This window comes from Calidris pugnax, unplaced genomic scaffold, assembly GCF_001431845.1.
Source record: "Calidris pugnax isolate Ruff unplaced genomic scaffold, ASM143184v1 scaffold188, whole genome shotgun sequence".
NCBI lineage: Eukaryota > Metazoa > Chordata > Aves > Charadriiformes > Scolopacidae > Calidris > Calidris pugnax.
Window position 1 is genome coordinate 3,391,579 of NW_015091257.1, and position 66,411 is coordinate 3,457,989.

The 66,411-nt window shown below is 42.3% G+C and overlaps 1 protein-coding gene across 1 annotated transcript; it reads left to right on the forward strand.

The window, feature by feature from the left end:
- Nucleotides 1-3,743: 3,743 nt before the first annotated feature.
- Nucleotides 3,744-58,657, forward strand: JADE3 (jade family PHD finger 3). The gene is made up of 11 exons (XM_014960446.1): nucleotides 3,744-3,790; nucleotides 21,496-21,555; nucleotides 22,734-22,816; nucleotides 34,131-34,288; nucleotides 36,159-36,349; nucleotides 38,605-38,816; nucleotides 41,634-41,801; nucleotides 47,588-47,704; nucleotides 48,166-48,639; nucleotides 51,293-51,410; nucleotides 55,184-58,657. The coding sequence occupies exons 2-11, from the start codon at nucleotides 21,507-21,509 to the stop codon at nucleotides 56,074-56,076; spliced, it is 2,463 nt and encodes an 820-aa protein (XP_014815932.1). The 5' UTR covers nucleotides 3,744-3,790; nucleotides 21,496-21,506; the 3' UTR covers nucleotides 56,077-58,657.
- Nucleotides 58,658-66,411: the final 7,754 nt, after the last annotated feature.

Sequence of the window (66,411 nt, forward strand, 5' to 3'; positions counted from 1 at the left end):
ACCTGTTCCAGTGCCTCACCACCCTCACAGGAAAGAATTTCTTTCTGGTATCTAATCTAAATCTCCCCGCTTCCAATTTAAAACTGTTACCTCTTGTCCTGTCACAACACTTCCTGACAAAGAGTCCCTCCCCATCTCTCCTGTAGGGTCCCTTCAGATATTGGAAGGCTGCTGTAAGGTCTCCCCGGAGCCTTTTCTTCTCCAGACTGAACAGCCCCAGCTCTCTCAGCCTGTCTTCATAGGAGAGGTGCTCCATCATCTTCATGGCCTGCTGCCGGACCCGTAGAAGAAAGGGGTAACCTCTTTAGGGTCCAGTGCAGAGAGAGACCAGGTAAAGGGCTTGAGCCGTGTCGAGGGAGACGTGTGCTTTAAGGACTGGGACAAGTTTTCTGGCTGCAAGGGTCATGAAAGGTGGAAGGAGCTCGGCTGGAGAGGCTGTGGAGCCTCTCTTACGTGTAGTTTAAGCTCTTGGTCCTATCTTGGTGCCCTTTTCCAGGACCCTGGGAGATCTTTTTCTCTGCGACCGTCTCACTTTTTTTTAAAATGACAGTGCAGTGTGTGGGACGGTTAAGCAGAGAAGCACGAAGCACTGTTTTCAGCCAGTGCAATTCTTGTTTTGGAGGCTTGGCTGTTGATAAGTACGATGGTAAATTATAGAGGGAATGATAGTATAACAGTAGTGATAACTGCAAAAATAGGTCTTTGTTCCAAATGGCTTTCTGTTGTTCAAAGTTGTATTTTAAGAAATAAATCTTCCTGATGCTTTTTTCCCCTGATGATGCTTAGTTTCCAGGCAGTATTTATGAAAAGCTACTGTGCATTTCTGAGTTTTGCTTTCTGTGTCTACATTTTCCTTTAGTTCCTACAATATTTTTTTTTCTTTTTTTTTGCGTTTCTGTGTGCCACAGTTTCTGTTCCTGCCCTGTTGCTTTTTCAGATGCACTTGAAATGCGGTCTGTTGGCACAGCGTGTGCAGAGAGGAGGGTGAGCATCTCTGTTTGTTATTTCCCCCCTGTTCCCCCCAAGCCTGCTGTTGATGGGCAGGTTGGGGAGTTGGCACCCTTCTAGACCAGGGCGTACTCTTCTGGGTGTTTTTTTACCTACTAGCAAAGAACCCCCTGCTTATTAATTTGAGGTGAATTAATTTAATGTTTCTGAATCCGTGTGTTAGGACTGACTTTCCAAAAAAAAGGAAAAAAGCAAACCAACCCCCACCCACCCCCCCCAAATGGGGGAGTGGTATTTTGGGGGGTCAGCTGTGTCTTTCGTGCCATTTTGCTTATTTTTTTACATGGTTGTGAAATAAGTAAAGTTGGGACTGAAGATGATGACTGTATAGTGTAAGGGTTAGAGAAAGAAAAGATTTTTAGTTGAACCTTTTGGTATTTCAGAGTTCATCTTGGCATTTAACTGAGCAAACAAATGTGTTTTTAATGAAGAGTTCAAAAATATATTAGTTTTGTGGTTCAGCTGGGAGGCAAAAGCTGTGGTTTTGTTCACACTTAAAAGTTGTAGGCTGTGTTGCATTTTAATGATGCCATTTGAGTTGCCGCATCCAGGGCTTTGCTTGTGTTTCTATGGAAAACTATACATTAAAGGGGTTCAGTCGGGACACTAAAGAATTATCCCATAATGAAACATCTCATCAGAAAAATTCGTTCCAAGTCATATTTGAAAAATCGATCCAGCCACTTACTCTTTTTTTTTTTTTTTTCACTTCATCTCTTCCATTCCCCCTCACTCCCCCAGTGCATTTTGTGGGTGAGACTTTCAGCATTTCTTCGCCGGAGGGTGGAGGTGTCATTGGTGCTGGGGTTTTGTGGTGGAGCAGCAGTGGGCTTTTAAAGTCAAGTCCCCTGCGGTCAGCCCCGCTCGTGGTGTCTGGGCTCTGCACACCATCTTTCTGCTGTGCACGAGCTGGGTCCCTCCGGATGGAGACTGGAGGCTGCCATGGATGCTGGTGCCGAGCGCCCTTCATCTCTCCTGCTGGTGGGCCCTGTGGATCGCTTCAGGCCGTGTGCGTGGTGGCAGCGGCCGCCGACTGCGTCTGCTTATCTCAAATTAAAAACCCGACCCACGTAGCGTGATTCATGTTTTGGCGACCTTGGCTCTGGCACTGCTTTGATCTACAGATATTCTCGCGTTGCTCAAAATTAATTGCTTAATGTGGGGTATAGCCAGAGACTGTCAAGGAGATGGGAAGAGGAAACTGGGATGATTTTTTAAAAAAAAAAAAAAAACAAAACAAACACAAAGAAAACAAACAAACCCCAATCAACAAACACCAAAAAAAAAAAACCCCAAAAAACCAAACCCAAAAAACCAACAAACAGGAAAAAACTCCAAAACCACACAAACACAAAATCCCCAAAGACAAAACCTTCAGTAAAAAAAAACCAAAACACTGCCAAAACTTTAAAATTTTGTAAGGTCAACATACAGGAACTGTAATATACTGTGGTCCCCTTCTCTGCACGCCCCTGCCACCTCCCCCCCCACCCCGGATTGTAAGGAGACTTTTTCCTTTGATGCCACAGCCTAAGTTGAGCAACAATAGTTCTTAAGTAATAGGATCTGTGCCACTCCTCAGTGGATGGGTGGTGTGGTATCCTTTTCTTGTACTGCAGATGGGTGGAGAAGCAGAAATGTTACAGCATGGTGCTGACACTTTGGCCAGAAACTGCCTTATTTCAGTTAGAAAGACGTTGCTGTTCTCCCCTTCCCCCCTTTTTATTCTTTTTCTTCTGGCAGGGTATGCAGTTATCGGTTCCTTGGTTTCCACTTGAATTTTCTGCTCTCTAATACTGTGTTCCCCAGCTCGTAGCGGTCCTGTTTTTGTTAGCTTTTTTTACTCTGAGGCATGGGGTGGACTGCCTGCCAGGACAGACCCTGCTCCAACCGCTGACAGTTCCAAGGAGTGCTGCAACTAATCTATTGGGTGTAACGACTTTAATGCTTTTGCCATGGCCATTACAATAGGATACAAAACATACATGTGCATGATCCCGCAGGAGGGGAATGCAAGCAGTTGGTGGAGGGAGAAATTCCTTCTGTTCCCATACTTCGTGTTGCTCAAGGCTCAAGACTAGATTAAAAAGGGTGAGTAAGCAGAATCCCTGCCAGGGAAGCTGAGCTATCTGGGATTGTCAAGGAGAGGTCTGAAGGAATGTCTTGAGGAATTAAGGCAGGAGCCGCATGGAGCTTTTCCTCTACACTTAGTTCTTATTTGCCCTCCTATGAATTTATAACCATGCTCGGTTCATAGAAGACCCTCCAGAAGGAAGAAAGCATCAGTGTATTTGGAGAAATCAGCCTCTTAAGTCAGCTGCGTAATCATGCAGCTACCTGAACGTTTTGTTTTGTATTCCCCAAACGGGACAGAGAATATATAAATTAAAGTTTTGTTTTGTTGGTATTGATAAACTCAGTTCCCATTCGTGGTAAGAGGATGGCAAAGTTGACTTTGAGATTATTCTTATGAATTTACATTTAATTGTAGTACTTCGTGTGCTTATATTGTAGTATGTGTACATACAGCTGATGCATTTCATTTTTCCATATGTTAAGTGAGAATTATGGAATTTAAAGCTTTATATTATGGATGTATCATTTTCTTGGGAAAACTGCAATAAAAATATAGTATACCCTTCACTTACTTGCCAAAAATTAAATTGTAGCTCAAACGTGAAATACCTGATGCCACTCCTACCTAAATAGCACTCCTTTCATTTTTTTAGGAGCTTGTGATGTCATCAGCTGAAGCGAAAACATCTACCTCATGACCTGGCATGTAAGTGAAGGAGGAACTGATATTAAAAAAAAAAAAAAAAGTAACTGTGTGTGTTGGTGTTTACAATGTGTAAATTGAAACTATATACCTTCAGAATTCAGATATCACCTTTTAAATGAAAGCTTTGTGGATTTTAAAGGAATATAAAGTCTTTAAAGGAGAGGAAGTCATAAAAGAAGCTGTTAACAATGAGGTTCCAGCCTGCAGAACTCCTTGTAATAATTTCAGTTAAAATCTATCTTGATGTATCCCATAATGCTTGGAAGGCTGGTAGGCATAGGTGGAATAATTTTATCTTACCACAATATTTACATGTGCTGCTTCTACTCCTCTTTATTCTGTGCTTCTTTTCTGGATGCAGATTTTGATAGTTGTGATGAATACACACTGTAAACGGTGATACCCTTCCTAAAATTAAAAACTCTGGTTTTGCACAAGGTTTAGCTTCTTTAAGTACTTCACAGTAAACTTCCTGCAGTTTTGTGGCACTTTTTTTTTTTCCCCCTTAAGTAAGCAAAAATATTTCAATCTCTGCAGAGGCGTTTTCAGAGAATTTTTTTTTTTTTTTTTTGCCCGCCCGCTCTCTGCTTTTCTTTTATGTGGCTTAAAGGATTAAAGTGCAGTCATTGCTTTGAGGGGCTGATGTCAGCAGTGAGCTGGGTATTCCTAATTAGTGCCAACACCTGTACCTCATTATGAAGCCTTGTTGAAGCTGTCCAGTGAACCGAGGTAGCTGGTCTCTGCTGCATGTCTCTAATGTGATTATAAAGCCCTCTCCTGATGCAAGTTTTATTACTTATTCAACTTTTGGACTGATGTGGAAAGTGAAGCTAAGCTGCACCATTTGGCTGGCTACCAAAGATCATAAGGAGTGGCAAAGAGAAGGGATGCAGTCATCTCAATTTCAAGACTTCTAGTTCAAAGCTTCATTCTGCTTTGACTGTTTAAATAAAAAAAAAAAAAAAAAAAGAGGAGGGAGAGTGTTTTTCCTAGTTTTCAGTGTCAGATACTCTGAATTTAGAGACCAGATCTACAGACTCCAGCTGGGCTCTGAACATCTGAGCGCAGTTTCTATTGTGCATAACCCATTGATTTTCTGCAAATAGAACTTTGGCCTTGACTAGTCTTGCACCATCCCTTTGTCTTCGAGGGGTCAGGGCTTAGCGATTCTTTCCTGCACAAAACCAGCACCAGTCTCTCCTCCCACCTGATTCTGTACTGTTAGCGGGGCTGCAATGCCATGTGTTTTGCTGTTGCAGTTGGAAAATACCGCCTCAGAAAGATTTGACTAATAAAATTCATGGTTCAGATGAGATGGATCGCTATCCCGTTTGGGCTTTACAGACAAAAGTTTAAGCACCGTTACTTTTTTCCTAAGTATTTTAAGTAGGTTTTTAAGAGTTTAGCTTGCAGAATTCAAGCATGCAGCAACACAATGCTGGCTGCAGGTTTCGGGTTATTTCCCTGTGAGTAAGGAGAGAGACAGAATAACTTCAGATGTGTATCTTGGAAAGGTTTGAGATAATAAGCCTGTAAGAATTCACAGGAGAACACTGTGCTAGTTATCCAGCTTTGGAAAAATGGAAGGAAATGGAAGTGGAGTAGATTCTTAAACCTCAGACATGGAGTTGAAAGTCTGGTTATTAAAAGGATTGAACCTCTGCAGAGTAGACACCTTGGAGGAAAAAAAAAAAAAGAGGAAAAATTAGGCATAAATTTTTGCGTGTTTTTCTGTATTATTTATCTCTCTGCTTACTAACCTGTCATAAGAATGTCTCAGTGGTCAGCTTCAGGAAAGCTGTAATTCAAGTGATTTCTGTAAAAGTGCTAACCATCAAGCTATTATATATACTGTTTTTTGATACTTTAGAAGATTTTGGGTCTTGAGAAATTCTCACAGCCTGTTTGGTTTTGTTGTGGGGTTTTGTTGTTTCGGGTTTTGTTTTGGTTTTGATTTCCTTAGCTTAAAGTTGATCTAGACATTTCTAAGTCCTTGCAGCACATCCTCTTTAGTGTTCTCTTAGCTCTGTGCAAGCTTGACTGCAATACCTACAAAACAGAATAAAGCATTTGTTTGCAACTTGCAACTATGTATGATGGAAGATATTCATGTTAGATTTAGACATGACTTACAGGAGTTGGGAATAGATATAAATAGGTGCATCTCTGCTACTTTGCGGCAGATTCTAAAAATGACAAGGAAAAAAAAAAAAGACAGTGTAACAGACTTCTAAGCAGTTGTTTTTGTAAAACAGTTCCTTAATAGCTATATGACACTCAAGCAGGTTTCACCAGTGAGTTTAACTGCTTCATGGTGATTTTAAGACTGAAGTGTTTAATGTGTAGAAGGCATACCTGTGCCTCCAGAGGCAGTAAGCTAAGGCAGAGACTGCTATTTCCTTTGCACAGATTTGTGAGGAGTAGCAGTAGTTTATATATATATAATGTGTATGCACATATGCATACACACGCATCTGTTTTCAGATTGTTCCAGGGTGCTTTTTGTTTCTTCTTTCATTCTTTTGAGTTCTCCCAAAGAAAATCCTGAATGGATAGTGCCCTAAGGTGCATGTAGGCTATATTTGCACAGCATGTTTATTTAATTTGTCTGACAAAAAAAAAAAGGCAATGATTCGAACACACTGGGAATGATCTAATTTTTTACCTAATTTTGACCAAAATAGCTCTCTACAATGAACAGCAATTAACAAGCTCTTCAGGGCAACAGTATGTCAGCTGTCAGACTCTGTGGTAGTTGTGCTCATCATAATCAGAATCTTGTCTGATAAACATGCTCATTTCAGTATTTACCATGGCCCTATAGACCACCTATCTGATCTCTATAGGTCAGGTCAGAGGTCAGGTTGGGAACTGATATATTAAAAAAATAAAATCCATTGCACAGAGCTGAATTGTTATGAGTAAGTCTGGTTTCAGATGAGCTCTCCTACAGAATTAGGCCTATTACTGCTTCTGATAATGGTCAACAGTGGACACCTAGGGACAGAAAGCATTATAAAGCTCACGTTAGACTCTGCTTCTTGTAAAATTTTGACTTTGGGATTTCCAGCAGATTGACATGACATATTGTGTTTAATAGCCCTTGTCCTCTATTTGCCTAATTCCCTTCAATCTGTTTACTTTGCAACCCCTCCAACACCCAGTAGCATTGAGTTTCTCGAAGTAATTTTGTACAAAATGACTTTTTTTTTTTTTTCTTGTGTTCTCTTAATGACTTTTCCTTGGAAGTTTGTTCAGTAACTTTGTGCGTCCTTCATCTTCTGTGCCATGAGGAACAGCAAGTAGTCTCTTCATCCTGTTCGCTTCTCTTTATCTCTTGTGGCAGATTTCTCCTATTCTGCCTCCTCCTTTCTCAGCTGGGTTAGTCTCAGTCTGTTTAATCTCTTGCCCTGAAGCCGCGGCACGCTCCCCTTACAGCTGCAGTTGGAGCTTCACCTTCTGCAAATACTTTTTCTCCAGTGGTGCTGGAGGGAGGGAGATGATACTACTCCCTTGCTTTTAGCCTACTAGCGTGGCTCATCTGTAAGGCTTTGTCCGTGTGGCTCAGTAGGGTGTAGCGAATGAAACCAGACAGGATAAATCGGTGGTTGTCGATGCTGCTCTTGGGCCTGGCCAGAAGGATACCTGTCTTGTATCAACAGGCAGCTCTCCACAGTATTCTCCTCTGAAAATAGTTTCTGCTACAGCTGGCTTGAGAATGCTCAAGGACCCAATTTTTAAAGGCATTCAATTAATCTGTGTGTTTTCATCTATGTAAGACCTCTCGGAAGAGTTCTGCAGGCGCTGTGGCTTGGCTGTGCGAGTATTAACTGGGAGCCATAGTTGGTGTTGGAGTGGGCAGCAGCACTCGGCCTCCCTGGCAGGGATGGTTTTCAACTGAAAGAGGAGAGATTTAGATTAGATATTAGGAAGAAATTCTTTACTGTGAGGGTGGTGAGACACTGGAACAGGTTGCCCAGGGAAGTTGAGAAGGTCCCATCCCTGGAAGTGTTCAAGGCCAGGCTGGATGGGGCCTTGAGCAACCTGGTCTAGTGGGAGGTGTCCCTGCCCATGGCAGGGGGTTGGAACTAGATGATCATTTAGGTCCCTTCCAACTCTAACTGTTCTGTGATTCTATGTGTGAGGGAGCAGGCAGACCATGCCTGAGCTCCTCCAGTGTGGCAGCATCACTGGGAACACCCAGTCGCTTTGGTGTTGCAGACCTGGGGAGGTGGATGATGGAAGAGGGGTTTCAGGTGGCTTTATTCTGCCGTGGCCTGAGCGCAGGTTCAGTTGTACCCTCTCTCAGCTGCAGAGCCCCTGGTAACTCATAGAGCTGCAGCCTGCCCTGTGCCCTGCAGCTGGGCAGGGGAAGGGCCTGCAGGGCAGCAGAGTTCTTTACAGCTTTATAGAAACCTCCTCAACCAAATGGAGTTGCATATACAAAACATATCAACTGTGCAAGTTTTGCATGGCATTGGGGAGCCTTAAGAGTGGCTTGGCTATAAAGGCGGATCTGCTAGGGCAGATCCTAATTATCCAGGCTTTTGTGGGGTTGCTTCTTCAATTTTACAGTTGCATTTTTAGATGTAACCTCTGCTTTTCTCTCCCTGTTTCTCAGCAGAGATCTTACTACTGCTCTTGACAGCATGGGTTTCAGGTACAGCAACTGCAGCACTTTGGGGGCTCTTGCCTGTAAGTGAAGGTGTGGTGAAACACCTCCCTATTTCCATGGCTTGGGAGGCATTTCCAGTCATCCCAGTACAGGAGTGGAGAGTCGGCAAATCTGCTTTGGAGTCAGATTCATTATCTTACAGCCCCATAGCTTTGGAAGGTCAACTGTGATAGTTCCTTATCCTCATAGGGTGGAAAGAATAGTACTTTCCTGTATTTCTGACTCCACCTAATGCAGTACTGGTGCTCTTTGTGATCCACCCGGTGGGGCGGCACCTTTTCTCCTGTGCCAAAAAAAGCCACCTCCATCCATTCGCTCAGCTTTAGCATGGCTTGAGTAGGACATGCTTTCCACTAGGAACAGTAGAAGGGTGGTGCTCTAGGCTTACTCATTTTAATCTTGTTTATCTAGTCAATATGGAGGAAGAACAAGAAGGAATTTAGAGGAGTGTTAATGATCAGCCCTGATCGGTGTGTCCTCTCATTCAAAAAGTATAAAAATACTTTGGCCTTGACTGTTTGATGACAAGTTGAACCTTACATGTTTTCTAGAGACATAGATGTGGCATTTTAGAAACCATGTGCAGGTACAATTGTGCTTTGGTCTCCCTTTCCAGGGTGGCATCAGTTCTGGTGGGCAAGTTTGCTATTTATTTTGTGATTGCTGCACCTTGCAGAAAAAAATACTAATTTTTCTTTTTGTCTTTGCTCTGAACGTAAAAATGAACAAACATCAGTTGGTCACAGTATTTCTTCCATGATGTTTTCTCCCACCTCTATTTGGTGATTTAGAGAAGCCTGGAATGGTGTTCATGTTTTTATAAATGTATTTTAAATCTGCCTGACTAAAAAGACCCCTCAACGTCTTTGGTTTGTCGTATATTACATATTGTAGCACATGACATTAAATTAATTTACTGGCCATTAAAATTAAGTTAAATTCATTAGTTATTAAGACAAATTTTGTTGTCTTTTAAAAAAGTTTTTATAATAAAAAATGATTTAATAGATCTTCTAGTAAATTTTTGTTCAAGTTTTGATGTTTTGTCATGGAGAACTAAAATAATAGTGCGGCTGCACATGAACATGTTGTGTGTGAAATGCTAGAAAGTATAGTAGGATGATTTGGAATATTCCAAATATTATTTTGAGTTGTCTGGCTGTGACAGTACATTCCCTTTAATTGTTCCTATCCAATGATCCTCTCAGTGCCTTTTTTTAACTAGGGAAAAACGTTAGCATCCAGATTGTTTATTTTCAACTTGTAAAGGAAAAACATTTCTTGTCAAATGAGGAAAGAAATTATTGACTTAATGTTTCCTAATAGGAAAATATTTGTGTTCTTGCTTCCTCTTATCCTTTGAGTAGAATATAAAGATGCAGTGTGATGTTTTCTGCCGTTTGCAATCCTTTAGGTTTTGTTAGTGATGCAAAACTTTGCAGCAAAGCGGCTAGCCTCTTCAAAGCATTTAAGCAAGAAATAAGTGAGTCAAAACAGATAAAATATTTAATGCGGGCTGCTGTTGTTGATTCTTTTATTATTTGAGGTTTGCAAATAAACAAAACAGTGAAACCTACTTTATGTATTAGCAAGTACAAAAAAATTAACTGATTATTTCAAGTATCTTGCAGGATATGAACTGTTGCCTGTGCTATTAATAGAAAAGTTGCTTGTCATAATCCCAGATAGTGCATACGTTTCTAGATCCTTCCTCCTTTGATAATATCTCCTACCTGTGATACAGGCTCCTTAGCTGCGTTCTGTCATGAAATTGTGCTTTATTACAGCTGGAGGGCAGAGAAACGGGTACAAGTGGGCAGCACCGGGCAGACAGGGCGAAGCGGCAGCTTCACTTGAACTAGCGTAGCACTGGCTATTGCCTAATTTTCAATTAAGCAGTGACACTTCTGTGGGTTTGTGTGGTTGGTTTTTTTTTTTTTCTATTCCCTCCCCTTGCTGCGGTGCAGTTTCATTGCTGCACAAGAGCAGGGCAAAGCTTAGTGTCTTAGGGCATGGTGGGGATCTTTTTCCCTTCCATCGGCAGGAGGGGCAGCGAGTGGCGCAGGATGGGCGCTGGGGAGACCTGGATGCAGCTGCCTGCTCCGCCGGAGGCTCCCGGCGGGATGTATGGCTGCCGTGCTCTGAAATGTCAGGGCTTGCAGCGCTGGCTTCGCGCGAGCTCGTCGTGAGGGTAGATACGGTAAAGCCTGCAAAAACACTTTAGAGCCAAGGTAACGTGAATCATACCGGTTCTTAAAATAGACAGCCGGGCTAAACGCTCGCCCGGGGTTTTTTTCTGCTCAGTCATACTGGTGAAGCCCCGCGCGTGCTGCTCCTGTTTCTGGCCGGCGCTCGGCACGCCTGTGACTGCAGTCTCCTTGCAGATATGGAGCACGTGGCCCCTCTTCGGGTGTCGAACCCCCTCGGGGAGCTCCTGGGCAGCCGGCTCCTTGTTTACCTGGCTTCACGCTGGGAGCCATGACCCGGCACTGGTCCATTTTTAGTAGCACGACATCCCCAGCGGGCTTTCGTCAAAGCAGACGCTGTCCTTAGCTTCGCCTTTGTCGAGTAAGTACACGTGGGCTTTTTTGTGGGGTTTTTGCGTGTTAATGTCAGGTATGAGTCTTCTTTGGAGGGAGCCCTGTAAAACAGGCAACATGCCATGGGTGGTAGCCACATCTCCCCTGCTGAGCACTCCTCGGGGCAGACAAATGCCCCGTTGCCAGGGTGGGCACTTTATTGCGACGCTCGGCACACGTGCATAGTTGGCAGGCTGTAGGCAAGCTAGTCCCTGCCTCCTCCAGGTTTCCTTCAGGGATCAATTAACCACGGTGGAATTTCCAGCAGCCTGACAAGATGGGATCTGTTCGACGCGGAGAGCTGTGATGGCTTCCCTCCGGCGACATGGTGCTCCTCCCTGCCCTGTGGGCCCACTGCCCGTCTCGGCCTCTGGCATCGACCTCCTGCGTGGTGGTGGCACTCTGTGGGCTGCCCACGTGGTTAACACCCTGGTGACTTCCTTGCTGGGAACCTGTTCCTTGTCTCATTGCTCTGGGGGCTTCGTGGCTCCCTTTGAGAGGGAGGGCTGGCTGGGGTGGGTGGAAGGGGAGCACTGGCAGGGAGCTGTGCCCCCTCAGCCAAACTCAATATGATGTTTTGAAGGAAATACCTTTTTTTTATTATTATTATTAATTTTTTTTTTATTTTGTGTCCAAATCTCTCCTGCTGTTTTAGGAAAACAATAAACAGCTGGTGTGAAAACAGCGTTGTGTTCAGGAGCAGAAAGTAATTAGGAAGACTGAAATAGAGAGGAGCAGAATCACGTACACGTTGGTGTATTTGCTTGAATTAATGGCAGTCTGATGTTGTGTTTGTTTTTTTAATTTTAAGGTGATTCTGCCCAGGAAAAGTAATTAGGAAGACTGAAACAGAGGAGCAAAATCACGTACACATTGATGTATTTGCTTGAATTAATGGCAGTGTGATGTTGTGTTTGTTTTTTTTAATTTTAAGGTGATTCTGCCCAGGTTGGTATTGTCCTCAGGATGCTAATGTTAAAGCCGCGGTGTTTAATGGGCAGAAATATTTCCATGTCGGCCTGGCCCAGCGGGCTGCTCTGTGTACAGGCCAATGCGCGCGCAGCTTGCTTCAAAGATGAAAATAAGGCTGCTCGGTCACGGCCGGGTGTTGAGGAAGCCCAGGAAGAGAGCAGGATTTAATATCTTCGTAGCCTCTTGGAGAGTATCTGTTGAGGTAATGGTGGTGCTGCATGTGTTGCTGGGGACGTGCTCTCCTGAGGAGGATTTCTGATTTTTAACAAGCTGCTTGGTGTGAAGCGATTTAGCTGAAGGTCTCTGGTGGAAATCTGTCCTCCCCCTACCCTTACGGTAGGTCGACGTATGGATACAGTACCGGAAATTAAAAGCTACACTTTCGCTTTCACGATAAGAAAGGCAGTTATATTGGGATGCGCTGTATTTTATTGTATCATCGGAGCATGTTATAAAAGTGAAGTAGCATCACTTACCCTCTTTTTATACTCACAGAGCAAAATGATGGGCATTAAGTGCTTTGTACTAGACCAAATGATGAATCATCATCATAGAAGGGCATAGAAACGATGTCAGGGTTCCCTTTTGGCCCATAATCTGCAAATGAATGCAGGGGGATTATATTTGGGGTTTCTTCATCCTAGTTTTATCATCTATCAGCTGACTTCAGTTCAGAATTTAACTATTTCATGGGATAAGTCAGGCTGGAAATGATATTTTGGACTTCCCCCCACCTTTGCTTCTTGCCCTATTTAAACCCATGGTACCCCTAAACTGCCAAATTGCCTTTTTAGAAAAAGGTAATGTATAATTGAACTTGAGACTACGTCAAGTGCTATTGCACTTCATATGGACCCATGCTATTAGCTAAATTTCAGTTCCTTGCCTATTAAAATTATTTATTTACCTAATGACACAGGTATTGGCTGTCGCTGGTAGTACCGCCTCTAAAAACTGGCATATTTCTCCTTTGTTGATTTACAGGTCATTATGTTAACCAAGATTTAATATGAAATAGTAGCAAGAGAAGTTTTATTTTGTGGTAGGCCCAGTACAGTCTTCAGAGAATAATTCAAGGAGGTTTTCTTTTGGGAGAGAGGGGAGGGATAGAATGGATATGGTCACTCTGTTATGTGGTTCTTAAGTAGACTAGGGTTTTGAATTTTATTTTATTTTTTTTAAATTTTTGTGGTTAGAATGAAATAAATAAACAGTGTTACTTTTTATTTTTGCTGAACTTCCTTTTCTGTGAATTGTTTAACCTTTCAAACCTTTTCAGTGCAGCAAATATTGCTAACCCAAGTTCTGAGTGGGTGTTTTTTCCAGCTTATATAGCCTTTTTGTGAGATTGGATAGGATATTAAAAAATAATAATAAAAAACCTAAACACAAGTGATCTCTCTTCCTCTAGTTATTTGAAAGGTTGTATTAACTCTACTCATATTTCGTAATTTCCCTGGCACTTGACTATGAAATTTGACCTATTTAAATGGTTTTACTGTACTACATTTCCTGGAGACCTTTCAAGATAATTTGCTTCCTAATCTAAATTTAACAGTTATATAAACCACATTTTTGAGACTTGGAAATTTCTACCTACTGCTTCTGCCTCTTTTTTTTTTTTTTTTTTTTGTTTCTAGACAAGTCATATTGTAAAAATGTAAGTACAGGATTTTAATTGGAGATTTGCATGTGGCTTGTCATTTGGTTTATATACGTTGATGCTAGTTTTCTTTTTAATAAGATAAAGTAGGTTATTTATTTGTCTCCCTTGAAAGTTTCGTTAGTGCTGTGACCAATTGCATTTTTGTCAGTCTATTTTAAAATGTGAAGAAATAAAATCTCACAGGTCTAGGATACATTTGTGTTATAGTTCCTTGAATTTCTTGGTTGCCTTTTCCCTCTGTATAGGTCTTAACAGGTGTACTGAGTAACGTGGGGATACGCTTAACCTTTTGCAACAAACTGAAGCCGGGAAGGAAGGACTGTTGCTCCTTGGAGATATTGTTTTCTTCAGAAATCTTGGCTGGATTTAAGGATTCATTTTGTACACTTGTCACTGATGTCTTGCCTAATACGCTGTGCGAGTTCAGACTCTGAGAGATACCTCATCCTTCTTTCTGCTAACTGTGTTACTCATGAGCTATGCTGAGGGATGTGTCTGAACAGGAGGATAAACTTAATAGTTTATTTGGTAAATTTAGTTGTTTACTCTGATGCGAACTGAGAAGGGAAAAACGTTTGTTGCTGTTGTTTCAGCAGGTATTTGAAATGGGTTTTTGCTTTGACGAAGGCTCTGAAATTTTGTTAATTGTCTGCCGTTTACATATGCTGCTGAACTGATTTTTTTTTTTTTTTTGAGTAGTGTATAGTAACTAGCTTTTCAGAAAAGGGAAGTGCAACATTGATTTTCCTCAGGTACAGTACAGAACGGTGGTAGAGGCAAGTGGCTGTTTCTTGTTCACTTCAGCGGTGCAGATATTCGTGACTAAGAAAAAAAGAGCAAACATAATTTAGAATCAACAATTAGGAAACGCCTTGCCTAGATTTTTGGAAATATCAGTGTTATCCTTTAAGTCAGATTTTTGCACATGTTAGCTGATCTGTTGGTTGCTCTTAGCTTGGGATCCCATGTTTCAGCCAGGTGAGAGCAGGGTGGCTTTTTCCTCGTTTTGCTTGAAAGTGCAGTGATGTGCTGGATCCAGCATTGGTTTTGGCTCTAGGGAAAATTCCCAGTATGGGCAGCAGCATTCAGGAAGCCAGGGAAATACTGGCAGCGTGATTGCTGCCCATGGCTGAAGGGAGTGTGTTTCCTGGGGTTATTTTTGGTTGAACACCCAAAGGATTCAGGGCATCTTGACCTGTGGTCGGGTGTTTAGATGACCGCAGAGAATGAGGCTGATTTCTCTTTTTTAAGTTGCAGTTCTTATCTTAAGCTGTTGTGGGCAGATCAAGGATATGCACACAGCCATGGCTTGACAACTCAGAGATGTGAAAGGTGGAGAATATGGTTCAAGTTCAGGAAACACTCTGGTAATTGATATTAAAAATGACACCAGAAAATGTTCCATTGCAATAATGGAGAGTTGAGTATCTTCTTGCTTGCGACATGGTGATTTCTTAATGTCACTCCTGTATTTTAATTTCCATTTAAAAGATCCTTGAAGGTGACCATCTTCATACAAGAGATTGATCAGCTGTTAGTCCTTCTGTGGATTTTTTTAAGAAAAAAAGAGAGGCAAAAAAAAGCTTTAGATTAAGGTGTGTTATGTTCTTATTTTTAATGATAATTTTTAAGATAATTTGTGTTTGACCATGAGGCTTGAGCACATTTTTGAATCCACAGCCAGAGCACTTCTACTTAACTTTTAAGATAGTGAGAATCCTTACTCAGTGACTGGGAAACAGGCTTTTTGGGGGGCGATGGAGCCACTTTTTTGCTCTGCAACAGCATTTCAGTGTTGAGTTGCTTTATACTCCTTGTTTGTCTTAGCTTGTACGTTGGAACTGCTAGAAAGTTTAAACTTTCTAAACTGCTAAAACTAAGTTCTCAAAATAAATAAAAAAATAATTTGGTGTGCACATTTACAAAAGGCCTGGATGAAAGTAAAGGAAGTGGAAGGAGGCTGATGGTTTTAGGTGCTCACAATCCAGGGTTTCCATCATGCTCCTAATGAAGGTGCATCTTTTCTTCTATCTTTTTCTTTATAAGTAGCATTTATGTGGACAGGGGATGTGGACAGGCTGGATTGATGGGCCGAGGCCCACGGTATGAGGTTTAACAAGGCCAAGTGCTGGGTCCTGCACTTGGGTCACACCAACCCCAGGCAGCGCTACAGACTTGGGGCAGAGTGGCTGGAGAGCTGCCTGGCAGAAAAGGACCTGGGGGTGTTGGTCGACTGTCGGCTGAACAAGAGCCAGCAGTGTGCCCAGGTGGCCAAGAAGGCCAACAGCATCCTGGCCTGTATTGGGAACAGTGTGGCCAGCAGGAGTAGGGAAGTGATTGTCCCCCTGTACTCACCACTAGTGAGGCCCCACCTCAAATGCTGTTGCCCTGGTGTGGGGTGGAGCAGAGCCAACTTTCTGTTCAGTGGGAGAAGCTCTTGCTTATATTTGTAGCTGTGGCAACCAGCTGACCTGGGTGTTCACCCCATGGAGGGGGGAGGAGTGGACATGTCAGGTGATCCAAACTGACCATTAGGTTATTCCATCCCATCTGCCATGGTCACTATAAAAGCAGAGGGATCAAAGGGGTCACGTTGGCTCCTCTTCAAGGGGTCTTGTTGAATGGCTGCTGCTTCAATGGCTCTCTTTTTTGATGACCGATGCCCGAGGAAGACCCTGTCGGTTCTCTACCTTCATCCCCATCCTTCTGTTCTGGAATCCAGTTCCCGCTGAGACTAGTCTGGAACCTTCCCAGTGCCTGTCAGTGACATCTCCCTGGGACCTTGATACGGTTTTGTGTATGTATTTATACATACTCTATCTGTTTCATTATTTCCTTTTTATTTTATTATTAATATTTTATTAAGTTAGTTTTCTTTTTTCTAAACTAGTAAATCTCTTTCTCTCTTTTCTTCCTTTCCTTGGAGCGGGAGGTAAGGGAGACTATCTGTTTTCTTGTCATTGGCCAACCCAGCCCAAACCATGACAACTGTATTCAGTTTGGGCTCCTCACTTCAAGAAAGACATTGAGGTGCTGGAGTGGATCCAGAGAAGGGCAACAAAGCTGATGAAAGGTCTAGACCAGAAGCCTTATGAGGAGGGGCTGAGGGAGCTGGAGTTGTTTAGCCTGGAGGAAAGGAGGCTGAGGGGGAGACCTTATTGCTCTCTACAACTGCCTGGAAGGAGGTTGTAGTGAGGTGAGGGTTGGTCTGTTCTCCTAAATAACAGGTAATAGGACAAGAGGAAAATGGCCTCAAGAAATGGTATGGGGAGGTTTAGATTGGATATTAGGGCTGACAAGCATTGGAACAGGCTGCCCAGGGAAGTGATTGAGTCACCGTCCCTGGAGATATTTAAAAGATGTGTTGACATGGTGCTTAGGGACATGGCTTAGTGGTGGCTTTGGCAGCGCTAGGTTAATGGTCGGGCTCGATGATCTTAAAGGTCTTTTCTAACCTAAATGATTTTATGATTTTTAGTTCTGCTTGTTTGGTTTGAGTTTTTGACATATGTGGGTTGCCCTTTCTTTCTACATTCAGCCCTTGGGGAGAGGAGTGTGTGTATTTATTTTATGGTTTTTTTCATTTCTTCACAGTCCTTTGAAAGCGATAAAATATAAATGAGATAGAAGAAGCAGGAATTGAGGCACAGGATTCCTTGGAGCGGGAGGTAAGGGAGACTATCTGTTTTCTTGTCATTGGCCAACCCAGCCCAAACCATGACAACTGTATTCAGTTTGGGCTCCTCACTTCAAGAAAGACATTGAGGTGCTGGAGTGGATCCAGAGAAGGGCAACAAAGCTGATGAAAGGTCTAGACCAGAAGCCTTATGAGGAGGGGCTGAGGGAGCTGGAGTTGTTTAGCCTGGAGGAAAGGAGGCTGAGGGGGAGACCTTATTGCTCTCTACAACTGCCTGGAAGGAGGTTGTAGTGAGGTGAGGGTTGGTCTGTTCTCCTAAATAACAGGTAATAGGACAAGAGGAAAATGGCCTCAAGAAATGGTATGGGGAGGTTTAGATTGGATATTAGGGCTGACAAGCATTGGAACAGGCTGCCCAGGGAAGTGATTGAGTCACCGTCCCTGGAGATATTTAAAAGATGTGTTGACATGGTGCTTAGGGACATGGCTTAGTGGTGGCTTTGGCAGCGCTAGGTTAATGGTCGGGCTCGATGATCTTAAAGGTCTTTTCTAACCTAAATGATTTTATGATTTTTAGTTCTGCTTGTTTGGTTTGAGTTTTTGACATATGTGGGTTGCCCTTTCTTTCTACATTCAGCCCTTGGGGAGAGGAGTGTGTGTATTTATTTTATGGTTTTTTTCATTTCTTCACAGTCCTTTGAAAGCGATAAAATATAAATGAGATAGAAGAAGCAGGAATTGAGGCACAGGATTGCTTGCAGCCTCCCTCTGGACCATATTGCCTGGATGATGGTATCGTTGTCTGAAACTGAGGAATGAACAGAAGGGTGCCAGACTGCTGTGGGGAACTGGGCTGAAGCATGGAAAGGCTGACATGGGTTTCCATGTTGTAGGGACTGGCTTTGCATCTCCTTTCTGAACTGAACGGCTGCTGATCCTTCCGCGTTCTGCAAAGACAGGTGAAGGAGTGAGACACGAGAGAGAGCTTTACCACAAAAGTGGTGTTTGCTTTGGGATCCCTCTGTAATGGCTAGGGAGCAGAAACGTTGTTAGTGGGCCTTTCTGATGAGCCCTCGTGCGTTGGGGTGGAAGTGAGCTGGGAGTCGTGGGGCAATCTCAATGTACGCAAGGGTGCAGCGAAGAAGTCTCCTATTTAACACAGAAGTGAGGCCCCCTGCAGAGGTGGTCCTGTTGGATGATGCTGAGGCTGTTACTCCTGACGAACTTGTAGCATGCTGGCCACTTTAATAATAACCTGTCTTACTGAACACAGTACGCCTGTGATTTGTTGTAGCTCTGTAGGCTCTTATTCATTGTGGTGGTTAATATTGCTGCAGAAAATCAGGCAGGAATCCAGCGTTATTACTATTTGGGGCTTTTACCCTGGGTGACTGCTTTTTCAGTCTGCTATGATTGAGGTGTAAATCTCTTGCCTGAGTTGCTACAAACCCATTTCTCAAATGCAATTTTTAATTTTATTTTTTAGTTTTGGTTTGGTGGTGGTTGTTTTTTTTTCCTCCTATGGAGTTGTTGACTGAGGTGTGCTTTCCACTCTGAAGTTTTTGTTACACTTGCCGTTTCTGTGTAAGCTGTCTTTGAAGTAGACATCTCCTCTGCTTTCCTCAGTTGTCCAGGCAGAAGTCCAGGCTTCCTGGGTGTTCCCTCCTGCAGTTGTCTCTCTTAACCTCGTGTTTGACCCTACTTTAATTGAATGTTCATGTTGTGCTCTGCAGATAGCAGTCTTTAGTACAGAGTTAAAAGGTTTTATTGCTGCATGTTTATATAGACTGTAAGAGATGAGAATCGCCTGCCATAAGCTTTCAGCACCTTTTAACAACTGCTCAAAAATTCATCTGAACGTAAAAACAAAGCAAGCAGCAAGCACTTTCATTTCTTGTGAAGAAATGGGAGCAAGGAATACTGCTCAGCAGTAGATGTGTCTTTTCAGCATCTCCCAAAAGGTCTTGTAACATGCCCAGTGGTCTGTAAGCCAGGGCTTTTGGGGACTGAAGACTGCCAGCAGAGAAGATGTTGCCAGGGGCATAACCTGCTCCTTTTTAGGGGTGATTGTATGCTCTGGGGTGTTGGGTTTGGCTGCTGTAGTACAGGCTCTCAAATAAGCGATATCATTTTATTTGCTTTTGATTAAAGTCCTTGCCTTTAAATTTCATGAGCTGGCAAGATGAAAGTCCTGTTCCGGTCCTCCTCTCACTACCCGGCAGTTAACGTCAAGTCTGGTGCCCCCAAAGCAGGCACAACAACAGGCCCTTCTGGCCCGAGTGTCTTCTACCTGTCAGACAGCTTTTGTCTAAGAGATTCCTGGAAGCCTCTTCATCTGGCCGGTGCCTACACACGTCACCTACATTGCTAGCTGGAAGTGAAGTTCTGGGTATTCTGTTTTTGATGTAGCTCTTCTGTTGGACGCTGGTCTTTGTACACAGCGTGGCTGCCTTGCCTCCCCCAGGATGCTTGAGCTGTGAGAAGGTGAATTGATGTGAAATTAATTGTTGTGTAACAGGAGTTTATAGCTTGCTGAAGTGATGCAAGTGACACCTTTTGATGTCCTATCCTGTTGACCGCTGTGTCTGCCTGTCCTTCCCCGGTTTAAATACCTGACTCAGAATTTCTGTAGCTACCTGCTTGAAAACTGCACGCATTGCTGCATTTTTCAACTTCAGGAGTGTGGGCAATGTCTTTTATAACAGATAGGTCAAAGGGATTGTTTTAAACTTTGAGTGATAATTGCACTTAGATTCAGTAAACTCAGTCTCTTAAATATAGAGGCTGCTGAAAATTTCCACATAACTAAACACTTGTGCTGCAAACAATTCAATTGCAATCTCTTCAAAGCCTCTGGACAGGCTTCTCTTATCTGGAAATCTTATTTGTCCTGTGGTCTTTGGATAATCTCAATACCCCTTGGACAGTAACTAACGTGGAGGGTTTATCAAATGGGATATTTAGCTGCGTTGCTTTTTTTTTTTAATGGCATGTGGTTTTGTTTAAGAAATGAAGCCGCTTACGTTTCAGGTGTGGCCAGGCTGGCACTTCTAATACTGCAGGCATTTCAGGTTCAGCTGTCTGTAACCTACTTGTGCCTGTCTTCTGCTTAAAAGAAAAAGAGAAAAAGTTGCTGTCTATTCTTGCATAATCATTTTTTACTACTTTTTCTTTATTGATTTACTCATTCAATCCATTAAAAAGAGAGGGGTGATTTTCATTTGCTGTTATTAGTTGTGAACTGTTATTGGTTCTTACTTAACAAATGTAACATTGAATATTATAGAATGGCAGAACTTAAAAGGAAGTATATGGGTTTCTGTTGGCACTTGTTTAAAATATATAGCCGACCACTATTTTGATTTTTTTTTTTTTTTTTTAAGTAGTGGTGCAGAATTTTCTTCTTCCCTATTCTCTGTATGCGTTACATGTTCAAATATCAATTTCAAAAAGCTCAGTACCATTTTTTTAATGGAACTAGTGCAGCACCGTGGAAGTATTTCTCAGCAATACCCTTGATCACTTCTGAAATTTCTGAAAACCACATTTCTTGTGAACTAAGTGGTGGTGCGATGATTTAAATAAAATGCCATCAGTCACCGTTTTCTGTGAATGTCCCCATTTAAAATCTGCCTTTTGTTTTGCAAGGATGCCTTGGGTTTATTTGCCTTTTTTTTTTTTTGAAGGTGAGTTACATTTCTAAATCCTTGCCTTGCTGTGCATCCACCTTATTTCCTGGCCTCCGCCCGTCTCTCAGCTAGCGACTGCCACCATGGCAACTCTTCCTCTGGCTGAACAGATGGGACATTGAGTCTCCTCGGAGAGCAGAGCGCCGCTCACGCCCTGCCGGGAATCAGCTCCTTTCTGCAAAATTTAAAGCCAGCTCTGCCCAGCAGAGGCACGCTGGTTTTGAGGGCGCTCAGTTTCACCAATAGCACTTCGGTCTAATAATTGCTCGCAGAAATTAAACAGTAGCGGCTGAACTGGGATTATTTCTGCGCCTGAAAGCTCTTCGATAATTGCTCGCAGAAATTAAACAGCGGCTGAGCTGGGATTATTTCTGCGCCTGAAAGCTCTTCAGACAAGCTTTGCCTTCAGTGCGAAGAGCTTGGTGTCAGCCAGCAGCCGGTGATTTTCTGGTAGAATGGTTGCCATCAACTTTTTTTTTCTCTTTAGGATGCGTCAGGATGAAACGCCACAGGCATCTAAGCACCAGTGACAGTTCAGACAATGAGAGTAAGTAATACCTACTAGTTTTTCTTTGGTCTATCACCCCCTTGTGGTTTCCTTCTGTGGTTTGAGGGCAAACCGTTTCACCTCTTATAATTAAAAAAAAAAAAAAAAAGTGTCTTGCTTGATTTCTTTTTGTGTTCTGTGGTCTTTGGTGTTCTGAATCCTGTTACGGGAGGGAAATGAGGCAAAGGATCCTGTAAACCTGGGAGGAGTTTTGCATCTACTTAGAATTTGAAGAGAAACTTGTATGTGTTTCCCTTTCAGAACTGGGAAAAAGAAATCTGTAATTTAAGAGAAATTTTACTGTCCAGTGTCCTATTTTATAGGTTTTGGTGTTTGTTTTTGTTTGTTTTTTTTATAAAAGACTCCTGTTGTCTCTTCATGTGCAGAGCCTCAACTTTAAAATTACTGGGGGTGGCAAGGTATTTGAGCATTTATGTGGTATTTATATATAAAATGGAGTTATAGCCAGTATATTGATTGTTATGTTATCTTATACTGGTTCTTGATCTATTCCACTATGGTCTGTTATACAAGTTAGTAAAGTTATATTGTAAACGTTCCTTGGCACACATCTGCCTGAGGTTGCACCTTCCCATTTTATCTGCAAAAAATCCCACCTGTATTGCAGGGTCTTGTTTGTTTCTTGTAAACCTGTGCCTATCTAATAACTCTATACATAATGATGATTCATTGTCATATTTGTTGCGAGTCATCAATGTATCCTGTACTGAAATAATGTTTTGCCAGAAATATCTAGACATCACACTACGATTTTTTTTCCATCTCCCATCAGCATGCTTTAGAATCATTGCTTTTTCTGCTCGTTGGTTGGTTTTTTTAGCACTTGCAAACTCTGTCCTGGGTGTTGCTTCTCCTTCCACTTTGTTAGAAAGGAAACGAAGGAAAGTGATCTGCCTGCTTGCTTCTGTTTACTCATGCTTGTATTGGGCAGAGCAGAATGTACCCATAAACTCAATGTGCTGCTGTTTTACAAAGAATGAGTGGAACAGGAGGAGCTGTGATCAAGCCTACAGACTGCCTAAAAGGTTTTTTTGCCCACATCTTGTCAAGAAGTTATGATAATTCAAGAGATTGGAGTGCCTTGTGTTTTATTGAAAAAATAAATCAATTGAAGCGATCTATAATGGTCCTTTTTATTTCTTTTTTTTTTTTTATAGGTCCTTCTACTTCCTTTTCTTCTTGTTCTAAATACAGGAGCAAGTCAAAAACACCAGCAAATGAACAAAAGAAACCTGCTGAGGTAAGAATCAGGGTTAAAGATTGGTCGCTGGTAGTTTTTTGTCATGTAGTTTTCATGTTTCTAAGCCTTGAAATTGTGAGATTTGAACTAGTGCCAGTGAGTCCATTTGTCACCTGTCAAATTCTCCGTGAAACTGTGTTTCCCCCACTGCGCGAGTATTATAGGAGCTCTTGTTTGATGTCCCAAAACGACTTATGGCATTTGCAGACAGCAACATGTAGTTCTTTTTTCCCCTGAAATTTAGTCTCATTTTGAAATTGAAAAAACTGGGATGGCCTTATGATTTGAGAGCACGCCACAGAAAGAAGTGTTTGGTCTGTATGGTATGAGAAGGATGCTTTATTTTAGCTTTAGGATATAATGGTGGGACACTGAAGTGGGCAGGGTATGTATGAACATGCTTATTCATCTTTTGCCACTTTCTCACTCTTGGCTTTTTACCCTCAATAAAGCTTTTTTACTCTGCCATTCCCACCTGTTAGGACTTCTAAACCCATCACCACTGTCACTGGATCTGTATCCACGAATTGAATAAACTGGCTTTTAATGCAGAGACCAATGCTCAAATCTCTCCTGTCAGCCATATCACTGGTAGCCCTTTTTGGGGAGGATTTGTTGGCTGCCTTCTCCAGATTTGATGCTTGCTTTCTTAAGGGCTGAAGCCGGATAATAACTGCAGATGGGAGAAATGTTTTATGTAGCTAATTCCCCTTACTTGCTATCACGTTCTCTCCTAATGAGTCCTTCAACGTGCTAGTACGACTGTTGATGCCTGAGGTTACTGAAAAAAAGACTGACAAAATCCACTTTGCTTCTCTAGAAATTAAAGCTGAGTTTGTCCCAGAAGTAATTTTGTGTACTATACCAGCAGCTTTTTACCTGTTTAGGTACTCCTGTGAGAGGATGCATAAACTATATATATTGTGCAGCAAAAGCTATTCAGCAAACATACTTGATGCTTCTTTTCTAAATGCTGCTGACTAGATGAGTTTGGTTTGGTAAGAACAAGGTAAATGTTAGAGAATATGTCCTTTCTTTGGAGGCATAATTTTTATCGCAAGTTAATTGAAGAAAAATCATTGATTCCTTTGAATCTTGCATGAATGTTTCAATAAAAGCAAAATTGGCCAGAACTAGCTACATAGTGTTACATTTACAGCCACCAAGAAGGTTAAGAAAAGATGTCTACTTTTTTTTTTTTTTTTTTTTTTTTTTTTTTTTTTTTTTTTTTTTTTTTTTTTTTTTTTTTTTTTTTTTTTACGTTTAAAATGTTGGTCTGAGGATTATGGTTCTGTAAGAATTTTTATCTTAAAACAGGTTGTGGCTGCTGGGGCTTGTACTTGTTGCTCATGTTTGCCTAGGCAGTAGCTTTGTTACCAGCCAAGCTGGGGAAATGGGAACTGAAACTCATACATTGCAGACTTGTTGCTGTTTCAAGTACACCTCAGTGCTAGTCCCTTACCAATCCCTTCTTTCTGCTCAGCCATCCAGCTTTCTTCTTGTACCTTTTCCTCTTAGGGATTGTCCTATTACTGGGGGGTTTTTTTGCCTTTGCTCCATGCTGTCTTTATGTGCCTATGTACATTATAATAAACAATAATTATGAAGATGTGGTCCATGTATATAGCATACAAGTGTTCTGTTTATGTAACTTCTAGGAATTAAACTGAGCAATGTTTTCATTTCCTCCTCTTGAGATCTTTGCTGCGCTCTACCTGTTCAAAGACAAAATCTTGAGTCCTTTAATGCTTGAAAATATGAAACTTTGAAGAATGAAATGTGAAATATACAGTTGGAAATAAGGAAATGTCTTTCATAACATCAACTTTCTAGTAATACTGGGATCTTTTTGTCATCTTTCATTTAAGGTCCCCCTCCCAGAAAAAAACAAACAAAAAAAACCCAAAAACGAAAAAGCCGGTGGGTGGGGTGTAGGGGGGGTGAAAGAAGAAATAAATCTCAAGCTTTAGAATATGCCCTCTTCTGGAGGAGTGTCCCAAGCACAATATTTAAAAGAACCTGAACGAAGTGCTCTGGGAAAGGGAATGGGAGGGAAAGTGACAGTAATAATCTCTACCGCTTGTACGTAAGACTCTTGGCTATCCTTCCAGTTTTTCCTTTCCTTCTGCTAGAAGAAAGCACTCCTTCCAACCCCTTGAAAAGCATATGTTGGAGAGTGTATTACATGAAATGCTGTTGTCAGCAGAGCATTGAAATTGATTATTTATGTACCAGGTGGTGACAAGAGTGTAAAGCAAAGACTGAAAGGAGACCCCACCGCTCACCCTTCCAAAAATCATGTTGTAATTCCACAAGTTTTTTGTAGTAATAGTTGCCTGATATATATTTGATGGAAATTTAAAATTCCAGGCTGACAGCATCCCTTTAGCAAGGGCTCTCTTTAACAAGTTGGCATTGCGCTCCTTTCATTCACCTCTGCTTGCCAGGCAGCAGGCTGTTTCTTGAGTTAGTGATGCAGAAAATCTAAAAGGTCAAAGTTATAAATAGCTGTTTGGGAATATTTTTGCTCATGGTCTTCATACATTAATTTTTTTTTTTTTCATACCAGTAAGCCTGGCTTTCTCAATTAAATTCCATGTGAATACATAGGCTTTTTTCCACTTCCGTAACCATCTCCAGCCCAACCCAAGTACCTGGGTTCTCTCTCCAAACAGAAGCTCGGTTTTGGTACTGTGACCAACAAGCAAGTTAGTGTATCTGTCACTTGCTTCACAGGACTTGTCTGTATGTGCCATGGTCCTCTGTGGTTGCCTATAAAAAATGATGAATGACTGCAGTTGAGGACTGCTCTGCCTTGAATTGCCTCCCAGGTGCCCCAGGTGTAGGGATGGTCTCAGTGGAGCCAGGTCCTCTGGAGTTACTGCGGGGCAAAGAGGTGCAGTGTTAGAGTGCAAAGTCAGGCTCTCGTTCTCCAGGCTTGCCTTACCTCAGGGGTTTACATCAATGCAGAAGGGATGTTGCTGGGTTGGACCTGTGGTCTGCTTAACCATTTGTCTCCCTGGAGAAGAAGATGAGAACAAGGCAAGCTTGTAACAATGCTTCTTCAGACCATGGTGTTTCTCTGCATAATTTCAAAAGCAAGACTGTGGCTCTTTCTTGGTGCTCCTCGTCTGGATTACAATCCACTACAAACTACTGAAATGGTGACTTAAAAATTCTGCTATCTGATTAGCTTTAGCATTTACTTTGAGTAAATAAATCGCGTTAAGGTTACAGGGACACCAGAAGTATCGGTCATAGCAGTTTTTCAGACCTTTATGATGATGTTGGCCGCATGCCATTTGTGGTGTTGCCCCTCATGGACTGAAACGTAGCCAGGAGGGGCTGGCAGGCCCGAGCAGTAGGCTGTGTGGGAGTAGCAGGGTAGGAGGCATTTGGATGTCTGGCTCAGCATGAAGCCTGTACTTTGCAGTTTCCTGTCTCCGTGGAAGCTGCAGCAGAAAATGGTGGCAGAGGAGTTGGAATCATTCTTGCAGGGAAAACCTATTAGCCGGACCCTACTGAATGACTGACCGTTTCTTTTCCCTTAGGCTAGTGGGGTCACAAAAGAGCGTAAGAGATCTTTATAACATTCAAGGTTATATATAGATTTTCATTTTTTTTATCCAATTTTCTGTCCCTCTTGAAACTGTAAAGGAGTTAAGTTAGCATTGTGCTTTTTTTTTTAACCCTTCACATATAAGATGCCAGTATTTTACCTCTCTTCGCAAATTGGGTTTTGAATCTCACAGCAATAGTAGTTTTTTAATCCCTTGTTGCTCATAGTGACAGCTGTGTTATCATGTGAAATGTAGCTTGTCTTCCACAAGTAAATGGTCTGCTTTCATTACTTCGGTATGTGAAACTTTTTTTTTAGTGGCATTTAACTGCCACATAAATCGTAGGTTTTGATCCCGGGGAGCACCCTGTAAGACTAGACGCTTGGCAGAAAATGGATTCTTTTTGCAGTTTGAAAGTGGTCGGTTTTGTCCTGTGAGCGAATGGGCAACGTGGTTAAATCATAATACTTTGCATGTACCCTGCTGTCCTGGTTTGAGCGACACGGGGCTAATTTCTCAGTAATTTTACTTTTCAATAAGGTCTCTTCTAATGCTTGGGAAAACTGCACTTTCAGAAGACTCTAGTGTCTGAATTTGTGAAAATATTTACTTCATAGCCAGCCATGGTATATGGTTTCAAGGTCTCAGTGTTTTCAGACTCACCAGGTGCAGGCGTGAGGAGAAGTGAGACCCAGGCGCTTGACCCAGGCTGGCCAACAGGATTATTTCATACCATGAACATCAACAGGGTTATTTCATACCAAGAATGTCACATTCAGTATAAATTAGAAAGTTTGCTGAGGAGTCCTCTGTCTTCGTTGATGGCTGTGATTTTGAGAACTTCTTGTCCAGGTGCCAGACCTCTGGGGCCTTCCCTTCGTCCCCAAGTAGCACTCACAGTGTCCCACATTTGCTGTCCACTGCTGGGAGTGCACAGCTTCCTATGGGTATAATTGCTGAGTATAATCCTTGTATATTTTTTATATGTGACCATGAAATGATAGAGTTCTCAATTCTTAGGGAAGCAAGGAGGGGAGCCAGCAGGACTGCCCTCATGGGCTCGCAGGGGGCAGACTTTGGTCTTTTCAAGAGCCTGCTCGACAGGCAGAAGAGTCCAGGAAGGCTGGACAGTTTTCAAGGAGAAAGTCTTAAAAGTGCAGGAGCAGGCCATCCCTGTGTGCTGTAAAGCAAGCCGTCTGTTAGGTTGATGGTTGGACTAGATGATCTTAAAGGTCTCTTCCAACCTAGATGATTCTATGATTCTATATTGGTATCGGGATCAATATTGCTCCTTTGGTATTACTAAGGTTAATTATTTAGTCTTATTCTATTAAATCTGTTTATATTTCAACCCTTGGGTTTCCTTATTTTTTTCTCTAATTCCCCCTCCCGGGTGGGGAGGGGTCATCAAATGATAGAATAATTTGTCTAAATGACAATAAATTATTGTGGGTTTGTCAAACCATAACAAACACAGAATAGTAGACTGTTAGCTTTATGGATGTGCTTACCTTAAAAAATTCTGAATTGACTTGGACGTGTGTACAGGCTTCTCAAGGCCTTTGTTGAATGTGCCTTGTGGGTTTCAATGACCTGCTCTTCAGCCTGCTTGGGTTAGTTGATAAAAAAATATAAATCTACAATATTTCTATGTAAGTCAGAGGTGCAAGCTCATTTGTTATTTTTAGGATCTATTTTTGCTTTGAGGTACTTAGGCAGTTTGAACTCTTCAGCAAGAGGTGACCCAAATGCATAAGGGTATGGAAAAACTTGCTCATGAAAAGGCTGCGCTGTTTTACCTTTGGAACTGAATGAGCAGCTGTAACAGTAAAATATGAATGGTCTGGAAACAGCGGAGGTAGAGCTTAAGTACTGTCCATCCTTGTGAGAGAAGAATTGGGAAGAAAAAGCGGGGGAAAATGAATGAGGCCAAAAGTTAGGAAATCTGTAGCAATTAAAAGGATATCCTTTTCATGCATCATGTAATTATACTATGAAGCTCATCTGCGACAGGAAGTTGTTGAGACTGAGAATTAAACAAGATTAAAAAAGGAATTGGACAGATGATAACGAGTACAGATTTTTCTAAATATCTGTATAAATTAATACCATTTAAAAAAATGATTGTTAGGATTAATCCAAAAACCTGAAGCTTATGTCTGATTAGCAACCAGAAGGAAACTTGACGTGTTCTTGCACATTCTTCTGGCTTATGAGAATACTGTCAGAGACATCATGCTAGGTAGGGTTGGTTTAGTAGCTGATTTCTTGGCTTTTCTTATGCCTGCAAAGGAGGCTAGGAAGATTCATGGTTACTTAAAAGAAAAGCACAATATTTCATTTCCTTGAGTCCTGGATAATCCATAAAAATAGTTTTAGGGAGTAGGGGTTCAAACATCAGGATTTACTGCAGTGCGTGTCCAAATTGTGTGGATGTTTGAGAACTACAGATTTATTGCTACACTTACTCCTGTCTGTCCCAGCTTTTTCAACATATCAAGCTTTTCAGTCCAGTCAGTATACATGCCTAGAACTGTAGCTTCATTTCCATTTTAAAATTACATTGCCTTTTATTTACTTTGCTGCCAAAAAACACTCCAGCCAACCAAAAAAAAAATCCACCCTGTTTTGAGTCTCCAGACTCTTCTCTAATAAGGTGCTTTAATTCAGATACTTCATGCCCAGATCGCAACATATTAATAAGAAAAATTATTCCTTTCCAGGATGAGCACACCAAATATTGTCCTTAGTGCTTCATCCTTTGTAAATGGGGAGTCTTTTGCACATACTGTGAAATGTCTATACAAAGATTAAACTGTGCTCAGATACTGTGTGGCTATATGACACTTGTGATTGGTCCTACCAAGATTTGCCTTTTGTTTTATTATTTACGAGGTGATTTTAGGTGTAAACTGCTGCTTTATAAGTGTGTTTAAATTTTGCTGAGGGTGTTCTACTTGAGAGCTACAATAGTAGAGTAAACTTTAAGGCCTCTGAATGCTTATGGGAATTTTAAAAAGTTCTGGGATCCTTTCAAAGGTGAATAAAAAAAAGATTTGACTCCAAACATGATGAAAAACTCTTGCGTAATTTACTTTAGGCTTTACAGAAAGGGCCCACTGTAGTTTGAGTGCCTGACATGAGGCATTTCAAAGTTAGCCCTCAAGATGGCTTGTGAAGGAGACCAAAAATCCAGGAAAACATGAGCTGTTTCACCTCTCTCTGGTTAAGAGAGCATATTGGCCCTCTTTCCACGCTGTTTTCTGTGAAAGATTCCTGAGAGTATACTCCTGCGGGGGGACAGGACAGAACATAGTAGTTTCCCTCCTGCCTTTTAAAAATCATGGCTGTGTGTTTCTGGAGCAGTGGGTCTTCTGGCTCCCTCAGCAGTGGACATGAGGATCTGAAACACGTGTTGCTGACTCGCTTGGGGCTCTGCTGGGAGCAGGGGAAGCCTTAGGACTGAAGCAGTTGGATGCAATCCAGCAGAAATCCTGCTCCAATTGTAACAACAGAGCCGTTAACTCAGAATTCCCTTAAACCTGTGAGGTGTGGTTCCCAGTCGTGGCCTAGGCACCTGTGACACACGACTTAGCCTTGTGGGGGTTTGTAAGCAGGTGGTCAAAATATCCAAAAAGCTCAGAGTGTCACAAGAAGAAATACTGGTTTTCTTTCCATTTTTAAGAGATGACACAATCTATTTGTTTTCTCTCACACATGCATTCGGGCAAGACAAGGTGAATGAGCAATGACATCAGTCGGTTTCAGTAGTGGCTTGCATGTGGTTATTGGAAAACATGTTTGACTTTTTCTCTTTTTTCTTTTTTTTTTTCTTTTTTTTTATTTTCTTCTCTCTTTTTTTTTTTTTAAATGGGGTTTTAGGTTTGCAATGGTCATGAGCAAAAGGTGTTTTGACAGTCTGTGCAGATCTGATGTTTGAATTGTTCAGCAAAGATGGGGTTCGTGGAATGCTCTTGTATTGTCAAGACCCACCCTCTTTCTTTGATGCTACTATTTTACTGTAATTCTCTATAGATTACTTGTATCCTCCCTGATATCTTTAGTGCATAAGGATACTTCACACAAAATAGTGTTGTCTGTTTCACGGGCTTGATTTGTTCACAGAGTAAGCACAGGAGCGTCCTGTGAGAAATATTACATATTGAATTTTCATTGAGTGCTTCCAGAAAGAGTTCGGGTTAAAGTCATAGACAGTGTTTGGTATAGCATTTATAAATGGATTCTAAGAAGTTAATTTTCTCTGGACATACTTTTCTGACATAACTTCCAAATTGGACTCAGAAGTCTGAAAAACAAATAAAACACATGAACCATATCTTTCCTTCTACAGCTCCATGATATCATTATTGTTTGGTGTATTAGTACCATGGGGGAGCAGAGCATCCTTATTTCTGGAGAATTTTTGTAGAATTTAGTCTTTAAAGGCTTTTGAGATGGCAGCATGTCTCTGTGGAGGTAACTAGGAAATTCTCATTGCCTCAGCAAATCCAGGTAGGCTTTTACTGCAATGCAAAAAGCTAATCTTGACCGAGGAACAAGATCTCCTCTTCTTGATTTAAGCCCCAGTTCTAAAGCATGAAATAACTATTAGAGTTTCTCAAAAAAACGCTTAAGATGTTGATGATGATGACATAAGAAAAAACACATTTTTCATTGACGTCATTCACTAAATGCTGCACGGATTTCAGCCAAAACTAAAAATTCCTGGCAGGAAAATGGAATGAGAAGTTTAGACGAAGCAGTCTTGTGTGGTAAGCAGGGCTAAAACTCATCTCTTCTTTCGTGCCTTCAATTGCTAAAAATATTTTTTTAAAAATCCCACTATCACACAGTAACTTCTGTGAATGCTTACAGCAGTGGGGAGTTTCCCACTTTGGTGTGCAGTGGTCCTGGCTCTGCTGGCTGCAATGGGTAAGGCTCTTCTCTGTTGTGGTAAAGACAGGCACAGCTACCTGAGTCTGCTCTTGAGGGGTGATTCCAGACAGGAATGTCTTATTAGCCTAGACTTGGCACGCTCATGTTTCAGGTCTTCTCACTATGTGTGATATTACAGATGATATTAAAATCAAGCCAAAGGGTTTTGTTTTATGTACGGTAAGAAATAGAACTGCTTTGGGGTGACTGAAAGATGACCACTGCACTTCATGGCCCAACTGTGGAAGTGAAGGGGGTCCTTGCCAGGAGGGGAGAGAGTACTTGCTGTGGAGCAGACTGGTTGTTGCTTTATGGATACAGTTAGTAAAGGAGCGATATTGTTTTTCAAATAAGTGTCCAAAAAGAAGCAACCTTGAGGAAAAGCTGGCTATCAATATCCTGGAGGCACGTGGCTACTCTTTGTTGATTAGTTCATAGCCTTGAGGCTAACTGCTGAAGTAAAATTCACTTGATTTGTCAGAAAACTCACTCTGGGTCCCCTGGGTGTTTTGGTTTGCTTCCACAACAAAGGAAATACAGAGTGAGTGTTCTCATACGTTGTCCTCTGAGAGTATTTTACTGTTGGAAGAACCTGCTTGGCCACATGTGAAGAAATGAAGAATGATGAGAGTTGGAGATTGTAATGATTCCAAGTGTCTGCAAGAAATACTGAATTGCACAGTTATCACAAGTGTAAATAGGCAACTCTTAGGAAATCTTCCTTGAGTTTTGGGGTTCCTTAAGGTTTCAACAGTGATGTTTATATTGGTTAAATCTTTGGCCTTCGGTGGTACCTCTCTTGTAAATTTTAGAATCTGAAGCAGAGAACTTAATATTGCTGTGTGGTGATGGTGTGGTCAGTACTGTATAACAGACAAAAACACAACAAAAAAGTCCATGCTCCAGGGGGTGTGTGCTCTAAAAATAGAGATGATACGGTTCACATACATAATGGATGATCAGAAGATGAATTTGCTGCTAAGCAATGTAGTTAGAATGCTGATGCCTTTAATAGCGTTTTTCATCTAGTGTTTAAAAAATAGTGGGTTTCATATGAAGCACTCCTATATTCTGTCAGTGGCTTAAAAAGTAGTTTGTAAAGCACTTACCTCAGATAAAGTTTGAGGAATATCTTTTCTGATAATTAAACCAGTCGTTGCACGTCTCATTTATTGGACTGGTTTTTGCTTCTGGAGTTCTTTGGAATTGTGCCTCATAATCCTGGTTCTGTACCTGTAACACAGAAAATGAAAATGCCTTTTAAGTGGCATAAATGATTTTACTGGTTTTTGGGTTTTTTTGGTGTGTACACATGCTGCTTTGAAAAAAATGGATGCTTGCAGTCTTAATGCTGTCACTGTTGTCATTCAGATTTTAATGCAGGCCTGTTAGGTACCTGAGGAGTTTTACACAGAAGACAACGGCAAACAGTCTGATCTGAACCAAAGCAGATAACACATCAGTAGCAAATAAGAGAGCCTTGAGGCTCTGATTTTGAGTTCCCTCGGTCAGCTTGCTCTCCCCGGAGCCCACGTAAGATGCAGTTGTAGGACATAAGGAAGTAACACCAATGTTCCAGGTCACCAGCAGCCTATTTCAATACCCGTTTTTAGCATAGAGCCATTTTTAATAATGTTTACTTGATGATTTCCAAGAACAGCTGAGAATTTTTGCAGTAGGCATAACCGGTCTGGTGCTGTCAAATTGAAAAGGGTACATGAAGATATTTGGCTCTGAGATATTTTATTACTCTTTGGCTATAAAACTGAATTAGTAAGAAGAGGGTTCAACCTGCCACAGCTTATTGCAGGGATATTTTCTGTTTCTTTTTATTGCCCTTTGAGGATTTGATTTCTTGTTATGATAATACAGTTAATTAGTTGTGATGTCTCCCTAACACCAAGCCGCAGTCACTGTTTTGCTTTTATGAATGTTAAACTGGTGCAATGTAGCAGTGGAAGAAAAAAAAAAACCCCACAAAGGATGCGTATGCCCTTTATTTAAATTGTATACACCTGTATTTGGCAGACATTGACATTAAGTGAGCTTTGAGATGACTGATAATCATGTTTGCATGCTCATAAAAACTTAATCTTCTTGAGCCAAGAGTGGAATGTTGTGGCTGGAGGTTTGTCACTGATGGGTTTGCTTTGTTTGACGTGGTGTTTTGTCGTATGGATTTGCTAAAGGATGCTGAGGCTGGGCTGTGTCGCTGTGCCTGCATCACTGGGTTTCAGGCACAGAGCAACCCGGGTCTCGTGTCTCAGCAAAGGCAGCTCTTCATCTTTGATCCCAGAGATCCCAACCAGTAAAACTTGAAGTGGCTTTAATAAATGAGCAAGTGCCTATACATCAGTTTCGCCATGGCAACTGTTCGTAGCCCATGATGAATATGACAGTTTAAAGTAGCTAAACTGAGTGAAAGAAAAGGATGTGCTACCTTGTATCTAAGTTGGGCTAAAGCCTACAGACTGGCAAGTAAAATAAGCTGTTTGAAAGTGATGTGGTGAGGAGCCTTAAATCAGATGCAGGCCTCTTTCCTCTCTCCCTGGTTGCCTGTAACAGCCTTCTTCCTTCAGATAAGCCTTCAGGCAGCAGCACGGTTTTGAGTTAGTGTAAACTCTGTTCTACTGCATCTGAAACACTGAGAGTTAATGATGTACATAATTTCAAATTGACTTGTTTGTGTGTTGGTACTGTTTAAAAAAAAAAAATCAAGGTATATGCATTGTTTCAGTGTTGATTAAGAAAAATACCTACGACTTCCTTTAGTTCAACACTCTTTCTCAAGCCACTCTTTCCCCTGGTGTTTCTTGCAGGTGTTCCGCAAGGATCTCATTAGTGCCATGAAACTACCAGATTCTCACCATGTTAACCCTGATGAATATTATATCTTTGCGGACACGTGGAAACAAGAATGGGAGAAAGGGGTTCAAGTTCCAGCCAGTCCAGAAACTATTCCACAGCCTTCTCTCAGGTACTGGTGATCAGACACAGATCATGTGTACAAAATGTCAACTTACAGAAGATGTAGTCTGAATGCAGTCGGCTTTTCTGTGTTGTTATATTTAAATCTCCAATCCAGCGACCTTCAGGCATGTTCTTAAACCAAACAAGTACCAATTTGCAAAACATTTCTGTGGCACTTTAGTCCAGATCTGGTTCTATCTCTACACTGTTAAAGTATCTACATTGTGATTTTTAAAGGGGGATCTTTTTTCCTGAGTCACACAGTGCTATGGATTAAAATCTGTTTTCTCATTTGAGTATGGCGAGTTTAATAAATTAAAAATAAACCTAAATCTTACAAGTGTTCCTTGAAAGGCTCCTCTATAAAGCATGAAGGTATAGAGCAGTAGGCACACAGTAGTTACTGATACCTGATAAAGTTACTTACTTCTCTGTGTAATTTTGGTTATTGTTGTCAAAGCTTTAACCCTTTCTGGTGTCTCTTGCCACATATAGCTGCTTAACATTCCAGAAGTTCAGTGATCTCAGTTTCAGGAGATGAATAAATAACCTTTTGTTCTCTCACACTGTGCTTAGACTAGGAAAACATAGCCCAGTAGTCCTGCAACCTTTCCTGGTGGAAATAGAGTGTGTTTCAACATAGAAATGTTATTGCCAGTGTGGTCTTCGAGACGAAGATAAATGAATTGTCCAGTGAAAGCGCTGATGCCAGCATAATTTAATTTCCACTGGGGCTATTGTCAGTACCAAGTTATTAAAAATAAATATATTGCATCTCATACCAGCAGTATTACATTAGAGGGAAAAATTGCTATAGATTTGGCTGGACCATAGAAAAGAAAAGCTCACAAGGGAATGAGAACGGAAAAATGAGCAAGGTGAAGGGGGGAGAGGAATGGCAGAAGAACATTGTTTGTGCTAACGCTGACAACCCACATTGTCCAGTAAGAATTATGAGGGATACTACTTGACTGCTGCCTACTCCTTTCTTTACTCCTCTTGCCTTATTTCCCACAGCTTTTCTTTTCTCCTTGTCCTGTGGAGGGTTAGCTCCAGAGAGCATGCAGAGCTGCTCACACATGGCACCGTTCCATTCAGTATCTCCCTGGCTTCCTTTCACATGCAGGGCCTCTTGCATTGAATTCAGAGAAAGATTGACTTTATCTAACTAAGGTTAGTCTTTCCATTCCCATAGGCTAGTTTACTAATCAAATGCTGAGTTTTATCTCTTAAATAATCAAAAGATTGAAAACACCAATATTTTTATTTCTTGCTTCCTGAATGGTTTTTAGCTGTTTTTTCCCCTTTACGTTTTTGCTTGGCATTAGAATGGTTCTTACATCACGAAAATAATACTCGTAACGTGGATAAAATGTCATTTATAAAATAAGGGCAGACTGTTTATCCCAAATGAAGAACAAGCATTTCTCCCCCTGCTACACACACTGCAGTAGAATAAATTAAGCTTTTGTGAAAAAGCTGGTATTTTCAAGAAATCAGTTGGCAAGGTTTCTTTCCATCATTTGAGAAGAATATGGAACAAAGATTGTAGAGGGTTTGTGCATAATACTTTCTGTGGGTTTCAGAAACACTTGCATCATCGTGCTAGTAGCATTTGTTAAATCGAAAATCATACGCACAGGCTTACATTTTAAAAAGGATTTTGTATATGTAGCGACATACAGTGCAGTAGCACATTTCATGTGAAGAAATGACACTTACAGCATCCTGTCTCCCTAGCCTGGCTACACTTACTGGCTAGTTTAAAATCTATGAAACACTAGGTTTCTTCACACTTACAGCAAATATTTAATGTCTTTCAAGGATGGCTCTTAAAAAGCTGTAACTCTCTATTTCTTTTTTAACTTTCACTCTAGGGTTGTAGCAGAAAAGGTGAAAGAAGTACTGTATACACGACCCAGAAAATACATCCACTGTTCCAGCCAAGAGCCCACAGAACCAGGTTACATCAACATTTTGGAATTGGCAGAATCTGTGTGTCGCTATGACTTGGATGACATGGACATCTTTTGGCTTCAGGAGCTAAATGAAGAGCTTACAGAAATGGGTAATTTCACAACATGTTCTAATTTTAAAAGCAGCAGTTAATTTCTGCTGCTAGAGTTGTAGTCTGCTGGGGGAGATATCTTAAAGATCGCTCAATGAGAATTGAATGGAAATGCTAAGAAAAACAGGAGGTAAAAATGCTTAAAATAATTATTTGCTCAATCTGTTAGTTTTATGTTTTACCTGTAGTGCCTAAAAACTTCTTCACATCCAAAATCATTTGCAACTTCTGCAGACTGAGGCAGGAGAGAAAAAGCCCACACCAGGTGGAGTTAATTTTAGGACTTCAAAAGTTAAAAATCTTGTGTAGGAAAAGCAGATGTTTCCATTTCTTAAACTTAAACATATTATTGCTACAAATTCAGAGTTTTGAGGAGCCTGCATGCTGGGTTCTTAACAGAGTAATTAAGTTTCACACATGTTAGCCCATTTAAAATCAGCGAAGTCAGCTCGCTTTCCGTGCAAGTTGTGAGTATGGAAAGGGGGAGTGAGCTATGGAAAATGATCTTGGAATTATCACTGGAATAACTGAGTTGTGGTGGAATAGTTTGTGTGGCTGGCATTCTTGTGTGGATGATTGCTGGTCCTTTAGGAAAGACAGGTGGGCAAAAGAGGGAGGTACTTGGCATCTCCTGGATTTGCTGTTTGCAAACAAGGAAGAACCTGTAGGGATATGACAACTGATGGTGGCATTTGCTGTGTGAAATGGTGGTGACTGAGATCCTGAGAGGAGTGAAGAAAGGAAGTAGCTTTCTGGTCCTGGACTTCAGGAGAGCAGGTTTCCACTTACTCAGGTAACTGGTAGGTAGGTCTGAAGAGTGGAAGTGCTGAGGATAGCCAGCAGGACTTTAAGGGCAGTCTTCTCTAAGCACAAGAAAGATCTATCCAGACATTCAGGAAAACAAGTAGATGTGTCAGGAGACCAGCTTGGTGAAGGAGGGAACTCATGACTGAGCTCCAGTGCCAAAGGATGTATGTAAGAGGTGTAGAAGCAAGGATGAGCTTTCCAGGCATACAGAGGTGCTGTTAGCAGAACCAAAGCTTTTCTGGAAGGTAGATCTCCATCTTTGGATGTTTTCAAGATCTGACTAGACATCTTTTGAGCAAACACCTTGTCTGGATTCACTGTTGACCGCTTGGAGCCAGTGATTAGGGCTTGGAGCCCTCTGGAAGTCTGTTCCCACCTGAATGATTCTGCAATTCTTCTAATTCAAGGAGTGAGAAAATAATCCAGGCATTGCAGAGAAAAGGTTAATAGCAGAAGACACTTTGTATCAGCAGTCATTTATCTTGTCCATCTCCCTCTTTGTCAGTTGCAACAAGGAATCCAAATTAGTAGCCATATTCTTCTGCATAGTCCAGCAGTTAAAAGGCTAGCCTCTGATATTTGTGTTCCATTAATATCCCAACCTTTGGAGGTCTGAGTGAATAGTGAACTATGGGCAGCAACATCATTTTTGACTGAGGATTTTGAGAGAATGCAGTTTGGAAATTTCTTGTAGCTGTGAACGTTGTAGGGTTTCTTATGCAATATATGTGTCCTGAAGCTGCAAGCTGAGGATGTCTCATAGCAAATTCTTTTTAAGTGGTTCTGCTTATGCTAAGTTTGATTAGTAGTAAGTATATGCAGCATGTGTAGTGTTCAAGTAATCAGATACTATGGATTGCCAACAATATATTTATCTACTATTATATCTTAAAAAACCCAACAAAACAAAAAAGGTAGTTTTCATATCCATTCTGCTGGTCACTGAAGTAGTGTACTGAATGGTGTTGGGTGATGGCAAGTTCTGTATCTTTGTAAGATCTAAAGTGTTCTTGGTAAGTTTTATTTCCTAGGGAGTTAGTCTTCAGAAGAACATTGTGTGTAATTTTGAAAGAACATTGTGATTTTGCATGTAATTAGTGTTTCTTAAAGTGATGGAGGCAGAGGGAGGGTTGTATGGGAGCAGCTAGCAGTTACAGAAACTGCTGTCTGTCTTTTGTGCTGTAGTGCTTTCTTCAAGGTGCAGCCTTGTACTTTATATACAACTTAAACTTCTACTCCAGTAGCAGTTCTGCTTGTATTTATAAGATAGTGATACAATTGGCTAGTGAGTGAAAAAGGCCTTCTGTTTTTATTTTATTCTTTTATTAGTAGTATGCAGTGTTTACTGCTGTAATTGTTAGAAGTTGTCCTTCTCTCTTCCTGCATCTCAGACTCGGTCAGAGGCACCTGACTGTCCTCTAATTCCCCTTCCCTATTCTGTGTTGCAGGATGTGGCCCCCTGGATGAGAACACGATGGAAAAGACAATTGAAGTGCTGGAACGGCACTGTCATGAGAACATGAATCATGCTATTGAGACTGAAGAAGGATTGGGTATTGAATATGATGAAGACGTCATCTGTGATGTGTGCCGGTCCCCTGACAGTGAGGACGGGAATGACATGGTGTTTTGTGACAAGTGTAATATCTGTGTCCATCAGGTTAGTGCCTGCAGAAATGTCGATACTGTCCAAGTGTGGAGTACTTGTTAAAGTACTGTGTTAAAGTACTATTAAATGTTAATTGGAGCGCTTTGTGATTTTCTAGGTATGAAGGGTGGTATAATACTAAGATTAATTTTTGTCCCCTGACAGTTACAGTAGATTTTGTGACCTAGCATGGGAAATGTGTGGGTATCTACAGTCTAATAGGAACACAAAGTGTGTTCTTCGGACTTGCAAGTACTTCCTCTGTGACCATAAACAATTTCCCCCCTATTACTAAACCTGCTTTTGAAGATAAACAGGGCAGGAAATGCTGGCTTGCCCTATATGTGAAGAATCTAAAGATCGTTTGTTTCAAGCTGGGGTTTTTCCTCCTTGACTGACTAGTTAATTGGCCAGAAATGGGCTATCCAAATTTAACCATCTGAAACCACATGTAGGCACTTTAACAGACTGATCTTTTTTAGAAGGCGTAAGCACCTGCAATAACTGTGCTGTCAGTCTGAACGTTGCTCACATTTATAGCATTTCAGATGTAGCCAAGACTTTACACTGACTGAGCTCAGCGTAGTCAGGCAGAGGTATCCTTATAATCAGAAAAGGGATATGAATCCTGTGGTTTCCGTGTGTCCTGTTCTGGAAGGGGGGTTTGCTATGAAGTGGAAAGAGAATAAGGGCTTTTTTTTAAAAAAAATGTATTTTTGTACCGAGTGCAAGTAGTACTCGGAAAACGTATCTGGCTGAAAAAGGACCTGTCATCTCCCTGCTCGCAGTGGGCTGGCTTCCAGCCCGGCTGCTTTCCTGATCTGATTCACTGCGTGAAGCAGCCACGTGAGCGTGAGTGCCAGGAACATGGCCAGTGACAGGAATATGGCTGGCAGCTGGGCCGCCTGCTTTGGGCCCTGCTTGTGCCTCTTCAAAAGTAATGATGAATTTGCGGTCAAAAAGGCTTGTGGTTGCCTGCTGACAGCTGAGCTTGAGCTGGTGGCCTCCTTTCTCCTGACCCTTCCCCATGCCAGACCTGCCTGAAACATACTGGGGAGCATGTATGGGCTGGAGCTAATCCTTACAACAACAACAACATCAAAATCATTTTGGTTTTAATCTGGATCGGCCTGGGTTCACCATGTAGCCTCAGGTCTGTTTGTCATCACACAGTTTGGAGATTTCCTCCGTCATGGTGCCCTCTTGTGCCAGCTGAAACACATGTGAAATTACTGGTTCACTAGTCCAGGCCCCCTCCACTCCAATCTGTTAGTAGGATTAAATTAGAAAATAGTTTCAGGCCATTTCCAGGCACCTTAGGTGATGATCTTAGGTGTAATGCCTCTTCTGCATTAGTAATAGAAAGAATGCTGGTGGGAATGTACCACATAAGAGGAAGAAAAAAAATCACTTGTAAAATTTAGATTACAGCTCCCCCTGTTGGGTTTTTACAACAGTTGCCACATCAAAATAGCATTTAGAGTAGTCAGTCTTGGCATTTCAATAATGCAGGATTTAATTCAGGAAAGTCTCCATTTCTGCAGGCCTGACATAAATGTGCAATTTTTTTACTATATTGCTTCATATTAAATACTGAGATATTATCACCAGAGGGCTGGGAAAGGCAAGTATGGAAGTATTATACTAGATGTGAATCTGAAAGACTGGTTACAGCTAATGATCCTGTTCTGTTGAGGCTTTCAATGTTATTGTTACCAGAGATGGTGTTAGGAATGGTGGGATTTCCTCTGAAAGCTACCCTTTTGATAAAGTTTGTATTTGGAGCACTTGTGTGGAGTTAGACCTTGGTGGCAGCCAATGATTTCAGATACACTGAGCTTTTAATATGCGTGTATGTTTGTATAGCAGGATATGTCTAGATGGACTCATAGAATGGTTTGGATTGGAAGGGACCTTAAAGATCATCTCCCCCTGCCATGGGCAGGGACACCTCCCACTAGAGCAGGTTGCTCAAAGCCCCATCCAGCCTGGTCTTGAACACTTCCAGGGATGGGGCATCCACAGATTCCCTGGGCAACCTGTTCCAGTGTCTTACCTTATGTAGTTAGTGTTAGCTCCTGGTTAGCCATCAAGAACTGCCAGGACTTTGAATCAGAAAGCAGACTTTTTTTTTAAATTATTTTACTTTTCCTTTTTTTGTTTTTAATTCTCAAATCTAGGAAAACTTATTAAATTTTTCATTTTCTGAGGTGTTAATCGCAATACTTGGGAAATATGCATAAAACCCAGCACCTCATAATTTCAGTATAAGCCGTAACTTTTGTTGCAATATCAAGTAAATATTTAAAGTAACAAACAATTCACGGAACTGTAACCACAAAGGTAATTTAATGTTGCAGGAAATGGTCTTCAATCAAACCGATCATATCCCTTCACATCTAAATAGAATTATATTAGAGTGTAAAGTTATTAGTGGTAGGAAATTGTGATTTTAAAAAGGATTAGATGCAGAAGCTAATTTAAAGAAATGTCTACATTTTTTGCTTTAGAAATTTAAAAGTCTCTAAAAGGAAAGATGAAGGTTCTTACCGTCAGTGGTGTTCTGCAGTCACAATGGGTGTGTTTTATGCTATAACCAAATAATAACCAACACACATTTTAGAAAGAAACTGGCATTACAAGATTTTGCTTTAGAGGCTGTTTATCTCTTTGATCACTTGACTTGTTTTAAGGTAAAGAAATTAGAGAAAGATTAAATAAAGGCCAAACCATGCTTTTAGTATTTGAAAGCTTTGGTTCATGTGAGTATTAATGCTTGTGTGTGAAATAATATCAGCACAATGACCTCAGTATCTGTTTTCCTCCAAGGCATGCTATGGAATCTTAAAAGTACCTGAAGGGAGCTGGCTGTGTCGCACTTGCGTGCTGGGAATACATCCTCAGTGTCTCCTGTGTCCCAAAAGAGGAGGTGCCATGAAAGCTACCAGGACAGGGACCAAGTGGGCACATGTGAGCTGTGCTCTCTGGATTCCAGAGGTAAAACTTAATTTCTGCCTCTTTCCTCTGCATTGTAGACTCCTCTCTGCGTTCCTCCTTCTCGTTCCCTCCTCTGCCTTTTTATGTTCTCATGATTTAAGGTATCTGTCTGGTTTAATACTGTACTTTATTCTGATGAGTCTGCACAGTCTGTGAGGACTGGGAGAGAGTCCAGCTTATGTTCCATTAATTAATCACTTTGTTTCCTTCATTTACTCAGCAGTCACTTCTTGGTGTCGTTATGGTATCTGAATGACCTGCTAGAAAGGGTTACTGCTGTAAGCTAGTGTTCACTGTGCCACTGCAGCTTCATTGTCTCTCTTACTTTCTGACGAATTTCTGTGCTCAGTTAGGTGTATAATTTGCATGCATACATCCACTTCTTTTTTTTTTTTTTTTTTTTGCAGGGAATCAAAAGCATTTAATGGCATTGGTTATTTTGTTAGATTGAGCATTTGAGACAAAGTTTCTGATCCTGCACCATACTGCCTACCTTCATTGCCTACCCCCCTTCCCGTCTCTCTCTTTTTTTTTTTTTTTTTTTTAATACAAGTACCCCCCCATTGCATTATTTGTGTAGAATGGACTCTAAGATTTGTAGATTTGTAGTTTAAGATTTGTAGTTAAGGCTTTTTTTTGAAGCAAAATTTTTCTAAACGGTGGGGAGATAAGACATTTTATCTTTTATGTTATATTTTATAAGTAAAGGCTCTTTTGATATATCTGTGCATACATATATGGAGACTTTAATAACGAAGCTTTGCACTTCTCTATTTTGAATCAAGTTAAGCATCACGTTATAGTTCTGTAAATCAGAGTGTTTGTTTGTGTATAAATGGAGTTAGTGTTTAATTTTGTACTTGGAATATTTCTGTTTTCTTTCTGGTAAGAACCACAGATCCATTACAGTGGGTGGTTTAGGGTGAGGTGGTAGCCATATCTGTCGGCACCATGACATCAGGGGGATGGATGCCTTATTTTCTGAATCTTCTGCTCCCAAGCACAGCCAGGCCTCACATTTGCAAAACTGAGGAAGATGTTAGGATTCTGAGTATTTTTTTAACATAGCAGCCAGATGCAGTGTGTAATTCTTAGCTGTATCTCAGGCATATATCTGCTTTTCAAGGAGGTTATTTTTGCAGTTGCGTTTTCCTTTCAAGCTTGCTTGTAGTTCTTGGCATCTCTTCCACCCTTAAGGCGAGAGGAGTTGAGAAAAAAATAAAAGATTTATTTTAAAATTTAAAAAATAAAGAGACATTGCTTAACTTTTCCTCCTGCACTTTATGAAGTGTCTTGGCTGGCAGCTCCCCTGGCTCTGAGCAGATTGGTTTTCCGAATAGATGCTTTCTGCATTTGGTTGCCTTGATGCTCTTTCCAGCAGAAGAAGAACCAGCAGGTTTAGGAAGCAGGTGATGGCAGGGCAGGGAGCACACACTGCCTTCCTGCTTGCCCGCCTCCCTCCAGCTGAGGGAGAAAAGCTGCCGGGGGAGCACCCAGGTGGGAGAGCTCGAATTCAGCTGCTCCCACAGCCCATCTGGTGACTCCAGGCCTCAGGCACCTCCTCCCCTCCACACCAATACCAAGTGTGTTGGCACAGTGAGGAGGTGACACCTGCCAATAGGGGTGGGAAATGCCTCTTGGACCCATTCTCTTTCTGTCTCCTGTGTTGTCACCTGGAAAACAATTTGGTCACTGGAGAAACCAGAGAAACCTTTGGGAATGAATCTCTGCTAAAATGGCAGGTCAGTTCCTGTCTGGAGAGTCACTGTGGCCTTATGTCCTGCAGGGGACAAGAAAGATCCAGAGTTTTAAGACCTGGGGATGGATACCCTATTAGGGGAGAATGTGTAATCTCATATACCTATTTTTCTTCTCCCTGAGATAGTAACACGCTGGAACTTCCCAAAAAGAAACAGATGAGTTAGAAAGTCACTGCTGTTTCCTCTTGTGACCCTAATGAAATGAAGAAAGGCAGAATGCAGAGAGGAAAGGGCCATAAACATGTCTGTGCCTTGTGGTAAAAGGTTCAAAGAGGGACTTCCTGAGTCACCAAATACAAGCTAGCATTGTTGCAGGCAATTGCACTAGGTATCTTCCTTCATTAAGTTATTGGGCACTGTCTTAAAATGGTTTTTCTTCCCTCCTTTCCTTGTGAGCTAGTGCTGTCGAAAGGCTTTCTTGATGCTCACTTGGCTGATTGGGACGTTTGAAGGTTTTTGCTTTGCAAAGTGTTCTCACTTGGTTTATATTTTTTTCTTCTGCCTTTATTGTCTTTTATTGTAAATGTGTAGTCATGCTTTCTTAAAAGGTATTCTTTAAAAAAAAGAGAAAAAAAAAAAAGGAAACACTGAGACCAGAAAACTTACACCAAGTGTTTTGAAATTCACAGTCCTTCTCTGCCTCAGATAACTCATTACAGTTATGTCCTCCCTCAATCATTGTGGCGTTAGCTGAAGCACAAGGTTATATTTCCTTGCTGCAGCTGGAAGGGTATCAAATTGACTGTCCTTAGCTGCTGTTGTGAGTGGCCATCCTCCAGCCACTGGGCAGATTGTTGTGCCCTCCTGCAGCTACTGGTGGCAGGTTAGCAGAGAACAGCAGGGTGACGATGCATCGAGATGGCAGCTCATGTGCATAACAGTCATAGAGAATAGGCTTCAAGAGACCACTATCTTCACTCTTCCACGTTCTTAAAACTTCCTCAGAGTGCAGCAGTCAAAATGTAACCTGATACAAGGTGAAGACGGATCATTTCTGCCTTGGGATGGGAGGTTTTGGAGAATGGAAAGGTTGGCGTCTCCGCTCTCTGGATCCCTTCTGAACAGAAAAGTTCAAACAGACTTTGCCTTGACTCCTCTCTTTGAAACAGGCAGCGGCATGAGGCCAGTATAAATAAATCGCACCTGACTTCTGTAAGCGCCTCTTTGTGCTTTTAGAAAGTGGGGTAATATAAACAGGCAGCGTTACAAGCTGAACAGACAGTATTTCCCACATAACTGTTTCCTGACCTTTTGAGTCCCCTCTGGATAAGGAGCAGGGAGAGCATTAAAAGGGGCAGAAAAGGGAAAGGGAGAAGATCTGTGTCAATTCCCAGCTCCTGCTGGGAAGCACAGTGGAAGCTGCTATTACTCAGTCTTCAGAAAAAAAATCACTGAAGATTCTGGTTTCCTTTAGAAAGGAATATAGACAATCTGACAAGTTGATATAATCCCTGAATTCCCAAAGGAATTCTTGCCTCTTAGTATAGTGGTAAATGGGATAAGAATTGCAGTCAATCTCTGTACAACATTGTTTCAGAAATACTTGTGCAACTTGTAACCAACTCTGTTTTGAGCAAGGTCAGGTTAGGTTGATGAAAGGCTCTTTCATTTTGGAAGCAAAAAAGCTACATTTGATAATGTTTAGAGTGCTGGACATGATTTTGTGGAACCATTCAAGCATTTCAAGGACAGCTTTGTCACTCTCCCACCGATTTATAGGAAGGCCACAACAGATTAATACCTGATGAGGGCATCACGTATTGCCTGCCTGTTCTCCTTGTCTGGTGAAACCTGGGCCCTCTCTGAACCGTCTCACTGTCTTCCTAATGAAGACTTCTAGAAATGCTGTGCAGCAGGTTGACCCCAGTATATTTCAGCAGATATGGTTTGCAGTTGGGGGACTGGAGGATGAAGTATTATAACAAATATAAATCCTATTAGATTAGAGTCAATTTATGTCATTAGTTCATGAACTTCTGATAAACTTTTTTTAAATGTGGAAATGATGAACCAAGTAATCTCTTGCAAAGCTGTCTTTTCCACCTCCTTAAATCATCCTTAGAGCAATGCAATGATAAGGAAAGAGTAGCAAATATACTAAAGTTGAGCATAGCAACTATGACTCTTGAGCTTGATCAACTTAGCACTGCTATCTTTAGATAAGTCTACCTCACAGCCAAGGTCTGCTGAAGGCATGAAGCCTTTTCTCCTCAGGGATTAAGCAGGTTTTAAAGTGAATATGTGCATCAAGTGATTGTTGATGTATCCCAAAAGAAAGCTTGGAAATTCAGCTTATGCTACTGGCTCTTGTAAAGTCCACAGTTTAATTATCTCATGTAATTCATATACCCTGAATTTCCCTAGAAGAGTCTTATTATGGAGGTAATCTTTGAAAACTACTGTAGCATAATGCTCTTAAAGTTTTCTAGGAGGGGGGGGGGAAACTGTTCAATCTCAGCCTTAACTGATTTTTTAAGGAATTAGCTTTATTGTGGCCTCACAGTGCCACAGAGCCTAGGAACCTCCTTTCTTTAAATCCTTAGATCTGACCCCTTTGAGAAGAGACCCTTATCCCACCTCTGGAAATACAAGTCTGCTCTGTTCTGGTGAATTGTTCATAGAAAGTGTGGAGATCTTCCTAGCTGGAGTCAGCATTGTATTTCTGCTTCAGGCAGGTAGCCCTCCAAAGCACACAACTGCTAAATTCAAAAAGTGGTGTGAAAGCTTAAAAATCCAGGCTTTTGGAGACTGGCATTCTTGGGACGGTACAGTTATCTCATGGAAATCTTCCACCATGTGCCATTCTCATACTGTCCCAGTTCTGCATGTTAGTCATGGTCATTATGGAGGACAGTCCTTGTTTACCAGTATGGACAACAAGCAGCTGAGAAATTTCTAAAGGATATGTGGACGTTAGTATAACAAAGAATAGGAAAAAGCATCCTGTGCTTATCTGATTTTTTTTCTTTCTTTTAGTAATAATATCCTTAATGTGGTTTGCCAGAGACAAATGGATCATCCACACTAAGTATGTAAAAGCTGGCACAAAAGAATATACCGTGCTTTGCAGTAAGAGAAGTTTGTTGTATTCTTTCTCAAATTATCCTTGACACAATCTGTAGTTAAGCAAGCACAGTAGAATCACCTCTTGCATTGGGAGCGCTTGATGGAGAGCCAGAGCTGGGAAGCGAGGCTTCCCCTGGCTGCTGACTGATAGACCTGGTTCTGAAGCAAAGACTGAGGGCCGGGAGGTGGATCTGGTCAACATCTATAAGTACTTAAAGGGTGGCTGTCAAGAGGAAGGGGCCAGTCTTTTTTCAATGGTGCCCAGGGATAGAACAAGAGGAAGAGGGCGAAAACTTGAATATAAGAAGTTCCATCTGAACATGAGGAGGAACTTCACTTTGAGAGTGGCAGAGCACTGGATCAGGCTGCCCAGAGAGGTGCTAGAGTCTCCATCACTGGAGACATTCAAAACCTGCCTGGACACGTTCCTGTGCAGCCTGCTCTAGGTGGACCTGCTTTGGCAGGGGGGTTGGACTAGATGATCTCCAGACGTACCTTCTAACCCCATATCATTCTGTGATTCTGTGCTCTTAAAGAAGGAGTTTTTCAGGTAAGTATGGGTTCTGAGTAGCTTGTATTTTTAAGTTTGACCTGTTAAAGCAGCACAGAAAACAAGAAAACACCCTTCTATTGCCTCCCCGAAAAAAAAGCCCAACAGTTGAAATAAACTTAAGCATCACTTACTGCAGTCTCTCAACTGGTTCATAACAAGGTATGCTGTAGATACCTCAAATGTTTTAAAGAATTGCAGCTTTTAGCTACCAGGTTAAACTAGTAGTATTCCACAATATTGTTTTCATGTGGAATCTTCCAGGGTCCCTTGCTGAGAAGCATGAGCACATGGAGATCTCACAGTGAGATAAATGTGTGGTCATGTTTCTTCTTCTGGTATTAATGAAGAGCTTGTTTTTATTGCCTTGGTAACTGCTTCCCATGATGGCTTTGTTTGTTTGTTTACAGGTTAGCATTGCTTGCCCAGAGAGGATGGAGCCAATCACAAAGGTGTCTCACATTCCACCAAGTCGATGGGCTCTAGTGTGTAGTTTATGCAAGCTGAAAACCGGTGCTTGCATTCAGGTACGTGCTTGTCCTGTGGTAACTCTTGGGCCTATGTGAGAAGGGCAGTTTTGGTTTTGCATTTTCTCCTTCCTGTGTTCTGAGATGCTTTAGAATGCAGATGACCATTGGACAGATGCTTACTTCTTCACAGCTGTTTGCCATCAAATTAGTTTGCTAGCAGGGAGATTGAGGAGTTAGTCTGAGTTGCCTTCTGAACAAGGCTGAGATGTGGAAGGACTGCTATTCTGTGGGTCAGAGATGGATAGAAAGGTCCTTCTGTTGAACACTGTTCACAAACAAAAAAATACTAAGTCAGGTGATACCAACTTCAAAGAGATCAACAGATATTTTTTTAAAAGAGTGTTTTTGTATGTGTTTTTGTAGGAATGGACTTTCATGTAATTAAGGTAATTCTGTCCTTTTTTTCTGTTTTGTTGCTATTGTTAGTGATTGAAGGTTTGTTTCTTTTTTGTTTGTAGTGCTCTGTGAAAAGCTGTATCACTGCCTTTCATGTCACCTGTGCCTTTGAGCATAGTTTAGAGATGAAGACTATCCTGGATGATGGGGATGAGGTCAAGTTCAAGTCGTATTGTCTAAAGCACAGCAAGAACAAACAGAATTCGCTGCCTGATGTTGATGAGCACCCCAAGAGCATGTCAGACCAGAAGCAAACAGAGAGTGAGAAAACCAGTTTGCGAGCCCAGAAACTCCGAGAGCTGGAAGAAGAGTTTTACTCACTGGTTAAAGTGGAGGATGTTGCAGCAGAACTGGGCCTCCCTAAACTTGCTGTAGACTTCATCTACAATTACTGGAAATTAAAGCGAAAAAGTAACTTTAACAAACCATTGTTTCCTCCCAAGGAGGATGAAGAAAATGGCTTGGTGCAGCCGAAAGAAGATAGCATTCATACTCGCATGAGGATGTTCATGCATTTGAGGCAGGACCTAGAAAGGGTAAGAGTTTAATTTGGTAAAGTTTTGAAAAAAACTATTTGCAGGTGACCAAGGTCTTTGTTCGTGGGTGGAAGTGTGAATGGCAGAAGCGCAAGGAGGTAATTTTTAAAAGAATAATTAAAAAAAAAAAAAAAGAAAAAAGGCCTTCAACTCCAGTCTTTTGGTATGCTGCCTTGCCTGCTGCAGAGTCTTTCAGGAACTGCCCCTTCTTAGTCCAGTGAGAGATCCAACGTCAGAGGAGTGCTTCCTGACTTGCTTAGAGGTTATTCCTTTATGTGTTTTAAGATGTATGTGTCTTATGCACAATGGACATACTTGCTAATGGACTCTTCGATTTCAGCTTCAATTGAGTAAATTTATTTGACCCAGCAGTAATTGTTGCTAGTAATACAGATTCAGTAACAAAAGATGTTGCTTTTATTAAATGAAATCAAGTGCAAACAGCAAAGGAATGGGGCAGACTTAACAAATTCTTATCATTCACTTTCTGTCTCAGGATGGAGGAACTCTCTGATTTGTACTTAAAAAGGTGTTTAGAGTAGAATGATAAATACTAGCCAATTCTGAGTTTGGAAAAATCAATTTGCATAAGTAAAGCAGTAAGTATTCTTTAGTGAGTGCGCATTAAGCTTCTGGAGAATCCTAAAAATATGTTAAAGCAGAGCTTCTCACCCTCATCACTTGAAGGCAAGTAGGTGAAATCCTAGATGGTTAACTTCCACAGTGACTTTTTGGTTTCTCACACACAGAAGAGTGTCAGCCTATATTTATACTACTTCCTGTGACATCTGATTCAGGAGCCTTAGGTCTTCTCCTCGCCAGCGTGCTGGTGTCATCTAGTCCCAGGTCAGGCTGAATCACTCGTCACTCTCTTGACCTAGATGCTTTCACTGCATTGGAAGAAAAAAGATTCAGATTAGATCTCAGGAAGAAATTTTTTACTATGAGGGTGGTGAGGCACTGGAACAGGTTGCCCAGGGAAGTTGTGGATGCCCCATCCCTGGAAGTGTTCAAGGCCAGGCTGGATGTGGCCTTGAGCAACCTGCTCTAGTGGGAGGTGTCCCTGCCCATGGCAGGGGGTTGGAACTTGATGATCTTTGAGGTCCCTTCCAACCCAAACCATTCTATGATTCTATGTAGCTGCCTTAGGTGCTACAGTTGGTTAGTGGTCTGAAATAACCCACTGACTCTACCACCATGCGTGGCTTTACTCAGAAGGAGGTAAAGGAAATTATCTTTTTACCAGTAGCAAGCCGGGCTCTTACCAGATTGCCAGTTAGCTGGTAGTTGAAAAAGATGGAGCTCTAATAAAGTCAGAGCAGACGTGCAAAATGTGGTACAGAGACATCAGAGAGGACAGGGGAAGGAAAAGCAGAAGAGAGAAAATAGTGTAAGAAAAGGAAAAGCAATACTGGAGAGAGAAGAACATGAAAACACAGAAATGAGTGTGGTAGCTAAGACTTGCACTTGGCAGTGTAATTCTTGTCTTGAATTTAGTCCTCCTTTTCCAGGACCACTTCAGATATAGTTACTTATATATATATAAAAAAAAAAAAAAAGTCTCTTGAAAGAATGAGCTTATTTTGTTTGATGAGTGGTTGGTTTACATCAAATTTTGTTGAAATTGATGTGTGTATCCTGAGGTAGTTCGTAGTTTGAAGGAGGTAATTCATAGTTTGTAACGTCTGTCTCAAGAGTTTCTGAATTTCTTTGTGCCACAGGGTTTTCTACTCAGTTGTATCTTGAGATGAATATAAATTTGGGAATCTTGGCATTTCATGGTATTTCAGGTGGGGTCTCCGCAGAGCAGAGTAGAGGGGCAGAATCACCTCCCTTGACCTGCTGGCCACACTGCTTTTGATGCAGCCCAGGACACTGTTGGCCTTCTGGGCTGTGAGCCCGTGTTGCCAGCTCACGTCCAGTTCTTCTTCTACGAGTATCCCAAGTCGCACTCAGCAGGGCTGCTCTCAATCCCTTCATCTCCCAGCCTGTGTTGATACCAGGGGTTGCCCTGACCCAGGTGCAGGACCCTGCACTTGGCCTTCTTTAACTCCATGAGTCAGTGCAAAGAACTGCTGAATGGATCAGCCAAAATGTGTACATTGCACAAGAAGCCAGAGTGTTCTTTTAGAGGTGATCTATGTGTTAATTTTGGTCCATACAGGCCAGCTCTCTTGGGTATCTTTGTATAAAGTGTTACTTTAAATGTTGCAATAATTTTAGGGGAAATAATCACAGTTAAGCTGTTAAAAATCATTCAATGAAACATTTTGCAGGGAAATTCTGGGAGAATCCAGTATTGCCTACAGTAACATCCCTGGCATCATATATAATAGAAGCAGGCTTACAGACAAGCAAGTCTTAGCAAATACTTGCTTTTCTTTTGACTGGAATTTTGTATTTGCTCACTGTTCTTACAGATGAAAATAGATTCTGCTGTCTTGCAGAATATATTCTAGGCAGTCATTGAATTGGCAATTAAGAAATTCCAGAATATTTTCTTAATTAGTAGTTACATATGTTCAGTAATATTCGCAAGAACTTTGCCGAGGGATTTTGCACATAATGTTTTAATTTTGTTGCTGATGCACTTTTTTAAATTGTGTCAAGATTTAGTTTTTACTGCTTATTAAGTCTTGTCATTCCTCCATAGGTAAGAAATCTCTGCTACATGGTAAGCAGGAGAGAGAAACTGAAGCTGTCTCACAGTAAAGTACATGAACAGGTCTTCAATTTGCAAGTCCAGCTCATTAATCAGGAAATTGCTGCAGGTAATCATATAAATATAAAATATTTGCAAATTCTGTCTCTTTTTAAGCCCAAAAATATGTTTTCTTTATGTCCCTGCTTAGTGCTTTTAAGTACACAGTCAACGAAAGTAGCACCACACACAAAACTCTTTCATGTCCTAAAATATTTACTTGGATATTTCTTATTTCATGACCGTTTCTGAGACGTGCCTATTACTACTTATCAGTCACTGTGGCATCCAGGTAGCAGAAGTGATCTGGTGGTGATCTCTTTTCACTTCTTGGCTGCTTTTTACAGTACTGTTTTCCCTACAGCAGACTCCGTGCTGCTGCTTGGCTCTCCAGCCCAGAAGGTTTTTTTACTTGCTGTCAGTAGTCGGTTCCTTCAGGCAAAAGAGAAGAGCGACTGATGGGAATGGCTGCTGCTCTCATGTTGCCCTGCATGCTTCATGAACAGCGCAAAAAGGCATTTCTTAGCCTGCCCTCTGTGGTTACTCTCCCTCCTTCAAAAACAGTTAAAAGTACTCTGGTTTGTAATAGTGAGTAGTAACTGCTCAGGAATGCTCATGTACCAAAGCCCGCTCTGCTCTTCATTTTTATAGCCATCTTGAAACACAAAATTTGGAAAGAGGAAGAATATATATTACAGTGCAATTACTTTTTTTTTAATAAGGAAGGCAGCTTGCTCTTCAATGTGAAATTAATATCTTTCTCTTCTTTCCAGATACGTACTATGTTTTTCATGACCAATTTAGAGTCAAGTCTTTTTGCCTTTTTTTCCTCTACCTTTGAAACATGGATAGGTTTCATTAGTACTGACAAGGTGGTATTTTTTTAAACTGTTTTAGATCAGACTAGTATTTTGTGGAAGCAGCAGTACTCTAAGGCACTCTAGTTTTGTGTAAATGCGTTTTATTAGAAATGTCTACTAAATTTATTTGGTGTCTTTACAAATACAAGTGCTTTTTTAATCCTTTTTAGAATAGCTTGATAGCTACTTTACAACGGTGCTGTATGCATATATTATCATAAAGACTAATATATTGGGGTGAAAAGACCTCTAAAGCATAGAGAATTTTATAATACAAAGCAGAGAGTTGAACTAAGTCCAAATTGAAACTCAGTTTGAAGCATTGTTTTTTCTCCATCCAAAACTGAATAATGAACCTTTTTTATAGCTTTGTTGGAACTACTTCAGTCATATCTCAAAACTGGTTCAATTCATTGGCTTAAAGCCCTGTAAAAAGGGCACATTGTTGTTTTTAATGGAAATGCTAAAATGCTTACCTAAATTCTGAAACGGTGGATAATTTGGAACAGTTCTCTTTATCCCAGCTTCTCTTTAATGTCCTGAAATAATTTCACACTAATTGTTTGCAAATGCGTGTTACTGTTGAATGACCTTCTAATGGACTCTAAAACTTGTTACAGATAACAAAATTATTATCCTCTTTTAAAAAAGCCTCCTTTTTTTTTCTTTTTTCTGTTCCCTCATCTCTTTCTCCTGTAGGCCATACTCTGACAAATGCACTAGAGAACACACTGTTCTACCCACCTCCCAGGATCACCCTGAAGTTAAAAATGCCCAAATCAGCACTAGGAGATTGCAAAAACAACTCGCTGAAGCCTGGCAACAGGCCGCTCTCTCCTGACAACAACAGCACTGTTTACGGCAAACGGAGTGTGACGATGTCGAAGGAATCGTTCGAAATTAAAGCAAAATCTTACTCCAGGTATCAGCACGACAGCAGAAGTAACGGGTTGCTGGCAGGGATTGGGAAGCCTCGGAGCGAGGTGAAGGACTCCGGCCCCATGCCGATGCCGGAGTTTCACCGGGGCCAGCCGTCCTTTGCCGAGGGATTTTGCACATAATGTTTTAATTTTGTTGCTGATGCACTTTTTTAAATTGTGTCAAGATTTAGTTTTTACTGCTTATTAAGTCTTGTCATTCCTCCATAGGTAAGAAATCTCTGCTACATGGTAAGCAGGAGAGAGAAACTGAAGCTGTCTCACAGTAAAGTACATGAACAGGTCTTCAATTTGCAAGTCCAGCTCATTAATCAGGAAATTGCTGCAGGTAATCATATAAATATAAAATATTTGCAAATTCTGTCTCTTTTTAAGCCCAAAAATATGTTTTCTTTATGTCCCTGCTTAGTGCTTTTAAGTACACAGTCAACGAAAGTAGCACCACACACAAAACTCTTTCATGTCCTAAAATATTTACTTGGATATTTCTTATTTCATGACCGTTTCTGAGACGTGCCTATTACTACTTATCAGTCACTGTGGCATCCAGGTAGCAATATTTTAACTCTTAAAATATTTTGATATTTCTTTATTTTATGACCGTTTCTGAGACATGCCTATTACTTATCAGTCACTGTGGCATCCAGGTAGCAGAAGTGATCTGGTGGTGATCTCTTTTCACTTCTTGGCTGCTTTTTACAGTACTGTTTTCCCTACAGCAGACTCCGTGCTGCTGCTTGGCTCTCCAGCCCAGAAGGTTTTTTTACTTGCTGTCAGTAGTCGGTTCCTTCAGGCAAAAGAGAAGAGCGACTGATGGGAATCGCTGCTGCTCTCATGTTGCCCTGCATGCTTCATGAACAGCGCAAAAAGGCATTTCTTAGCCTGCCCTCTGTGGTTACTCTCCCTCCTTCAAAAACAGTTTAAAGTACTCTGGTTTGTAATAGTGAGTAGTAACTGCTCAGGAATGCTCATGTACCAAAGCCCGCTCTGCTCTTCATTTTTATAGCCATCTTGAAACACAAAATTTGGAAAGAGGAAGAGTATATATTACAGTGCAATTACTTTTTTTTTTAATAAGGAAGGCAGCTTGTTCTTCAATGTGAAATTAATATCTTTCTCTTCTTTCCAGATACGTACTATGTTTTTCATGACCAATTTAGAGTCAAGTCTTTTTGCCTTTTTTTTTCCTCTACCTTTGAAACATGGATAGGTTTCATTAGTACTGACAGGTGATATTTTTTTAAACTGTTTTAGATCAGACTAGTATTTTGTGGAAGCAGCAGTACTCTTAAAGCACTTTGGTTTTGTGTAAATGCGTTTTATTAGAAATGTCTACTAAATTTATTTGGTGTCTTTACAAATACAAGTGCTTTTAAGGCACTCTAGTTTTGTGTAAATGCGTTTTATTAGAAATGTTAAAGCACTTTGGTTTTGTGTAAATGCGTTTTATTAGAAATGTCTACTAAATTTATTTGGTGTCTTTACAAATACAAGTGCTTTTTTTAATCCTTTTTACAATAGCTTGATAGCTACTTTACAACGGTGCTGTATGCATATATTATCATAAAGACTAATATATTGGGGTGAAAAGACCTCTAAAGCATAGAGAATTTTATAATACAAAGCAGAGAGTTGAACTAAGTCCAAATTGAAACTCAGTTTGAAGCATTGTTTTTTCTCCATCCAAAACTGAATAATGAACCTTTTTTATAGCTTTGTTGGAACTACTTCAGTCATATCTCAAAACTGGTTCAATTCATTGGCTTAAAGCCCTGTAAAAAGGGCACATTGTTGTTTTTAATGGAAATGCTAAAATGCTTACCTAAATTCTGAAACGGTGGATAATTTGGAACAGTTCTCTTTATCCCAGCTTCTCTTTAATGTCCTGAAATAATTTCACACTAATTGTTTGCAAATGCGTGTTACTGTTGAATGACCTTCTAATGGACTCTAAAACTTGTTACAGATAACAAAATTATTATCCTCTTTTAAAAAAGCCTCCTTTTTTTTTCTTTTTTCTGTTCCCTCATCTCTTTCTCCTGTAGGCCATACTCTGACAAATGCACTAGAGAACACACTGTTCTACCCACCTCCCAGGATCACCCTGAAGTTAAAAATGCCCAAATCAGCACTAGGAGATTGCAAAAACAACTCGCTGAAGCCTGGCAACAGGCCGCTCTCTCCTGACAACAACAGCACTGTTTACGGCAAACGGAGTGTGACGATGTCGAAGGAATCGTTCGAAATTAAAGCAAAATCTTACTCCAGGTATCAGCACGACAGCAGAAGTAACGGGTTGCTGGCAGGGATTGGGAAGCCTCGGAGCGAGGTGAAGGACTCCGGCCCCATGCCGATGCCGGAGTTTCACCGGGGCCAGCCGTCCGGGAAGCCCTTAGCCCTGCAGGCTGCTTTGCACGGACAGTCTTCCATCGGGAACGGGCGGGTGCAGCAGGAGAACTCGCGGCTGGCGGCCAAGTCCAACGGTCTGATGGGCAGGGCTGGAGACGTCAGCCAGAGAGACAGCTCCAGCCAGACGCCCTACGAACAAGAGTCCGTGCTCACGGCTCACTTGGCCAGCCAGAGCGGTTTCCGAAAATCCACCATAGAACATTTTAGCCGGTCCTTTAAAGAGGCTACCAACAGCCTGGTGAGGACCACGGAAGATCTCCGGTGCTGTGAAAAGCCAACGAGAAGACTCGCAACAAAAGACCGCTTGTGGAGCAAGCAGACGCTGGAAGGTGCTCCGTACCAGGACAACGACGGGTACTGTCCTGACTTAGAGCTGAGTGACTCTGAAGCAGAAAGTGATGAAAACAAAGAGCAAGTGAGGTTAAGACGAAGTAGCTCAGAGAGAGAAAGCCCAAGTAAGGACTTCGGAAGAGATTGTCACAATAGAAACAAAAAGAATATGATTTCTCACAGTTCGGTACAAAGGTGATTAGAAGCCCCCGCGGGGTAACCCAGCCTTTATGTATTCCAGCGTACCAGTGCAAAGCTCAGCATCAGAAGGTTCCAGAAAACAGCCCAGGACCTACGTTAGGAGGAGTTGCAGTAGGGGATGGGGGGAGGGGAGAGAAATCAGAGTAGTTTCGTTCAACTGTGAATTGGCCTGCAGTCTTCGCGAGGTTAACTGAGTTATTGCAAAGTCATGTGGAAATCGATGGGTTTTTTTTATTAGAGGGTAACACCTGGGAGAGCACGAAGCGGTTAATCTCTGTGTAAGTTCAGGAAACTGCTTCCCCCTCGCCAGTTCACTGTTCTGTGGGTCTCGTGGCAGTGGTGGTGAGGTATTAAAAAAAAGTCCTTGTGTCGCTCTCCCCGTGGTGCAGGAGGCTGCAAACGTGGAGACACTGAGAGGGCATTCCTACGGCACCCGCAGCGTGGCTTCGATCCAGCAGCGCGCTCGCGGGCCCGCTAGGAAGTTCAGCACGTGAAAGGTCCTGCTGGTTTCCCCCCCCCCTCCCCAAAACACCAAGGAACATTTGTGCTCAGATCTCCGAGCGCCTGCCGCTGTGCTCTGCTGGATCAGGCCCAAAGTGACTACTGAGTGACCATCCTCTTCTGCCCGGGGGGCTCTGAACCGCAGTGGTGTTTGCAGGCTCCTTGCGGAGGGGGGAAGCAGGCCCTTGCCAAACTCGCTGACCTCGAGACGTGCCCCCCCCACCCCACCCCTCTCCCTGCTCTTGCTGAAGGTTATGTTTCTCTTCACAATAATTTGCTTATTTTGTAAATATATAACTTCTAGTACTTCAGTTCTGGTTTGGTTTTTTTTTTTAATCTCTGTACATAGTTGCTTGTTGTGGGATGCACTTGTAAATATTTTACCCAGCTAACAAGTACAGATGGCTAATTTTGTGGATAGTGTTTACAAAAGTAGATGTACTACTTCAAAGAAAAATGCTATTTGACACTTAAATTTAGGCAATCACCAGTGATGCCAGGTTCCTCTTGAAACGGAGATTTCATGTCCAGAGGTGTTTGTACCTGGTATTTTAAAAATAAGCTGAATTAGAAATAATTTTGTCTCAACTTTTAATGCAGGCCCAAATTTTCAACCCTAGTTGTCTGAACATGGGTGTAGGAGCCTTACTTCTGGCATCTAGGTCTGTAAAATTTTAGCCAGTCATCATTTGGAGTATGATTTTTTTTTTAATTGCCGAAAATCTATTATTTTATTAAGCTGCTTTTCAACCTCTGGATCAATTGCTGTTTCCCAAACTAAAACTTTCTTGTATGTCCTTTACAATTAGCAGTCGTTAAGGAGTGATTACATTTCAGCCAGTGTTGAGGAAGCAAGAAGGGGAATCCTTTTCTGTTCCTTTCAATGACAGGGAATTTTTTTGTTTGATTGCAAACAAACTTCTTGTTTTCCAGATGGTGTTGTGTTGATCGACAAAGTAACTGCACTGTTTTTCTCTGAAATGCTGTACATTTCATAGATACAACATCCTCTGTCCCCAGGTGACTGGCTGAAATGGGCTGTGGGTTCTACAGGGCACGCGATCCAGCTCCTTTCTATTGAGGGTTCGTTTTGGCTAAGAAAAAAAAAGAGTGTTCCCCACCCAGTGTGAAGATGACTATGCAGAATCCAACCAAAACCTGTTTTTTTCTTCATAATCTTAATTTATTGCTTTTAGCTTGGGAAATGGCAGCAACGTTTTCCGATTTTTTTTAAACTTTGAAATCTCCCTAGTTGCAATAGGACTAGCAAGTCAGGGGCTGGAGGACTTCTCAGTAGTGAAATAATTAAAAAAAAAAAAGTATACTTGGCAATTCTGCTCCATTTGCTTCATGCATCTTATTTTCTTTTTCATTTCTTGATTTTATGTATATTTGTGTAATTGATCTTTCTAGAGCTGTATCTTCAAAATTATTTCTTTTGGTGTAAATATGCAGTAGCATTTTAGGTTTCCACATATTTTATTTTAACGGGAAATGCTTTGTGTTCTAAGCCATGGGTCATTCAGAAGAAGTAAACAAATGTCTCTTCATTTGTATTCCAGTTCTGATTCTCTTAGTTCTCCTTCGATATTTATTAGGAATCCTCTCTTGCTGGTCATGAAATTTTATGAAGCTTGTATTGGGAACACTTATCTGGGAGGTCAGCAAAGCCTTCATGTTATTTTGTGGCCAGAAGCCTATGACAGAAGGGAGGGAAAATGGTGCTTCAGCAAAACTCAGCATTTCTGCTCTTCTGGGGTTATTAATTCAGTTGTTTCCAGTCTGGGCAATGGTTTTGCTAATTTTTACATAATTTTAATAGATATATGAAGGAGCCCTTGGTTATGTAGTTCTCAAGTATTGTCCCCAAAGTGCATTTGCTAGTTTTTATTGTGTGTTCGGTGGCTAACTGTTTGAAGTATTACCTCTTAACCTTATTTGTCAAATTTTTTTTTTGTGTTTTTGCATTTTGTTTTATATATATAAATATATATATATTCAATTTTCCAAGATGGACTCGGTCTTTTTCAGATGTCCCCTTTTTACAAGTACTTTTTCATTAAATTATGAAACTGCTAACAGTATTTTCATTTGTTGTGATTTATTCAGGGCTTTACCCTCTGTGTCTGGCAGGTTGTTAAACTCATCAGTCTAACAGCGGTCCTGTGTCCATCAGGAGTAAATCATTTCTGCAGAGTTGGCAATCCTTTTACTAAGTTGAAGTGTCAAGGAAAACCTTTCCCCTTCAGCCTCCCAAGAAAAAAAGAGTGGCTGAACACTAATTTGCTGTGTCTAGCAAATAGGACGAGCCTGGCTTTTGTTTCTGCCTAGCTGAGCAAATGTAACAGGCCGTTGGCTGCCCTGGTCTCACTTTTTAATATATTTGCTTATGCCTTAGGATGACTGTTTTTCCCTGGTTGGACAAATTAAGTTATAGAGGAAGAGCTGTAGCCAGGCCTTCTGTCTCATCCCTCTTATATGCTCACACACACGCACAAATGAACACTGGACAGCCGGCTACTGCCGTGTGTGTGTGTGCAAAGGACAAGTCAGCGCAAGAAAAGTTCCCATTTGATGTTTTATGTGGGTTTTGTGTGACCTGCTGCTGTAGTTCCCCCTGCTCCCACAGGCCGGTGCTGTGATGTTCCTCGCTGGCAGAGAGGAGCTGCTCCCTGTGCCAGAGCCGGGGAGACAGCAAAAATGAGGAGGAAGAGGGAGAGAAAGGAGCAGATGTAGCCACACAATCCATCCAGGAGCATCCCTCCTGCTCCGGTAGGTAGGGGAACTGGGGATTTGCAACCTATGTGTTGGAGGCAGCGGTGACCCTCCAGCCTGTGGTAGCCAACATGCTTGTGGCCAGAGCAGGTGGCCCCAGGCAGGCCAGGAGCAGAGTTGGAGGTGGTTTGGGTGAAATGGAGCAACAAGTCCCTCGGCTGAAAAGAAAACAGAAGGGAAAAAAGAAAAGAGGGGGTGGGGGAAAGGGTGCATACAGAAGAGAGGAAAAATCAGAGCTAGGAAGAAGCAGTGAGTGATGGACTGTCAGCTCTTTTTCAGGACCAGGATTTCTCCTTCCCTAAAGGCATTCTTGCAACAGATTCCAGCAACAGGCTTCCTTTTTGTGACTTCCTGAGCGGCGGCCTCCCATTCCCTTTGCAAGCACAGTCTGCTTGTGGCTGGGATATGGGAAAGCCAGGGCCAAGTGAAGGGAATTGGTATCCCTGTTATTTTGGAAACAGCTGCTATTGGTTTGTAGAGTCTTTACAAATAAGTAAGGGTAGTTACTTGTTGATGTGAGAGCTTGGCCCAGTTAACCAAGCACTAGTAGGGCCTGCACAGGGATTCCCAGCACCATCATTTCTGCATTTATGCCTTTGTCCAAAGAGAAATGTTTCTCAGCTACAACTTGCGTATGATATTTGTAGACTATTTTATTTTTATTTTTTTTTTTTGGCACCATGAATCCCAAACTGTAGAAAGAGCGATTATAAATATTTTTAACTATTTAAAAACAAGCCTGAAACCTTCACTTGATTTTGATGTGGTACCTCACTGCTGACCTAGGTCTAGGCACACAGGGCCGTACTGCAGACACGTGATGTGGATCTGATACCTGGGAGGGCCGGAGCGTTACCAGCTGTTCACAGGCTGCTTCTGGGAGCCACAGAGATAATCCAGCGAAACCAGTCATCTTGATCATTATGAGTTTTGATGATCCCGGCACTTGTGAAGGTTTAGCACTGCAGGGAATTGACACATCTATTGGGAAAACCATGCTTTTGATGTGAACTAATGAGCAAAAGGAAGCTGCTTGCACAACCTGGGAGTGTGGCATGCAATGGAAAAATATTGGGGAAGGGCAGAGATAGAAAACAATGGAGTGCCTCAGCGCTGCTGCTTTAGGAAGACATGAAGGCTCACAGACTTCTGGGCTCTGGTTTCACGAGAGACACCTGTCTGCTGCTGTTTCTGAATCTTCCTTTATGCCATCTGCACAGCTGAACAGGCTTTTGCTCCTCCTGGGGTGCAGTTCTGCAGCGTACCCCTCTTGCAGAGACCATCCTGGGATAACTGCTCCCATGCTCCACTCCTAACCAGGTCAGTGCGTCTGACAACCGCTGGACTCCTCCGGGGGCATGTGAGGGAAACAGATGAAAATGACTACAAGCACAGCTTTCTGAAACAAAAATGTTACGGAGCAGTTGCATAAGTTGCTTGAAAGTAGCAGATGTGCCTGCCTACTTCTGTTCCTCACCTTTAGCCCTCTGCAGGTAGCTTGGGTAAGTTTGCGTGACTCCATTGTTGTGTAAGGAGAAGCAGCCTCAGATTACCTGTGCATTAGTTTCCCTGCCTTTGTGAATACAACTTCCAGCTAATCTTTCTCCAGTAGGCTGCTTTTGGCTGGGACAACCTCCTTGGATCCACCTTGCCCTGCCCTGGGACTCTTGTCTTTTGTTTCAGGCTGGGCATACCCTTCCCATGGCTTTCTCAGCAGCCCTGAAGGTGAGTGTCTGCGGCTGCTGAAGGCGAGTGTCTGCCTCGCCTAGGCTGCCTTATCTGAGACATTGTTTTAAATCTCCAGGTAGGCTCTGTAATGACATCTTTATGGTTTCTTCTGACTTAACCCTCCTCAAGACATTTTTTCTGGCTTTTGTTGCTTTTCCCCAGGTGCTGCCCCACCCGTCCTCACCTTGGGGAAGAGCACTGGGTGAGTCAAGGACACAAGCTGTATTTTGACAGTGCCATAACAGCTCTGGAGATGTTCTGCTGGCCAAATTGGTGGGCCTGTGTCCTGAGAAACAATTTCAAACCTAACACACCAGCAACATACAAAATAAGATGCTTTCAAGTAACCTCCTGGACTAACGAAAGCCTTGGACCTTGTGACAGACATCAAGATACGCCACGCTTGTTTTCTGTGGTCTGAGCAACCACAAGAAGTCCACTGGGGTAGTACCTCTAGAAAGAAAACGTGGTAGCTGCCATTTTGGAAAAAGGCTCTGGTTATACCCTTGGAAGTGCAGGCCCTGGTGAGGGAATGAGATGTGGGGGGTGGGAGGGGAATATCACTAAACTAGCCCACCCACTTCACCTGCAACCACAGTGTCTGGCTGCATTCCTTTGTAGTTCATCTCTCTTATCTCAGAAGGGTGGTGCAGGGTAGTTTGGGAACCCCTACCTTGGCATCACTGGCAGTTCAGCCTCCATTTGCATCTGATTGAGTGGAGCCAGACCAAAGTACTTCCCCTCCTTCAAGACTGATGGCTCGACCATTGCTCTTTTATCTCTAAAACCCTCTCCTTTCTGATTATTCCTTCTACAAGAAGCCAGCCGTCTCTCCTGGCTTAAGGAAGCACAAAGGCCAAAAGCTGGATGAGCTCAGGTGACACAGAATATCCATAAGCGAGTCACAGTTTACACTCCTTAGGAATGGCTAATGCAGGAGACAGACTTCTCCCAAATTGTCTGCTTGAATACCATGAATATTAGCTCAGAGCAGTTGCCCCAAACCTGCAGTTAATTTGCAGTTTGCTTCTGATTTAGGCCTGAAGAAGGGCTTGTGTGCCTGAAAGCCACAAACACTGGAAGCACTGTTGCTAAATCAGCTACTTGAATGAAAGATGCTGCCTCTCCCTGAAGTCCTGGCTCCCTTGCACAGCCTCCTCCATTGCAGCTATAATTTTGCAGCTGCCGTAGCACATATCAATGCTCTTTTTTTTTTTTTTTTTTTTTATCCTGAGGCAAGCAAAATGCAAATCCAGGTCACGTGGGGTCCAAGGAGCAGAAGAGGAGGGCATTAATGAAAAATGTCTTGGCCGTGCTCCACCGAAGAATGCTTGCCCTTTCCCTGGCTGCTCTGAGCGCAGCGCCAAGGGATGGAGAGGCACAGGCTGGACTTTGTGAGGCAGGAACCAGCACTTGCAGGTGCTCCCACTGCAAAGGAGCTGGAGGTGCACATGTGACAGTGTGAGGGGTCTTTGTGAAACCCTTGAGAAGCTGGCTGCACCGGGAAGGGTCATGATAACATGTCTGCTTGTAGTGCTGTGTTCTTAGGTGTGACGTGATTTTTTAAATTTTAGATAGTATGTAGATAGTATGTATGAAATTACGCTGAAAGAAGGCTGTGTAATAAGCTGTAGTAAGTAGAGGGTAGCGTTGCTGGTTCTGTGAGAGAAACCGGACTTTTAAGGCTAAGTGCTTCAGTATGACATTGCAGTAATTTGATGCAATCCTTTTTAGAAAAGATTTCCCCATTTTACCTTCTCAATCCATTCTGCGTTAAGTTCAGTGACAGTGTGACAGCAATGGGTGTTAGACTTGATGTATCACATAAATCAATCGATGGGCCCAAGTCTGCTGTTTAACATCCTCATGCCCTCTTCTCCCAGGGAGACGTTTGCAAAGCAGGAAAACCATGTACTTTGGCAAATGTTCTAACTGTTGGAGTATTTAAATACACAACTGTGATCATCCAGACTAGCAAGTAGTTGAGACTTCCAGGCAGTTTGTTCTCTCCTGGACCTACTTGTTGCTTACTAACAAGTACAAGCTTGATTTGGACACAAGAAGTCAATTCCAAGAACTATACCTGGCCGAAAACAAGTGCATGGCAGTGCCACTTTTGCTTCCCAGCCAACCGATTGCACTGACTGATCTTACATTTCTATCTCTACCTCTGCTCTTGCTTGGTGCTGGGTTTTTTGTTTTGGTGGTGTGTCTGTCGTCAGTTCCCCCCAACAAAATGCAATATTATCTGCTAGTGGTAAATCCCCACGTGTTCACTGTGCTTGCCATCACGGATGTCACAGCAGGGTAGGCTTTTACACTGAGGTAGTGCCTCCAGGGCCCTCCTGGTGCCCAGTTCCTGCTCTGTGCTGCACCGTGCCCAGCTGCGGAGGAGGCCTGACAGACTCCTCTCACGCGGAGCTCGAAGGCAGCTGTAAGACACCGACATCTGATACACAGCGTTTGCGCTTCCTACCAAGCGTGGATAAGGCCCACAGCCCTCCCACCTTCAGGCAGGGAGGAGGACTAACATAGAAGTAAGAAAAGACGACCTAAAAGTGAAAGAAAAAGGATGAAGATGGCTCTAAAGACGAGGAAGTGAAGGCTCATAAAAGGAGAAAAGAAAAGCCGTGACCTTCCAGGAACCAGCATAAGCAAAACCTGGATTGTTTTTATAAATCCTGAAATCGTCCAGCCCCGCTTCCTGCCTGCAGTCCTTACGGGTGGGGGGATTTTTTCAGTCACATTCAGCCATTCTTCAGAACGTTCTGCTGAACATTTCCTCGCTGGTGAGAAGGGTAATGGCTTGTGGCAGGCTCAGGGAACCCACAGGATTGGGTGAGGGCTGTGACTTCACCTTACAGGGCCTTCTGTCTCACAGATCCACTCCTGCTCTTAGTGCTTGTGATAACACAATTCCCCTTCTCCCTGCAAAGCAGGAGTAAGCGTGCAATGTGCCTTGCCACATGGAATAAACACTGGGCTACCAGCCGCTTCCTTCTGAAGCCACAGAAGTGCTGCATTTGCTTCCTGTCACTGGGATGTGGAGGCTGTGGAGGAGTCGTGGCTGTGGTGCAACAGTGGGAAGTTCCCGGCGGGGAAGCCACGTGGCAGCACCACCTTTAGCAGCCACCATCCCTGTGCTCTGGTGTACTTGTATGGGTAGAAGACCTTGGCTGATGTTCTCTGTGAAGGCATCCCCCCATGAATTCCTCCCTGCTGTACCTTTCAGGAAGCCTGGATTAGCCATTACAGAAAAGACAAAGCAGGAGTACTGTCCCGTGTAACTAGAGATCCAAGTTCAAAGCATTTGGCACTTTGGAAGCAGATCCTAGTTTGTGTTGTAACCTGGCGCTCGCAGAAGCTGTTAATTTTCTCCCAAGGTGTGTGCCAACACACAGCTTGTTTTGATGCCTCCAAACCATGCTGGCAAATGCCTAAGTCAGCAAGGAGCAGAGAGACTGGCCAGGTGGGTTGAGCATGTGAGTATCTTCTGCTGCTGAATTCAAGAAGCTGCTCTGTTGGCCGTGTATCCCAAATGGAGTGTGCAAGGACAGCGGGAGAGCAGCAAACAGGGCTGAGCTTTGTAAAAAAGCAGCAATTCTGTTTTACTGTATTTACAAATTCTCAATGCATTCTTGGCGTGCTTTCAAATTTGAAACCTCTGGATCGTCTTTCTTTATTGTAAAATGTATGAAAGATGCAGAGGTACTGTGGTCCTGTTTTTTCCCTGGATGTTTGTTTTCTGTGTTGGCAGTCACCAGTAACTTGCCTTGGGTCTGAGATGAAATCACACAGAATCACAGAATGATAGGGAGTTGGAAGGGACCTCTGGAGATCACCTAGTCCAACCCCCCCGCCAAAGCAGGTCCACCTAGAGCAGGTTGCACAGGAATGTGTCCGGGCAGGTTTTTAATGTCTCTAGTGACAGAGACTCCACCACCCCCCTGGGCAGCCTTTTCCAGTGTTCTGCCACCCTCAAAGTGAAGAAGTTCCTCTTCATGTTTAGATGGAACTTCTTATGTTCAAGTTTTGTTGTACGGCACCGCAATGAGGGCAGAAAAATTAATGCTAAGCACTGATGTAATGCTATGCAAGCCTGTAAAATAAAAGCCTAACTGCTCAGGTAAGGTGACAGTAAGTTAATAAATATCACGTTAGTAGTCCATCAAGGGAAGCCTGCATGAAACACATGTTGGTAAGGACATCTAGCTCATGAACTTTCCACAAGTACCACTAGAAGTAAAAAAGGTGACAAAATGAAGTCTGGATGAATAAAGGTAAGCCAGTAACGATGCTTGACAGGAGATTATTGCCAATAGGAAGGTGTATGATAAGGAAGAGAGAAAATCCATAATGTGAGCTGTGAGGGGGCTGCCTGGTAGAAGATCCTGGTGGGTGCTGTGTGATCACTGGTGTGCAGTGCTGGGCCGTACCTCTTGAATAAAGGGGCTGCTAAAAGCATGAGCTGGAAACAAGAGCCTGGCTGGGGGAAAAGGGGGCAGGTTTTGGAGCAGCCAAGTTAATGGTGGTTCATGGGGACACAGTGCTGGGCCAGCCCCCATCTCCCTGGTGCACCCTGAGTTGTTAAGAGAGAAGATGTATGAGGCAGCAGAGACCAAAGTAATTTTCATATCACGCATCCTTACGGGGATGACCAGATGCAAGTCTAAAGGCAAATTGTCACGGGATGGGGGGTGAGAAGAGCTAGCCTTCATCAAGCAAAAGGCACTTTGTGACTTGAGGCCTGGGGGCTGCAGCAGCCGAAGCATGGAGGCAGCTGCCATGGAGAAGGGCACGGGGAGATGTTGATGGCTGTCCCTTTGCCTTGTGCCTTTGGAAGAAGGGTTTTGAGGCTTCCCAGTGAGGGGAGCAAAGGAGGGCAGGGCAGGCTGAAGGCCCTGGATTTCTGGATGGCCAGGAAAATGTTGCAGGAGCTGTGGAGAAAGATCCCTGCTTCTGCAGGCCGGGGCCCAGGCCCAACAGAGGCCTAAAGCACTGCAAGGACTGGAAACTGGGCCTTTCGGGAATCCGGCCTCTCCGGGGAGCGGAGAACCTTGTCCACCGCGAGGAGAAACCCCTTCCCTCTCTCCTCCCTCCCTACAGCTCCCCACAGCTCAGGCAACCCCTGCCGTCCGCCGCCCTCTGTGGAGGGGAGCCCATGGGCCGACACGGCCGCGGGGCAGGGCGGGTTTGGGCCCGAGCCCAGCCCCAGCGCCCGGGCGGGACGGGACGGGGGAACCCTCCCCCGGCCGAGGGCACCCGCGGCCCGGCCGCCGCCGGCCCTTCAGCGCGGCAGGGCCCCGCCGCCTCCCCCCCGCCCTCCCCG

Bases quoted from the DNA above. Each gene is read 5' to 3' on its own strand.
- JADE3 (XM_014960446.1), top strand. From the start codon at position 21,507: ATGAAACGCCACAGGCATCTAAGCACCAGTGACAGTTCAGACAATGAG. The intron at 41,802-47,587 runs GTAAAACTTAAT...GTTTGTTTACAG, and splicing joins GTGCTCTCTGGATTCCAGAG to GTTAGCATTGCTTGCCCAGA. The intron at 48,640-51,292 runs GTAAGAGTTTAA...ATTCCTCCATAG, and splicing joins TGAGGCAGGACCTAGAAAGG to GTAAGAAATCTCTGCTACAT.